Here is a 72,089-nt window from a genome sequence, read left to right as displayed (position 1 = left end):
TAGAACGTACCTACAAAGTTCTAGGACAAAATATAAGCTCAGATTCCATGAAATGTGACATGTGCAAGACAGTAGAAGCTCACAGCAAAATGGAGATGTCAATCTAGCTATCAAAGGCACAATCCTAGCACTGATAACAACTAAAGACACGTGATAAGAGTGTAAAGTGTATCTACACATGTTTCTAGAATGACCTGAAGTTATGACTACTAATCACCAAGAGATAGTTTTTAGGCTAAGAACCGAATTCTAAGCCAAGCTAGCTGTCCGGCTTTACGAGAATTGTGAATGTTCACCCAATGAGTTGGTGATATTTCAGTTTACCCGCGTTATACATTGATGGCTGCACCCTCCTTGCTTATTACAAGACTATTTACAACAAAAAGATGACTCTTTACATGACTCTTATTTACATTGATTACTCTCTTTTATTTTTGGAACAAGAGAGAACTATTTTCTTTAACATGACAAAACATGGAATAAATACTTGATTTTTTTTTTTATTATTATTTTTTTTTTGATATATTTTTTTTTTGTTTTTATTTTGATTTTTATTTTGATTTTTTTTGATTTTGATTTTTTTTTTTTTTTTTGTAAGAAATAACTTTGATCTTTACAACATAGTGACACTTTTGATACATGAACAAAAAGAAAAACATAATTACATGACTCTAGCAAAGGTGGCCCTTATCGAAGGCATCCGGTCTAAATTCTATGGTTGCTTTTCTTAACGTATCCTCCAACTTCTATCCCAGCCAACCCAAAGAACACGCTAGTCAGTTCATTCAGTATTCTAAAGTGATTGGCAATCTAACTTCCTATCAAAACACCTTGAGATCGAGGTATACATGGTATGGTAGATCGTGCGCGTGCAGTTTCTTATCAATGTGAATTGTGCTAGAATCAGGTGTGCCTAAATATCTAGATAAGTCCTTATGTTTACATACATGCACAAGAGTCAAACATTTCAAGGTAAATGAGCTCCATTTTTATGTTTTTCTAATTTTTTTTTTCTTTTTTTTTTTTTTCAATTTTTCAATTTTTTCAAAAAGAATTCAAAAAGAAGGAGTTCTTGTTTTCAATTATGGCATGTGATCGTGGTATCTACTCTATACCCCCAAACCTAAACTAAACATTGTCCTCAATGTTTCAAAAGATGTAAAGAATTATAATACAACATATGGAGAGGATTATGCTGAGTAGAGAAAAAGGAAAGTGAATACCCGATTTCGGCGAAAGCAAGATTAGAACTCCGTTATTCAAGGCAAAAATCCAACATTTTTTTAGCCGAGATCATATTGGATTAGCACTATATATACAAAAGAAACAAAAGATTTAACTAAGAAACTATCTACTAGATTTTAGACAAGAAATTTTGGTTTTTAATGGGATTGGACTTTTTGGGAAAAATTTGGTTTTGTCGGAAGACATTTGGTTTTGATGGGAAAAAGAAAATTTTTGGTTTTTAGGGAATTATTTGGAAAACTTTGGTTTTTATGGGAGAAAAACATTTGGTTTTTAATGGGATAAGGAGACCAAGCCCACTGTTGGGTTTTGCGAAGCCCAGCTACGTTTTTGAAAAACAGGCCCACTGCTGGTGAGTAAAGCTCACTGTTGGTTTTTGGAATTTTGAAATTTTGGCCCACTCGAACTTTGGTTCAGGCCCACAGTTCAGAAACAAGCCCAGGTAACAATTTGAAATTTGGGCTCTTAAATAGCCAAAGGTCGAGGCCCAACTGGGCTTTGAAAACGTTTTCTGTTTTTGGGTCAAGCCCACAATGTAAATGTTTAGTTTTCAAATGGATGTTAAGCCCACAGTCCCAGAAATTTAGTTGGGCTTTGGCTAGCTACTAACTAAAATATGAGGCCCAACTGGGCTTTCAAAAGTTCAGTTTTCTTTAATTAAAACAACAGGCCCAAATCAATCTCAAACCACAAGCCCACAAGAAATTAAACAAACAATCCCACAAGAAATTAATTACAAACTCAACAGAAAATATAAGCCCAAATGTTGGGTTTAATATTACAAGCCCACAAGAAAAATGGAAGCCCACAGTTTGGGTTCTCTTAATGGGTTTAGGCTTACTTGCTTAAGCACATCCCAGCTGTTCAGTTTGGTTGCAAAATCCCAGTTGGGCTTTGGATCATCCTAAGCTTGTGTAGCCCAGTTGTGTTTTGGTCTAGTTACAGCAGCAGCAGACAACAACACAAGATCAACTCAGCAACAGCAATAGGCTTGGCCTGGCAGGAAACAGCAGCAGCACCAGGTCAGTTTGTGGCAAGGTCACAGCAACAACAACAGGGGCAACAGCTTCAGCAACAGCAGTTCTGCTGCAGCACCACAGGTAACAGCAGCAGCACCATTTGGGATTCACAGCAGCACAACAGCACCAGAGGTTTGTTCTCAGCCTCACAGCAAGGTCACAGTACCTGGTCACTCAACAAAAATGTCAAGGACAACAAACAAAGGCAGTGAACAAGAACTGTAACGCAAGATTGACTGCAAGAATGTAAAGATGACTAATATGCAAATATGATATGCAATCAGGACAACAAGATGCAATGAGTATGCAATGCAAAGATGAATATGCAGTAATGAATGCAAGTTATGATGAGATAAATGCTTACACTAAATGATTATACTAAATGCAAGATATGCAAGGGAATAGCAGCAAAAGAAAGCAAGGAAAAACAGCAACCACACAATGCCGAGTCCCCGGCAGCGGCGCCAAAAACTTGGTAGACTTTTAAGAGTGTAAGAAAATAAGACAATGAAGAAGCCTACTTGTTAACCGCAATACGGGTCATTTCCACAGGGACTTGGGTGTGAGTTGAAGCTTTCCTAAGCTAAGCTAGTTCTCTAAGCTAAGCAGTGGCAGTGAACTAATGAATCAATGATTGTGACAGTGGAAGTGATAGTGACAGTGGAAGTTAAACAAAGGCAGTGAGCCTAAGGCAGTGAACTAGTGCAGTGAATGAAAAAGATGCAGAACTGTGTGAAGTTACTAAGGCATTGAATCCACTTCTTGGTCCTAAGCTAAGGCAGCATCTAATCGAATCATATCTTGTTTCATCTCAGGAAATACTATAATGGGTGATTTATCAACTAATTTTACTAGCATACCCCTAGCATCATCTGTCTTTCTACAGCACAGCTGATCACATGCTTACTTGTAACAACCAATTAATATATCAATCCTAAGGCATTTGAGCACAATCCTTCTAATGGGCTGAATTCTTAACCATTATCACTCACTTACCCCTAGCATCAGCTGTCTTTCTACAGCACAGCTGATCACAGGCTTGCTTGTTCAAATGGCTACTAGCAGTCCTAACTCATTTTTAGCACTACAAGAACAATTACATGATTACTAACTATCTGAACATACAATCAAGAGTTTCATCTAAACCCTAACACATGAAATTAGAACATGATAAACATAAAGAGTACTTGAAATTGAAATTTAGAATTAGAATTAAAACAAAAAATTACAAAACCTAACAGTGGAGAGCACTGGCTAATCCAGGCCTCCAAATGGTGCTCTGGCTAATCCAGGCATGCCCCATTACAACACCCAGAGACCCCTATTTATACATACAAGCTATAATCAAAGAATCCCCAAATCAGTACCACATCAGCAAAATTAGGGTTTGCTGAAAAATACAATTAAAATCAAAATTGGCTAACCTAATCTACTGATAACAACCCTACTACGTGACCCATACTTCAATTTAGACATACAATCGATTTCCCCAAAAAATCCCCAATGTCAGAAAAATTAGGGTTTGATAAAAAATCTTACCTAATCTCTGAAAATGATTATGACTCTTCACCCATGCCTCTATTCCTCTTCCTGCGTCTTCTCTTGTTCTTCCCATGCCCTAATTGCTTTTCTAGCTCATCTATTTCACCAACCCCTAACCTAGGGTTCCTGTGAGAGGAAAAGATCGAGGAATTGATGTTATAGAAATCTAGAGGAGTAGGGGAAGAGTGGGTTTCAGTTGGTAGGAGCCATGATGTCTTTGGTGAGAGTTGTGGTGGTGGCAGAGGCGGACATGGTAGTGGTTGAGGCGGACATGGATGTTGCAGAAAGAATAGGGGAAGAAGAAGGAAAGAGAAGGTCGATGGCGTTATAGCTTAGGGTATGTTTGTTTGGGTGTAATAGACCTAGGTGTTAGGGTGTGTGTCGGGAACATCAAGATTTGATGTCTTGCGAAGATGAGCCGTGGGATAATATCTTCTGGAACGGATCTAACGGCGAGATGGAGACAGATCATGAGCGACCGTTGGATGCAAAAATACAACGAAACTGACGGCTCAAGATCGAGTAAGGTGTTGTGGTGTTAGACAGGAGCTTCAGACTTTGATGTACTGGCGATGCTGCGACCGTAGGATGCTGAGATGATCCAATCTGACGGCTAGAAAGGGGAACGGGTATGGATATAGAAAATGGATTTGGGTGAGGGTTTTGGGACTTGGGTATGCCAAGCCCATATCTTCTTTAAGAACAATTCTTCCTCTTCAAGCCCACTTCTAGCCTTTTGGTCTTGTGCACAACATTATTCGCGGCTTCCTTGTGTGATTCCTCTTGGCTTCCACCACTTTTCTGCTCTTTTTGCTCCGCAATTCATCCAAGCTTTATTTAGTACCTAAAAATACAAAATTAATTAATAAAAATATTTATTCTTGAAAACAATGAAAATACATAATATGGGATAAAATGTAGAATTAATGCACAAAAGATAAGTTAAATGCCAAGAAAAATATATAGAAATATGCACTTTTTAGCACTCATCAGTGAATTAAGATACTTCTTAGGATTACAGATTCAACAACATAAGGAGGGGATTTACATATCCCAGGAGAAGTACGTACGAAATCTTGTGTCAAGATTCGGTCTGGATAAGTCGTCTCCTAAGCTGACTCCCATGCCTACTATTGGTAAATTACACAGGGATGAGAAAGGAGCAAAAGTGGATCAAAAACTATATCGATCCATTATAGGTAGCCTTTTGTATCTTAAAGCTACTAGACCTGATATTTCCTTCAGTGTTGGTTGTTGTGACAGGTTTCAGGCGGATCCATGAGAATCTCATCTTGCAGCTGCAAAAAGAATCATACGATATATAAATCACACTGTTGGGTATGGTCTTTCATACACTTTTGATACTAATACTGACCTTTCTGCTTATTCTGATGCTGATTGGGTAGGATGTGTAGAAGACAGAAAAAGTACATCAGGGGGCTTATACTATGTGGGTCTCAATCTTGTAGCGTGGCATAACAAGAAGCAAAACTCTCATTCCATGTCTACATGTGAAGCAGAATACATTGCTGCCGGATCATGTTGTACTCAACTCATATGGATGAAACAAATGCTTGCTGATTATGGAGTTGATACTGGAATAATGAAGATCTTTTGTGATAACTCCAGTGCAATTCGAATTACTGAGAATCCTGTTGAGCACTCAAGAACAAAGCACACTGACATAAGATACCATTTTATTCGTGATCTTTATGAAAATGGTATCATTGGTATGGAATTTGTGCTTTCCGAACAACAATTGGCTGATATTCTCACCAAACCCTTAGATACTGCAACTTTTCAACACTTGCGGCAGTCTATTGGTGTTGTTTTGGTTCATTAAATCGTTTCGATGACTCTTGCCCCTATACTTATTCTTATCTTTTGGGCAATTGAGTTTGAAACTCCAGTAGGTACGTTCCAAGTTCAGTTTCTGTAGGATTGTTGTCATCTTTTTTTATCTCTTTTGTGCTTCAAAATCCTTTTTTTCTTTCGAAATTAAGGTCGCCCTTGTTGTTCTTTCGGAAATGACATCAAATGGGGGAGAGTTCTTTTGAACTTGTGCTTAATGGTAATATCTTGCGGGGTTTGCGGCTGTGGAATTTTATAGGGGTTATCTTGTATCTTAAAACTCCTTGATGAATGCATCTAGCTTCGGATTTATGATTGCATCTAAATTAAGTTGATATGTATTTTTCTTTTAGTCTATGAAATGTCTCTTGTGGAAATTTCATTATGATCCCGTTCTTGTACCTTTGCCAATTTTATTGACAAAAATGGGGAGAAATATTGTAGTTCACACTACAAATACATATGGTTTTTGGATCATTATGTAAGGGGGAGTGGTTTCCATGATCGAGATGGAGTATTGACTAAGGGGGAGTGATACATATCACCATAGTATTATTGTTAAAGTCGTGATACAATTGGACTTTGATGTTACATAATAATACTATGACACTGTATAATAATGATCGAGAATCTCGATTTCTCTCATTGTTATAACTACGGATCTTCAACAACGGTGATGCTAAACTTACAACCTTTGGGATCATTTGAGTACTTGGATGGACGAAGATTTCAGGGAACGTTGAAGATTAGCCTATGGAATAGGAGCCGCTAAAGTTTATCTTTTTTGTATTCCCTATGTATTAATAGTTTTGTCACTAAAATTGACAAAGGGGGAGATTGTTAGAGCATAGCTCGGTCGACCTCACATGCGTTGCTATCTCAAGCATGTTTGTCAATGTTAGTGATCAAAACTATGAGTCTTGATTTCTAGCCTACATAGCTAAGTCTCGGACTATGATAGAAAAGTGTAGTTGAGATCAAAGACTTCTTGGAGATTCATCATACAACGACGAATATCTACTCAAGGAACCGTGGAACTTCATCAACAAAAAAGTATGTGGAGACTTGAACTTATCTATCACTCAAAAGTTTATCTCTTCTATCTCCTACTTCTTATGAGACAAAAGTCGTATGCTATATATACTGGATCATACACATTTGATATTTTGAGCCGAGTATATCTCGCCTATCTATATCTCGAAATCATTTGTTGGTAAAGCGTTTCGCTTTGATCAAGTTTATCTTCACCTAGTGACGAAAGTCATGAAAAGTTTCAATTACTTTGAGAATTGCTCTGACGCGAAACAGTCTGTGAATAATGGCTATATAACGTCCTCTGAGAATGTCTCAATTATTGGAACGAGAGTTAGATTACATAACCATGTATTCCTTAATCCGAAGTTTTCGAACTTTGTGAATTGAGAGAAACCGGAGGAATTGGCTTTGCCAAGTCCACGAACCCAGTCTGCGAACTGACAGAAGTTCTTGTACCGGGAATTTCTGCTGGGATTTTTCAAAAACTCTTTTGCGTGTAAGTCCGCGAACCTAGTTCGCGAACTGGCGAAAGTCTCTTTGCCGAGATTTTCTGCTGAGTTTGGAAAACTCCACCGATTGTCTTAAGTCCGCGAACTTGTTTGTGAGCTTAAGAGGTTATGATCTAAAGATGTGCTTTGAACATGAAACTTAAATTACTAAGGAATGCTTTATGCAAACCGTGGCTATAAAGTTCATGAGCCGATTCAATCGAATCGAATCATCTGTGTTTCAATTGTGTCTTGTGTAGTTACATAAGATCTCATAGCAATTGAACAACTCTCTAACTAGTTCATTTGAGTCAATTGAACTAGTTATGGTGAAGAAGAACAAGGTTAATATGAAATGCTCATATGGTTAACCTTTTGGGTTACTATGTTGAACCAACATACACGTACACGTTTGGGCATGGTTTTCACAAACCCAATAAACGTCTACCCAAGTGTGTGTGACAAGCTAAAGTTTTCGATCTAACGGTTGAGAAATATTAGCTTGAATCTAAATCAGGTTTTCATCTAACGGTGAATATGGATTGCTTTGTAACTAAGGCAAAACCCTGATTTGAAGGCTATATAAAGGAGACATCTAGCATTGTGCAAAACTAATCCCCACACGTTTGTGTGATACTAGTGCGCTCGCTAGAGTCGATTCTCCTTTAACCTTTGGTTTTCTTCTCTAAAACCAGTTTAACGACTTAAAGACTTCATTGGGATTGTGAAGCCAGACCGATACTACTTTTATCATAGTTGTGTGATCTGATCTTGCATCTTCTATCGTACGAGTATAATCTTTGATTGGCTTGAGATCGTGAGATTTATCCGATAGGCAAGATAAAGAAGTCACAAACATCTTCGTCTCACTGTTTGTGATTCCTCGACAAACCGCCTGTGTAGTCAGGAAGGATTGTAGAGAGACGATTGATTAATCTAGGTTTTTCTTCGGGAATATAAGACCAGATTATCAATTCGTTGCTGTCACCTTGATTTCATATCTTAAGACGGAACAAAACCTAGGGTTTTTCTGTGGGATACAGATTTATCCTTTGATAGACTTTTCTGTGTGAGACAGATTTGTTTATTATCAAGTCTGCAATTTTGGGTTGCAGCAACTCTTAGTTGTGGGTGAGATCAGCTAAGGGAATCAAGTGCACAGTATCCTGCTGGGATCAGAGGCGTAGGAGTACAACTGTACCTTGGATCGGTGGGAGACTGATTTGGGTTAAACTATAGTCCAGTCCAAAGTTAGCTTGGAGTAGGCTAGTGTCTGTAGCGGCTTAATACAGTGTGTATTCAATCTGGACTAGGTCCCGAGGTTTTTCTGCATTTTCGGTTTCCTCGTTAACAAAACTTCTGGTGTCTGTGTTATTTCTTTTCTGCATTATATTTTATATAATTGAAATAATACAAGTTGTGCCTTCGTGATCATCAATTGGAAATCCAACCTTTGGTTGTTGATTGATATTGATTGATCCTTGGACATTGGTCTTTGGTACCGTCCAAGTTTTTCCTTGTATTTGATAAAGACTCGCTATTGATTTTTATCTTGAGTAAAAATCAAATCAAGAGAGAGATATTAACTCCTTGAGATACTTTTATCTAGATTGAGTCTGACTGTCTAGTTGATTCTCTAGCAAAGTATTTCGGAGTTAGTCCATATAGATTGCTAAGTGAAATATTGGGTGGTGTTGTTAGACCCCCTCTTTTTCACAACCCAACCTCCCTATGCCACTTCAGACCCATAAGCCTATGCAACACTACCTACAAGATCATATCCAAGCTCTTAGCTCAAAGAATGAAACCTTACCTCAACAAGATCATATCTCCCTACCAATCAGCTTTTATCCCTGGAAGGCAAATATCTGACAACATTGCCATAGCTCATGAGCTCATTCATTCCATGAGAAATAAAAGAGGAGTCAAAGGTGAAAAAGGAAGTATGGGGATAAAGATTGACATGGCTAAGGCCTTTGACATAGTGGACTGGAATTTCCTCAAAATTATAATTATAATGTCTAAGATGGGATTCAATGCTTCTTGGTGCCAAAAAATAATGCAATGCATCTCTACCACCACTTCTGTTGTTCTCATAAATGGTTCCCCTTACACCTTCCGTATTCCCTCAAGAGTCTTTAGATAGGGAGACCCTCTATCTCCTTATCTATTTCTCTTCTGCATGGAGGCTCTCTCAAGAACCCTAATACACGCTGAAGAACTTGGTATTATATCTGGCATTAAGATCTGCAAGGGAGCTCCCTCTATAAATCAGCTCTTGTTTGCTGATGATTGCATGGTGTTCTGCAAATCCAACAAAATTGAAGCACAAAACCTCATGGACATCCTCAACCTTTTTGGAGATATTTTTGGCCAACTAATCAACTTCAACAAATCTGGAGTGTTTTTTAGCAGGAATACTGATCCAAGCCTTATTACTGCCATCAACAACATAATGGGAGTTCAAGTTCTGCAGCTGGATGACAAATACTTGGGATCTCCTCTATTTACCCACAAAAGCAAGATAAAGTCCTTCATACCAGGAGTTGACAACATGAAGTTGAGACTCCCAAGTTGGAAAAATGCTCCACTAAATCCTGCTGGCAGGGAGATTCTCATCAAAACTGTGACCTCAACAGCTAGTATCTACCAAATGAACTGCTTTAGAATTCCTAAACAAACCTGTCAAGACTTAAACAAGCTTCAGAGGGATTTCTTTTGGGGTAAAAATCTGGAAAACCCAACAGGCTACTACCCAAAGGCCTGGACAGCCATTTGCAAACCAAAGGAACTTGGTGGCATAGGGTTCATGAATATGGAGCTTTTCAACAGCTCAATGATTACAAAAATTGGTTGGAGATTGAACCAAGACAAGGATTCTTTATGGTATCAACTAATGGATGCAAAATATCTAATGGGAAGAAATGTTCTAAACATGGATACAAAATCCAAAAATGGAGACTCTTGGGTCTGGAAAGGAGTCCTGGAAGGCATACAAAATATACAACAAAATTGCTTCTGGAAAATAGGTAAAGGTAACATAATAAAAATATGGGAGGATTTATGGATACCAAACTCCACAGGCAAGCTATTAAAACCATCTCACTTCCCCCAGCATATTGAGTTACTGAATCAACTAATGACACCATCAGGAGATTGAAATACTCAACTAGTTCAACAGATCTTTAGTACAAGCACTGCTCAAATAATCTTGACTCTGGATACTCATCCAGGGGAAGAAGATACTATGAGTTGGAATCTAAACAACACTGGAAAGTTCTCTGTCAAGGCTTTGTACAAGGCAAAGATAGACAACTTATACAGAAATGATCATACTACAAGGAACTGGGAAGCCATTTGGAGAATGGATATTGCCCCAGTTATTAAGATTTTTATCTGGAAATGTGCGCATGAAATTCTCCCCACAAATGCAAAGACTGCAAGCATTCTCCACTACATTGATCCCATATGCCAAATTTATAAAAGTGGGGAGGAAACTGTGGCACATATATTCTTAAACTGTCCTACAGCAACTGAGGTCTGGCATGAAGTTCTTGGCGCATCCCATGGAAAGGTTGACAATACAAAAAACTTCATGGAGTGGTTCAACTCCTGGTACATTTCTACAAGCAATACTGAAATCTATGACACATATGCTACCATCTGTTGGTATATTTGGAAGGCTAGATGTGATCTAGTCTTTCAAAACATAAGGCCAAACGCAAAAAATACAACTCTTTGCATTAAGCAACATCTTTGTGACTATAACAGAGTTCACAGATTAACTACTCATGCCCTTAACACTTTCTCACTGAATGGTGAAGAATTTAACAATCAGGAAGACCATACAGTGCCATATAATCTGAACCTTCAGTATCCTGACTGTTAGAGCATGGCTCGGTTGAACCCACCAAGCGTTGGTATGTCGAGTTTGGTTGTCATATTTTAGTGAATCAAAACTCATGTTAAGAGTCGCTTGATTATGTACTAGAGTCAACTTCGTATAGGTTAGCTTGAAAGTATTAGGATATAAGATATTACAAGTATTGCAAAGTCTTGAAGATGTGAAGAAGCAAGAAGCTACAACGACAACAATCATCCTTCAACTTGAGGTTAGTGATATTTGACTTGAACTGTTTCATTCCCTAACGTATATTTCAAGTCGTGCATATTGAAAACATAACTGCGAAGCATATTTGAACTCTAGATAGACATAGTATTAAGGAATACAATACGAGGTTTATTGCTTAACCATTAAACTTTGAAAATAAGACATCGCCATAATCATTTGAATGCTATTGTGACAATGTATGGGTATGAGGTGAGGATTTCATCCTAAGGAACAATGTTTACATGTGTTCTAAGGAAGTAAGTTCATAAACTTGTTTGTGAACCGAAAAAGAAATTGCCAGGTGTTATTGGTTTTGTTATTCATTGCATATCTTATGAACAACCAATATGTGTGATTGAGTATAACCGCTCACAACTTGTTTGTGTTCTTGGTAGAACTATGCACAAAGGCCTGACTTATGTATTGATATGACTTTTATTAGTGAAACCGAACTAGCATGTACCGTTGGTGGGAAACTAGATAATTGCGGTTTATCTTTTTTTTTTCGATTGATTTGATTGACTAACGATGGTTGAAATATGATTGCACCTTGTTTATTTATTCTTGAGAATCTTCTCTTCTGATATAAGATTTACTCAAACTAGTTCAGAGTTTCGACAGGGATCTTTAGACTGTTGTGAGTTCTAAAGACGATCTTGTGATGATCCATTGTTAACAGACTTCGTTATGTGCATGATTGATCACAAGAGATTCAAGTGATTGTGTGCAGGTTTTTATTGAAGATTTAAGAATATTTAAAGACAAAGAAGATATTGAAGATCTGAATTGGGTTTATAATCTTTGGTGTGCACAATACTTGTTTTGGTAAAAGAGGATCCAATTAATAATCGGTTTATCCTTGTGGTAGATTGGATTGATTAATTGAGTAGATCGGCATCAACACAATTCTTTGGATTAAGAGTGTTGTTGGCTTAATCTTAAACGATTACTTCGATGATTGAACATAAGGTAGATCTAAGGACCTGACTAAGGAGTTTATGTTAAGATAAACGGAAGAGCCTTTGTCCGACTCATATCACTTGGTTGAATAGAGTTGATACCAAACAGATTTGTTGTTCCTTTACTGTTTGGAATACGAACCAAAGGAATTGTTCCAAGTACGTGACTTATTTATAAGTTGGAGGCGTGGGAATACAGACGGAACTAGGTGAACTATAGGTTTAGTTTATTGGTCTCAACTATACGAAGTTAGGTGTAATTTTGTGTAGCGTCTTAATCCTGGGAGTATTCAATTCTGGACAAGGTCCCGGGGTTTTTCTGCATTTGCGGTTTCCTCGTTAATAAAATCTTGCTGTCATTTACTTTTATTTTCCGCATTATAATTGTTTTATTATAATTAAAGTAAATTACACAAACGTTAATTCCTATTTACTTGATAAGCAATCCTATTTTGTTTGGTTAAGTCTGAACCTTTGTATCAAGTAAACATACTTCGTTGTTGTATTGTATCGATCTCATATCCATAGACGATCACACGAAGTGTGAACCGATTAGTTGTATTATCTCGACTCAGTCCATAGATAATCACTTTCGGAGAAAGGACTTATACGTAGGAAAAGTTTTAGCTTGAGGTGTATTTGGGTACCCTCGCCTTTTGAATTGGTATCTGAGCAGGCAAACACGAAAAGATCTAACAATCTGTGTTTGGTGCGATCCAACCTATATGAATTGAATCTAATGTCCGATTCAGTTAATGTTATGCAAGAGTCTGAATACTCAAAATTTGAAGATGTTACTACTTCGTGGACTCATGACCCTGGAGTTATGAAAACATCTATGTCTATCTCTGATGAAAGAGAAGATGCTGATAAAGAGTTGGTAAAACTCCTAAATCCTATACAATTTATGTCTTCTAAAGTACTTATTTTAAAGATAGAGTCAAATCTTCTTAAACAGGAGATCAGAGAAAAAGACATTCAACTGAATTGTCTAGCCAAAGAGAAAATGGATCTCGATGTCAAACTAGATGCTCTTGGTAAATCTCTTACAGATAAAGAGACACGTCCTATAATTCTGACTAATGATCATGTTGTGATTTCTTCTGATAAGGAAACTAAAAGTCCTTGCTCGACTTTTACAGATTTTGAAAAGCAGATCAAGATGATGGTAGTTTTCCCAACTACATCAAGTTAGAAGAGGATGAAAAATCAGCTTCTAGATCTACTGATGATCAAACGAAATCTTGTCCAAAGGAAACTTTGAACCGATCCCGTGGTGATTGTAAGGAATACAATTTTCAGTCACTTGACATGAAACTTATACTTCTTCAACATACAGTGGTAAAAATTTTGAAGGAAGTTTCGTGTCTTAAAAAACTGAAAGATCATTCCTCAGTGGAAAGACAGATTATACCAATCCCGATAAGATCAACTCAAAGGAGTCAGACGAAAGACTTGATAATCGCTTCTGGAAAAAGGTTCATCCGCACCCATATCGAAACAGTTATGATTTTGATGAGGAACGACTCCAGAAGGAAGGGAAAGAGCGAATCTCTGCCAAAAGAAACAATCAAGAATTTCCGATAGTTGTTTCAGATGATCACACTAATGTGAATAATAAGGAAGTCCTTAGAATGAGAAAATCTTATGAAAATATCATTGAAAAAATTAAGAGAGATTTAGATATCTCCGAGAATTCTCACGTTAGTACATTTTCTCCACATGATCATATCTCTAGAGTTAGAAAAGATCATCGTCTTGGGAGAAAATATTTTGGGCAGAAATTCCCTAAAAGAAACATGAACTATGTTTCTGATATTCACTGTAAGCTGGAAAGAGCTTACTCCGATACAACTTAGTTGTATCATATGCTGTGCATTCTCATCCTTTCGTGCTCATAATCTTGGATGAGAAAGGCACAATAAAACAGGAGCACATGTATTTTGTGTAGTTGTTTATCAGAAAAAAAATTGTGACAGTATATGGGTTGTTGTGAATCCATGGTAGTCTAAAAATGTTCATGTTTAACATGATTTTCCAAAAATAGGTGTTATTTGGAATTTTCGGATTTTTAACAATCCTTCCAACTTGAGAAATTCGGACTAAGGAAACGAAATATATTCTTTTATATTTTCGGATTTTCCAGAGGTCTTTTGGTCAGAAAGTTGTCTCTTTTAAAAGGAGAAACTTTCTCTTGTCTGTATTCGGAAACCCTGAGCAATCCTTTTATATTCATTCATAACCGAGCATGCCTCCAGTAACTCGCAGTGTCTCAAAGGCTAATAAGGAGGAAGCTCAAAAGGCTAAGGATTGTCGAGGAATCAATACAGAGATGAAGAGAAAGGGCATATCTAATATCATGTCTGATTATGACTCTAATAGTTCAGTTGGATCACAAGATGAGTCATGCTTGTTGGCTTACAACCTACAAGATCCAGCCAAAACCAAGTGGATTCGTTCCGACAGTATGATAGATTATATCCAAGGTTTTGAGGAACTAAGAACCAATCTCATTACAACGGTTCGGAATCAAGATTGGATCAAAGATAAGATTGAGGAGACAAAAGATGATACTGCTAATATGAAGATTCAAGTCGAAAAACTTGAGAAACAAGAAGTGGTTGCTGACAAGTCCCTTGAGACATGCTTTAAAAGTTTGAACACTGAAGATACCTCAGTGAACAACAAGAGCACCACTAGAGATTAAGTTATATACTGTAAAACTTAATCTATTAATAGACATCAATTTTTGATTTCCTTCATTGATTGTATTGGTCTATTAATGAATAAAACTATAATGAATAAAATTATTTGATTGGTAATTTTTCTTGTGATAGTTTTCGGTTTACATAGCATGTGCTTGAATGCTTTTATCTTATTGCTATGTATGTTTATGGGATGTTTGATTTCGGTTTTACTACCTTAATATTCGATCTCATATATTGTGAACCCTTATGGTTTGGGTGACTTTTTGGTTCAGCGGGATTAAGTTCTATCCCATGTTGGTAGGATTTATCAAAGAATCATGAGGGGTTCTGGTAGAAACAATATGTGAAAAGTCACAATATGTTTAATCGGTTTTGGTTTAGCATAAAAGCATATGTGTTTCGACGGTTTTCAACTCTTGCTTGCAATTGTTAAAACCGGTTTTCAACCTTTCTATGGTAAAGGTTGAGGGTTGTTGTTATTCTTTTGTTTTGGCATAAGGATGACAACGTGATGATATTTCGATATTAATTATCCCTGGACGAAGATGCAAACATATTGGAGAAGTGGATGCGAAATTTGAGGGGACAATCTTGTTAGTTAATTGCTTCCATGTTTAAGAAAAGCCCGAGTTTATATTATATATATTTGTTGCTTTTGCTTAACAAAATTTTTGTACAATTGATATTTATTCCATGGTGTGTGTGTGGATGTGTGATTCAAATGGTTCCGGTTAAGAAAAACTATTGTTATATTGCTTTATTGTGTGGTATTAATTGTTTAGGCTTACAAAATTTCGGTACAATTGATGTTGTGTGTGATTCAATTGGTTCCGGTTAAAAAAAACTATTGTTATCTTTCTTTTGTATGGTATCAATTGTTTAGGCTTACAAAATTTCGGTGCAATTGCGGTGCTTTTAATGTCTATGTTGTTTCAATCACTTCCGGTTGAGGTGAATAATTATGCAAGTTGATTTATTTTGGTTTGTATGAATTATTTATGGCTTAACGAAATAAAAAGTGTATGGGATGAGTTGTTTAGTCCAATTAGATTCCGGATAAGAGAAATTAAGTTAATTCTGATCCTAGTTAGACTTATCGAAGTGAGGTTTCGGCTATTCAAGACTAATCGAATGCCTTAACAAGAAATGCTAGTTAACTAACCTAGTACTTATCTTGTTTAAAATTGAAAGGTCTAAGTTTATGGATAATTAGAACCTGATGAGAAAAATAGAGTTTATCTTTATTTTGGTCTTATCGAATTAAGCGGTTGTTTTTGAACAATCGGTTTAGCAAAGGGACTAAAGTGCTTAGTTGTTTTTTGGTTTGCTAAACTAAATTAGAAAATTTTTTTCGGACAATTGTTTCCTTGATAACATATCAAAATAAAACTTCTTGTAGTTTCGGTTTGATTTTGTTTATCATAACATGATGTGTGGAACCCTCGTGCCTAACTCTACAGGTTCGCAAGTCTATTTTGAGATTTGTAAGATTCTTTTCGTGTTGTCCTTTATTTTTTCGTTTCTTTATCATTTTTGTGACAAAAAGGGGGATAAATATATGGAGTAAACAGGTGATATTGGCATTGATTTTATATTGATTGGTATCGCTAAGGAAAAGAACATTGGTGCTTGAACGTTTATCTAACGAAAGAGTGAAAGCACAGACTAAGGGATAATAACATGTCATATGAATTAGTATAACAGATACGTGAGGATTGAATATCTACCTATCTTCCTTAGGAGGAGTATTAGCTTTGTTATTATAATGTCAACATCGACATTTTCAAGGATTGAATGTAAGCAGTTTTACTGTGCTGTTGAATCGGGAATCAAGCGGATGTGTAATGAATTCTCGTCATTTGTTTATCCATATGATGTAAGAGTTTTGTCACTAAAATTGACAAAGGGGGAGATTGTTAGAGCATGGCTCGGTTGAACCCACCAAGCGTTGGTATGTCAAGTTTGTCATATTTTAGTGAATCAAAACTCATGTTAAGAGTCGCTTGGTTATGTACTAGAGTCAACTTCGTATAGGTTAGCTTGAAAGTATTAGTGTTGATGGTGGATTTTCATTTGAGGCTAAAATTGTAAAAGCCAAAATTACGCGCTGACATCCTGCAAAGGATAAAGCCATTAATAAAATGATGAATTCATCCAGGTTGGAGCATGTGGCAACAATATCTTGTACCCTGTGAATTTATAACATTATCAATTAATACATGACTAGCCTTGTATTTCATGTTCCGCTGAACTCTCATTAGTGCGGCATGACGACTGAGTGTTGCTCTCAGCAGAGTAACATGAATCTCCAAGCGTTAATAATGAGGCATGCACGAAATACCCGTACAGGATACAACTCTCGGTGTGTTATACTAGCCCCATCGAACATCTGGACTGTCTACGTCAGTCTTAGAAATGATCACGAACATCCAACTTCACAGGCATAATTGGATGGCTTAGATCGGACCCATAGCCGCCAGGCAGGTATTGGCGTGTTCACCACCGGACCAACATGGGCCCCACATGTTCGGCCTCCCCAAAAGAGAAGCGTGGCTTTCCAATTCGTCCAGCCAAAGCAGCGTAGACGTGAAACCCTAATTAGGGTTTGCGGCACATCACATGTGTCGCAAATCAGTCTCAACCATCCATCTTCGCAGGCATATATGGAGGGTGTAGATGTAGATTCAAAGGGGCCAGAACATGTCAACACAATCACTGTGGGACCGCTTACATACATGATTAATCGTTCAAGACCAACTATGGTTGGTCGTTTCGATTTGTGCGCCCAAACTAGGCATGGCCACGCGTTTTCAACTGCAAATCGATCTCGACCACTCAACTTTGCCGGACAAATTGAGTGGCTTAGATCACATCTTCACGGGACAGTAAGGTACGGACGTGTACACTGGCCTGCCGATTACACGCCTGACTGATCGGCCAAGATCGACCATGGTTGGTCATCTCGAAACGCACGCCCTAAGTAGGCACGACGTACGGTCTTCAATTCCTTTGCGGCATGGGATTTCTATCACAAATCAATCTCAACCGCTTCTCTTTGCCAGACAAATTGAGTGGCTTAGATCTCATCTCCATGGGACAGTGAGGTACAAACACCTACACCAGCATGTCGTCTACACGCATGCCCAATCGGCCCTGCCGAAAACGTGTCCCATGCTTGGATTCGACCAAGCTAAAGGTTGGTGTTCGAGCACCTCCTAAACCCTAATCTGACGGTCGCAGATGTGGGTCGCAAGCCATCTCTTCCGTCCAACTTTACCAGCTTGGACGGACAGCCTAAGACAGGAGTTAGGCGACCAGTGAGGCATCACCACGATTACCGTTCACCACTCTTCCACACAAAGTGATCGGCCAAGTCAGGACTTACATGTACAGCCTCCAAACGATCATTCGAAGATGGCTGGACGTGATGCTATTTTAAGATGCTTAATCCGCGACTTACTCCGTTAAGCCTTAAAAAAGCGATGCTTCACATATGTTGAATATTTTCGATGCATTACCTGCATAAAATACACACGATACTTCACAAGTATCGACTTCCTAAATAACTTAGTTATTTAATCTAGCATCACATGCTACCTTTTGTGGGTCCCACGATCCACACATTCGAGACATCAAACATGTCACAAACTGGGGGATACTTACTGGGGTATTGGTCTGGCGGTTTACAGCATGCAGCGCACAACACACCATCACAAAAACGTGTCAGGAATACATGGACGGTTAGTGATGATGGGAGAAGTGGGAAAAGACTGATCGTGTGACACTAACACACGCAACTCCACTACTCCATCACTCCACTTCCTCCACTTTCCATGAGATACGTGGTTTAGGCTCAACGACTTGTATAAATAGGTTCTCCTCCCTATTTCCAACACAGAAGAAGACAACAGAAACCAAGTGTTGATACAACCGTATCCAAACACCAGAACTGATAGCTTACATTTTGCAAGCCAGTTCAACTTTCTGATACAAGTCATACACAACCAACACCTCCACAATCTCAACACGTTCTTCGCTTACCTCCCTAAGATCAACCCCATCTCCTTCACTTTGTGACCGAAGCAAATCTGGAGCGGCCATTTCTTGGTTTAGGCCGGAGTTGTACAGATTGATTTCTCGAATCACAAGCACTCCCGTGCAGTGCATTTGTTTAGGGTTTAGATTCATTTCTCATCCACACACCCCAAATTACCAAAACCAGCAGAAATAATTTTCACCCATAAACTATTTCTGGTAAATCAAGATGGTATCGCTAGAAGGCAGAGCGAAACCTTCCGCCTTTTGAATGATATAGCAGCTCAATTACAAGAAAGATCGGCAAGCATTTACCCAGCCAATGAAAGAAATGTTGAATCCTTATCTAAAAGTCATGCCTTTACCAGTGGAGATACAGAGAGAGAGCGCAGCCACATGGGACTCAAGAAAGACGAACAACATGGTCCAGCTGACGACAGAGACTCGAGACAACTCCATAGAAGAAAAGACTTGTCCAGGATGCCACAACGTCTGCCGGATAAAGAAAAGGATCATGTACCTTACAGAGCCTTGCTGGAATATTTGTATCTCAAGACTCTTGCCGAAGCTCAGAAGACTGCTCAATCCACAGCGACCTTTCATCCAAGTGAAGAAATGCTCGAGGAAGGAGAGACCAATCAAGGAACACGTGAGTACAGAGGATGGGAGCGTTCAATTCATTCATTCAGCAGTGATATTACGACGCCTTCCGCATTCCGTCACCCGGTCAAGCGATCGGCGGATATGATGACACGCACTGGTCTTCCAACTCCGTCTCCAAAGCGTGCTTCACATCAAAGCCACATAGAGATGTCACGACGTCCACTAGCGCAAGAACAGCTAGACTCAAGGTATCTGCATTTCCCGTTCCCAATGAAAAAGATTTTGGATATGTTGGAGGCGTGGGTACGAAACAGAGAGGTGGAGCTGCCTCCTGTATGGCGTCCACCGACCGATCAAGAAATAATAGATCCGAGATATTGTCATTATCACCGTTTCCTTCACCACCCTACCAGTGAATGCAATGCGTTGAAGCGCATTGTTCAGAAGAAGCTTAATTCAGGAGAGTAGCTTTCCCTCTCTGAAAATTAGTGCGGACGATTTCCTTGGAGAGGTTGCTCGGGAAGATTCAGTTTCGTGCAAATGAGGCTCCAAAGAGCAAGTAAGTTCTATCAAAGAATTTTACGAAAAATATAGTTTTAGAATTTACTGGGGACTTGACATCCCACACACATAGAAAGAGATTCGATGATCAAACATCATGTTTGTTTCCTTTTCACACGATGTTTACAATTTCATGTGACATGTATAATCATTCGTAACCAAGATGCAAATTCTATTTTAGAATAATCTCTTTCAGAAAATCAATTGTTCACAAAACTATCTCAAAAAACCAATTCAAAATTCAACACCTATTAGTTTAAAACCTAAAATCAAATTGTGAAAGGAAATCCTCAGAGTCACTCAAAACGCATCTAAAGAAAGAACACAAGTAGGCGGCACGAATCCTTCAAGGAAAGTCCTTCAGCAGCAACTCGTCATTCTGGGAAAGAGCGGCTTTCAACCTTTGGAGCGCGGCCTGTTTCAGATTCAACTCCTTAGATAACTTTTCGACCTCTTCTTCCTGGCGAGCAATACAGTCTGCATAAGGAACTTCGTCTTGCAGTTTCTGAAGCTCATGGATTTCAGAAAACCCCTTGAAGAACCAAGGAGCGTTGAAATCATACTGCACAAACACTTCTCGGTGGCACTTCCAGTCTTCAATCATCTCCTCAGAAACACTGCGACCGGTTATGACACTCATCCCGTGAATGGAGAATAAAGCTTCTTGGACGCGGTTGACCAATGCAAGGCGACTTTTGAGCTTCGTGGTGGTAGAAATGTGGCCATGCTTCTTCCATATCACCGTATATAACTCCTCGAACTGAGCTGGCACACTGAATCCCCCAACCAACACATGACCTGCATGAGGGGTATCAAAGGATGATCGAAGATAGCCCCAGGAACAACAGGTTGCCTTGCCAATACTTCATCAGGAACCTTGTCAGCTGCAAGAGGCCTTTCAAAAGAAGTCACCATGATTGCCTTATCAATGAAAACATGCTCAGGAAGATCTTTAAGGGGAGTCTCCTCAGCATTAGCAGATGTTTCCTCTCCTGCATTCCTCCGGATGTCCACTTCACTCTGAATGCTGATTTCCGTCACGACCTCGTCTACAAGCTCACTAAGGTTACCATTTGGGGAGGCACTCCATTCAGTCGAGCTTGCACCATCTTTGTCATTATCTTGAAGAGGATCAGTATCACCAGACCTCTCCTTAAACGCATCGCCAGACTTCTCATGAAAACCAGCATCGCCAGACTTCTCATGAAGACCAGTATCGCCAGACCTCTCGTTATGACTACGAGCCAGTCTTGCGAAAGCATTTTCTTTCGATATTCCTTGATCGCCAACAAAGGATTACCTTTAGTGAAAGTTGCTCAGGAAGAACGAAACTAAGGTATCAAACAGAAAGAAATTTAAATACCTGCATATTGGAGGAATTAAGGATCACCGAACCACATGCCTGCTTCTTAGACCTCACTCATGCTTGGGGACTGCAGTCGTCAGCTCTGGTTCGTTTACTTGGGAGTGGTTTCAACCGAAGATGCTCTTTCAAAACGTCAGAAGATGGTTCGCCGCGGGAATCTGTCACAACCTCCTCCGAGAATTTCTGAAAGGTTAACAATTGCTCCCTCCAAAATTCCTTATACCTGCTAGTTACCCATCGTATTTCTTCCGATAGGAAGGAAAGGAAGGCTCTGCACTGACGAAAATGTGTCAGCATTAAGAATATCCGGGAAAGTTCTTTTGGAGCCTCCAACGGGAGAAGAAATGGAACACCCTGGTCAAATCCCATTTGTCGAGCAGCTCTGTCAATATTGTACGGAGTCATAGTAAATGCTTCTTAAAATAAAGACGGGACATATCCCGGAATGCAGCTTCGCAAGTAAATGAATTCTCCAAGACTTGCGGTTTCAGCATCAGTACGTAGCTCGGCATCAGGAACAGTAGCAAAAGTTTTTGGCTGAACAATGGAGGGATGGATCGGTCCCCATGGACGAAAATCTATGGAGAACACATTGTCGAAGACATCCACGAGCTTCACACCGGTTTTGGGACGTCTCTTCTACCAACGAAGTATTCTCAAACCACCATACAAACTGCTGAGTGAAGTTGCAGGAACAGGAGCATAGCTTTTGAAATGTTCCCACAAAAACGCCTGAAGAAAAGCGATGTGGATATGCGACTCCACCTTCTTATACCCATTGGAAGCATGCATATTCGTCGCTAAGGCGTCCAGATGAGAATACAGTGATCCAAGAAACAAGGCACCTAGGGGAAGGACCTCACCTTTTGCCATAACAAGGTCACCTCTTATAGTCTTCCTTCCAGAACCGTCGTCAAATATGTCTCTGGATAACCACAAAGACAGGAATGCAATCACGCTGAGCTCATCTTCCAACTTCTGACCGGGTTTCGGGTCTGCAGGAGACCACTCCGACACCCACCAAGTGTAAAAGCATTTCGTGTCTTTCTTCTCCTTCTCCAGATCATCGAATTTTTCCGCCTTTCGAAGTATAGCATTATAATCACGACATTCTGCATCATAAAATTTATAGAAGAAGCTTTCAGCGACAGGCAGGTTCATCAATGCAGCTACACTTTCCAGAGTAATGGTCATCTCTCCCCATCTACATATGGCAGTATGAGTAGAGTGACGCCACTGAGAAATGAAAATGATCAAGCCTGCAACATCTTTTTTAACTTGAAGAGTGGCGGATGCCATGACCGCATCAAGGATTTGCGCTTTGATCAAATTAGCCTTAATACTCTTATTATTCAGCATGCGTCTCATCCATCCTTCATAAGGACCCAGCGGGGTATGGCAAATATTAAAGTCAATAGGTGAAGGTGGATACTCATTTCTCCGAAGACAGAATCTCATCACAGGTGCTGAAGAAGAGGATGGATCAGCTTCCATATTTTCTGAACCAGAGAGCAGGACTATCTTGTGAGAAGGATGCTTTCTAATGTTCGGAAAAGGCACGATGAACAACTCATCATCTATGTTTGGCATATCTTTGAAGCTGTCAACACTCCCTGACTTGGCATCAGCATTATCCCCAGAAGACATCTTAACATGAACCCTTTTGTTCATTCTACAATAAAAGGCGGGGGAGTCAGTACTTGCATGAAAACGCATGGGATGTGTAGTCACACACGACAAGACACACATTCACGTTGGAGTACACAAGGCTGGGACAATCATACAAGCAAGGTTGGTATTGAGCCACGTCAGTAAACGAGGCCGGTGTTGGTAAGTCCACGAAGCCGGTCGAGATTACAGGGCTAATATCCCCAAGCATTGATATCACATCAGTAAAACAAGTATTGGGCCATGCAAGTCGGTATTGGTCAGGACCGATCAAGGTCACAAGTCCGGTATTGGGCCACGTCAGCAGGCAAGACCGGTCAAGGTCACGAAGCTGGTATAGGGTCGATGTTCAATCAGGCATACATAGTGGGACTCACGTTCAACCGAGCATATATGGTGGGGCCCGCATTCATTTGCACGTATTATAACACAGTTTTCTTTATTCATGGGAGTCGTGTCTTCGAAATTCAAGCCAAGGGTTTTTCAAGCTATAACCTAAAAGCTAGGTTTTGCATGCAACAATGAAAAAGAAGCAAAAACAACATGCTCATGGATTCACGACTTGTTTTACTAAGCAATCCTGACAATATCGACGATTTTGCTAACTAATCATGATATATCTTGCAAAAAGAGTTTACCTAAGAAATTAGGGTTTGCAAAAAAAAAAAGTGAGAACAAGGGATAACGGACGAAGTACCTACCTTGTACGTGTGCGGTGGCAGCGACAAAGTCCGGCGACGGCAGCAACTCCAGCAGCAGCAACGGCGGTAGCGTCAGCGGGAGCGGCGGTGGGAATCACGGACGGGAGCCGCCAAACAAAAAAAATGCGTGAGAAAAGAAAAAGGGGTCGGTCCCTTTTATAAGCAAACAATTGGAAGAATCCCAATAGAACAAGGATTCCTCTTTTGATTGGATTCCTCTTTTGATTCAGACGCCCAAGGAAGGAAACCAGTACCACCCAAAAATTCCATACTTGCACGGCACGATCACATGGACAATTGCTAGCGGTCGGTCAAAGTCCTTCCGGGTAAGCTTCCTTTATCTTGTCTTTATCACATAGGTATGTCACCATCTCATGCCTACCCCATAATAGTGTAACCATTATATGCTAGGCAGGGGACTTAATGTTGATGGTGGATTTTCATTTGAGGCTAAAATTGTAAAAGCCAAAATTATGCGCTGACATCCTGCAAAGGATAAAGCCACTAATAAAATGATGAATACTTCTTCACTTCGCTAAATGCATCCAGGTTGGAGCATATGGCAACAATTTCTTGTACCCTGTGAATTTATAGCATTATCAATTAATACATGACTAGCCTTGTATTTCCTGTTTCGCTAAACTCTCATTAGTGCGGCATGACGACTGAGTGTTTCTCTCAGAAGAGTAACATGAATCTCCAAGCGTTAATCATGAGGCATGCACGAAATACCCGTACAGGATACAGCTCTCGGTGTGTTATACTAGCCCCATCGAGCATCTGGACTGTCTACGTCAGACTTAGAAATGATCACGACCACCCAACCTCACCGGCATAATTGGATGGCTTAGATCGGACCCATAGCCGCCAGGAAGGTATTGGCGTGTTCACCACCGGCCCAACGTGGGCCCCACATGGTCGGCCTCCCCAAAGGAGAAGCGTGGTTTGCCAATTCGTCCAGCCAAAGCAGCGTGGACGTGAAGCCCTAATTAGGGTTTGCGGCACATCACATGTGTCGCAAATCAGTCTCAACCATCCATCTTCGCAGGCATAAATGGAGGGTATAGATGTAGATTCAAAGGGCCCAGAGCATATCAACACAATCACCGTGGGCCCGCTTACATACATGACTAATCGGTCAAGACCAACTATGGTTGGTCGTTTCGATTCGTGCGCCCAAACTAGGCATGGCCACGACCACTCAACTTTGCCGGACAAATTGAGTGGCTTAGATCACATCTTCACGGGACAGTAGGGTACGGACGTGTACACTGGCCTGCCGACTGCACGCCTGAATGATCGTCCAAGACCGACCATGGTTGGTCGTATCGAAACGCGCGCCCGAAGTAGGCACGACGTGCGGTCTTCAATTCCTTTGCGGCATTGGATTTCTGTCGCAAATCAATCTCAGCAGCTCCTCTTTGCCAGACAAATTGAGTGGCTTAGATCGCATCTCCATAGGACAGCGAGGTACATACACCTACACCAGCATGCCGTCTACACGCATTCCCAATCGTTCTTGTCGAAAACGTGTCCCATGCTTGGATTCGACCAAGCTAAAGGTTGGTGTTCGAGCACCTCCTAAACTCTAATCCGATGGTCGCAGATGTGGGTCGCAAGACATCTCGTATGTCCAACTTCACCAGCTTGGACGGACATCCTAAGACAGGAGTTAGTCGACCAGTGAGGAATCACCACGATCACCGTCCACCACTCTTCCACACAAAGTGATCGGTCAAGTCAGGACTTACTTGTACAACCTCCAAACGATCACTCGAAGATGGCTGGACGTGATGCTATTTTAAGATGCTTAATCCGCGACTTACTTCGTTAAGCCTTAAAACAGCCATGCTTCACACATGCTGAATGTATTCAATGCATTACCTGCATAAAATACACACGATACTTCACAAGTATCGACTTCCTAAATAACTTAGTTATTTAATATGCTACCTTTTGTGGGTCCCACGATCCACACATTCGAGACATCAAACATGTCACAAACTGGGGGATACTTACTGGGGTATTGGTCTGGCGGTTTACAGCATGCAGCGCACAACACACCATCACAAAAACGTGTCAGGAATACATGGACGGTTAGTGATGATGGGAGAAGTGGGAAAAGACTGATCGTGTGACACTAACACACGCAACTCCACTACTCCATCACTCCACTTCCTCCACTTTCCATGAGATACGTGGTTTAGGCTCGAATCACAAGCACTCTCGTGCAGTGCATTTGTTTAGGGTTTAGATTCATTTCTCATCCACACACCCTAAATTACCAAAACCAGCAGAAATAGTTTTCACCCATAAACAATTAGGATATGAGACATTACAAGTATTGCGAAGTCTTGAAGATGTGAAGAAGCAAGGAGCTACAACGACAACAATCATCCTTCCACTTGAGGTTAGTGATATTTGACTTGAACTGTTTCATTCCCTAACGTATCTTTCAAGTCGTGCATATTGAAAACATAACTGCGAAGCATATTTGAACTCTAGATAGACATAGTATTAAGGAATACAATACAAGGTTTATTGCTTAACCATTAAACTTTGTAGATAAGACATTGCCATAATCATTTGAATGCTATTGTGATTATGTATGGGTATGAGGTGAGGATTTCATCCTAGGGAACAATGTTTACATGTGTTCTAAGGAAGTAAGTTCATAAACTTGTTTGTGTACCGAAAAAGAAATTTCCAGGTGTTATTGGTTTTGTTATTCATTGCATATCTTATGAACAACCAATATGTGTGATTGAGTATAACCGCTCACAACTTGTTTGTGTTCTTGGTAGAACTATTCACAAAGGCCTGACTTATGTATTGGTATGACTTTTATTAGTGAAACCGATCTTAAGTAATCACCTGATCACCTGAGATGGTATGATCGGGTTTGTGTTTTGTCTGACCAAATATGGGAAAGGGGAACCGATCCTAGTAAGAGGTGCAGTACATCACAAAGGGGAACCGATCCTTGTATGGGGTGCAACAAGGTTTATAGCAGAAAGGGGAACCGATCCTATGGACATGTGCAACACGTTTTTAGGCAAAGAGGAACCGATCCTATGGACATGTGCAACACATATAAGTTAGATACCATATATATGTGGGGAACCGATCCTAGTACCTAGTCAACCGAATTTTGGAAAGCTAGCGTGACTATGCACAATACTCACATGGAGGTAGATGATAGGCACATTTTTGTGTATTATATAATCTCAATTGTATATATTATTAGTGCTCGATTTTATATTTATTATGTCTTTTTATGTCCCTGTAGGTATTTTTGGAGAAATAAGCTTTTGCGGCGAAATTGGCTAAAAAAGTGGTTTTTGCGCTTGTGGGAGAAAATTACTATACGGACTCTCACTTTGGATAAGGGGTAGCCTAATTACTAAGGGGCGTCCATTTTCAGGCAGCTGCTAAAGGGAAACCATTGCTGGATAGGGGGAGGTTATCATCTCCGTTTGAAAAATCAAATTTGGCGGGAAACTTTTCTACCACCTGTGTAATTGTCTGAATGTGATTTGAGCGATGTTTACTCGGATTTTCTGGATCGGTTGGATTTGATTGGGCTTGTTATGAGTTAATAGGGTCGGTAAGGATATCCAGTAGTGAAAAGAAGGCAAGTTTCACTGAATTTCCTAAAACAGAAGACGTGAGAGGGACACATATATTCACGGGATTGTTTGGATATGTTAGGAAGAGATATACTCGGATATTTTCCGTAGTTTGATTGCTTTGGGGTACTGCTGTTGCAGCCGGTGGTGAGTCTGAGGAGGGGCAATAAGAGCTCGAGTCTGTGTGACAAAGTTTGGAAGTTGATTTTCGCGACAACAAAACAGGGGACGTGAAGATATTATCCAGTGTCGGGTTTGAAAGAAGGAAAGATACGTGAGAGGAAAGAAAGAAATATTCTATACAGATTTCATTCTATCTTTAGAGTTTGTAAAGAGCTGGAAACCGCATAAGAGAAGAACTAGAAAAGGAAAATTGCCGAGACTTTTGCCGAAAGAAACCAGAGTTTTCACCAAGATTTGATTGGCCTGTTGAGTATATATAGGGTGGTTAGAGTCCAAGGCCAAAAGAAGAGAGTTTGGGGGGTGAAGCAGAGGAGACGTCGGAGCTGCAGGAGAAGTTGCAGAGTATCTTCTGCTGGTGAAGAAGAAGACGAGATGAAGAACATAGGACCCAGTTGGACAGTCGCAGAAACCGTGATCTATACTTTCAAACTCAATAGCTTTGTAACAATTTTTTCCAACAATTATTTTGAGTTCGCAACAGTTCTGTTAGGGTTCTCTGTAACAGTGGGTTCTGTAACAATTATAACTGTTACAAACACACTGCTTTATACCTCTTCTTCAATAAAACACCTTTTTGAGCTATGGATTATTATTTTGAGCGTGTTTTCACCATGAAGAGATAAAACCCAACACTGGGGTGATGAAGGAAGCCATTCTCTACGCGTGTGGTAAATCTATTTAATTCCTTTATGAATTTTGCACTATTTTAAATTGATTCATGATTTTTCTTAATTGATTGTGATTTTGTTTGATGGCGTATGCTTGGTCTTAGTATTTTTGATACGTCATGCTTAAGGGTGCACAGGAACCGAGAAGGACCGGCGGACCGAACCGGTGGAACCGTACCTGGTTTTGGACCGAACCGAGGTACAAGGTACAGGTACCGGTCCAAAAAATAGGAACCGAGGTCTTGGAGGTACAGGTACACGGTCCAATACAGGTACCGTGCCGTACCGGACCGAAAGTCCCGAAAAATATATACCGTTAGATTTGGGAGATAAGGATAAGTATTAGCCGTTAGATTAAAGGGGTATATAAACTAAGGATTAGGCTTAGGGTTTCAGTTCCTACTTCCCTTCCTTTTTTTTTCTCGTCTCCTCTCTCTGAGAAGGAGAACTCTCTGTTAACTAACCCTAACCCTTCGTTTCTTCATCAAGGACCAAGGTTGTTGCTTTCTTCATCAAGGATTCAAGGTTGTAGAACAGTAGAATACCTCAAGTGGATTTATCTTCAGGTATAACATCTCCTTTCTCCCTCATATTCGTCTTCCACATCTCTTCTTCTCTCTGTCCCATCTTCTTCTTTATAGATTCAAAAGAAGAGACGGATCTTAACTGATAAAATAAGAACTATTCTGAAATTTAAATTTTGGATTTAACTTTAAAGAAAATAAAATCATTAGGGTTGATTGCATTCACTAATTAGGGTTTCAGAAGGGATTTTCTATTCTGTAACTTCTGTTTAAAATGTTATCAACAGCATAAACTTTGATTTGATTGCTGCTTGTTTTTTTTCCAAACCTTATGTTGCTGTTGTTTCACATGAATCTTGATGGATAATAGTGTTTTTGTTTGATTTGTGTATGAGAAGATGAAACTGAAAAATAGGACACTATTAGCTATGATGGATAATAGGTTTCATAAGTAAACCCAGGGACACTATTACACAAATTTTCAATTGATGGATAATAGTGTTTTTGTTTGATTTGTGTTTTAGGGATTTCAACCCTAGTCAATTTCATCTCTAATCACCACCACCAGGTCTACCACGAAGGTAATTGCGATTTCTACCTATTTACTAGTTGATTTTATGTTTTATTTACGAGTTTAATTACAAAATCGGTTATGGAATTTTGATTATTTTGTTGTTAACCAACTCAATTTTGGTTTTATGTTGACAGAATTATCGATCTTAATAGAAAACGACCAGTTAGTGTGTGATTTTGGAAGCAGAAGCTCATCTGATTATCTAATTAGTACTAGAGTACTCGATTGAGGTATCTGAACTCTTAATTGCCATAGATTGGTTGTTTCTGAACTCTTAATAGCCCTAGATTGAATGAGAATTGTAATGTTTCCAAATGGCTTGTAATTTTAGTAGTTTTCTTTTCAGGAAATCCAATTTCCACTGCGAGGATACCAGTGCACACATCGATTTATGCCACCAAGTTGTAATTCATAAGTGCTTCCCTTAGGTAGGTTGAACTGTTTCAGTATATGGGTTTCTTCATGCAAATATTACTTACTATTGATGAGTGCCAAATATTGTATATATTTATCCCTTTTTGTTGGCATTTTAACTCATCTTTTATGCATTAATTCTACATTTTATCCCATATTCTGTATTTTCATTGTTTTCAAGAATAAATATTTTTATTAATTAACTTTGCATTTTTAGGTAATAAATAAAGTTCGGATGAGTCGCGGGGCAAAAAGAGCAGAAAAGTAGTGAAAAGCCGGGAGAAATCACGCAAGGAAGCCGTAAAGAATGGTGCGCACAACCTCATTTTCTACACACAAAAGCGCCTCCGTTCTCAGCCATCAGATCAGTTCTCAGAAGCATCCGACGGTCGCTCCTTCATAGATCATCAAAATCTGAAGTCTCTGCCGAGCACCACAGCGCTGAAATTCCAAGCCTTCAGATTAGATGGTAGTTGAATCCAACGGTCGCTCCCTTGCTGTTCATCAACGTTTGATATCTCCGCCTTACACTACAACACCTAACCCCATCTAGAGCCGTTAACTTCGTTGTATCAAAAAAATCTGACGGTCGCTACAAGCTTCACTTCACATCACCGTCCGATCTACCTACCAGCTTCGCATCCAGTGACTCAACGTCGCAGAACATCAAACTCGATGGATCCGCCTAACACCCTAGCAACCGAACCCTACCACCTAACCAAACACCCCCCTTCTCCCAAACAGTCGAGCCATCTCCTCCATCACCCCTCCTCTGCAGAACCATCACCCTGCAACTGTCGCCACCATCATCGCCACCTCTCCCTGTCGCCACCAAACACCACCATACCACCTCCGTCATCATCCTACACGTGATTGAACACCTTCCCCCATCATTCTAGCCCTTTATCCCATCAACTCATTACCTAACCTAAACCCTAGGTTATGGGTTGATGGATTAACGTGTGCTAGAGAAGCAATTGATGCATGGAGGTGATACAGGAGAACAAATAGAAGCATGGGTCGACATCACAATGGAGTGGTTGTGTCAAATTGGGTGAGTAATCACAAACCCTAGCTCTGTCAGTTTGGGAATTTTTGGGTGAAAATGGGTAGAACCCTAATTGTCTGTGGGTATATATATGGGTGTGAGTATGATGTAAAAACTATGCTTGGAATAGCCAGCATCCAGGACTTTCATGTCCTGTTAATGTTTTTTTCTCTTTTCAATTTCAGCTCAAACTCATTTCTGTTCATGTGTGTTAGTTTTAATTTCATGTATTTTCATATCCTGTTTAAGTTACTGTTAATGTTGGACTTTCATGTCCTGTTAATTGTTATGTTTGTGTTCATTGTTAATGTTTGTGTTAATGTTTGTGTTCATTGTTAATGTTTGTGTTAATTGTTATGTATGCTTGGAATAGCCAGCATCCAGGACTTTCATGTCCTGTTAATGTTTTAAATTTCAGTTCAGTTTCATGTTCATGTCTACTATGTTCTGTTGATGTTACTGTTAATCCTTTTGCTTCCTGTTAGTGTTAGTTTATCATGTTAGGTTAAATTAATTCCTGTTAGTGTTTCTGTTAATGTGTTCATTGTTAATTTCAGTTGGTTATGTTAATGTTAAATGTTGTAATGCTCCTGTTGATGTTTGTTAATGTTCACTGTCATGTTTAAACTGCTGTCACAATTGATGGAATGCTAGGCTAGATATCTGTGAAGCATTGATTTGATTGTGTAATGGAAGAAATCAGTGCTCATAGCAAGCTGATTATCTTGCCATTCCTTTTGTATGCTTAGGTGCATTGTGTTGATTGAGTAGTGGGGAGAAACTAGTGCTCACTAGTGACAATGAGCAAGCTAGTTCTCTTCCCACTCTAGAAGAATGCCTTAGTTTTGCTCCATTTCAGTTTCTCCACATCCCTGCCCTTGGCCTTAGGCCTTGGTTCATCTTGCACTGTTTTATGCTTGTAGTTGCTTTGTTCTTTGTTTCTGTCACTGTTTTACTTCCATGTTTATTTGCTGATTTATTTCTGTTGCTGCTACTCCTTTTCCTGTTAACTGTTTTTCCTTCTTCTTGGCCTTGTGCTGTTGTGCACTGCTTGTGCAGCTGCTACATTGCCTTCTCTGCAACTCTGCTGCTTTCTTTCTTTCACTGCATTGCACTGCTGCTTTGCATTGTTTGCTTTCCCCTGCTGTTGCTGCTCACTTGTGCTGCTGCCACTTCTTCTCCTGCTGCTGCCTTCCAAAGCCAGCTGAGCCCAATTCAGTTCATTGCTGTGCACTCAAGCCCAAAGCTCACTTCAAACTGAAGCCCAATTCAGTCAACTGTGGGCTTAACCAAAACCCAGTTGTTTAAGACCAAAGCCCAAGTTCATTATTAAGGCCCAATCCAATTCAGGCTTAATCAAAAGACTAAGTTTAAGGCCAAAGCTCATTCACACTTCAAAGACCAACTGAGCCCAAGCTCAGTTCATTTTATTGTGAACAAACCCATTAGTACTCAAAGCCCAAGCTAAGCCAAAAGGCTTCTTAGCCCAATAGCAACTAGAACCCAAAATAGCTAAACACTCCAAAACACACCCAGTCTCTGTGGATCGACCCGTACTTGCACATTTGCCACTTTCGACACCGTGCACTTGCGGTTATAATTTGTAGGACCTTTTAGAAGCCTACCAAGTTTTTGGCGCCGTTGCCGGGGACTACCAAGTTTTTGGCGCCGTTGCCGGGGACTACCAAGTTTTTGGCGCCGTTGCCGGGGACTACCAACTACTGTAGTACTTTGGTTGCCTGAATTTCTTTCGGTATACACGAGTCTAATTTAGTTTATACTTGAGCCTTTATCTCTAATAGTACGTTCTTGAGATTTGTTGGTGGGATTTAGATATTTCGTTTACACGAATTTTCTCGTTTCATTTTCTACACAGGTATGCTATCCACTACCACTAACCAGTTCATATCTTATACTCCATTGACAACAATATCCTGATATTTCCAGTAGACTGAAGTTTTTGAAAGAATCCAAGATTAAGAAAGAATAAGGGAGTTTGGAGGGTTCTACAGTTCTACTTATCTTATGTTTTGGTTTCTATTTTCTTTCAGTCACACGTTACTACATCTTTTTTAAGATTTTCAAGACATTGTTTGCTTGGTTTGCAAGTAATATTGCTACTTAGTAGTTGTTGATTTGAATGAGAATTTGAGATATTGAAAAACAGGTAAACAACAGGTGCTTTGATTTCTGTCTGAAATGGAACCGGAACCGGAACCGGTAACGACCGGTGCCGACCTGTGCCGAATGGAACCGGAACCGAAGTACTCGGTATCGGGACCGGTCCCAAATTTTGGAAACGTCAGGTGAGAGGTACAGGTACTCGGCCTCGGCAAGAACCGAGCCGAACCGTACCGTGTGCACCCTTAGTCATGCTTGTGATTTACAGTCAATCTTTTATAAAATCTACCTTGGCAAAGAATAAAGAGTCAATATTTATTATGTTATGAGCTATAATTGTCTGGAATTGATAGTTGAACCAAATGAATATGAGAATCGGTGGAATCTTGAGTCTCAGTACCTATCGATATCGTGACAGTATTTTGTATATATTTTCTAGTATTAAGTCTAAAATCAATCTCTACAAGTCTTTGAACGAACTTTATTTACCACTTGAAAAACTACATCAGTAGAACCGAAACTTTTTTTGGTAGAACCGTTAAACCCATGATTGTGATTGAATGTTGGTTTGATCAATCACATAGTTCTTGAAAGTCAGATGAACCAATTCTAAACTTGTTTGGAAGTGTGGCAAATCGGTTTCAAGGTTGTAAGTGTGAAAGAGAATTTACAAAGTAAGGATGTCGACATACTTTGAACATGTGTTGTGAATGTTTATTTCTTTAATTGTTCAAAGATATTCCTTAACGGCTAAGGGAAGAGAATCCCAGGATCGAAACATAAGTAAGTTAAGAATCTTTTAATTAAGGTTATTTATTTCTTTTTGTAGGGAAATTCCAGAATTAGTAATGTGCATTTACTAATTAGATTTTCCGAGAGATTTCGATCATTATTTTTGGACAGAGCATTTCTAGGAATTATGGAAACCGAATTTGTGCTTTAATGAATATCTTGAGAATATTTTCGGTTTTGGAAATTCCTTGGTGTCCAAACTTCCTTGTCTATAAATACTTGAAGTTTGCCTTTCTTGCAAACTAATCCTTCGTAACAACAGACTTCCTATTTTTTTTTTGTTACTGGTGTAGCCTCCTATTCGAAGAGGAGAGTGACCTAATTAGGCGAAATATCTTACGGATGCTCAGTTTAAAGTCTTCTTTGGGATTGAGAAGCTCTAGCGTGTACCGTTGGGTGGGAAACTAGATAATTGTGGTTTATCTTTTGTTTTCGATTGATTTGATTGACTAACGGTGGTTGAAATCTGATTGCACCTAGTTTGTTTATTCTTGAGAATATTCTCTTCTGATATAAGATTCACTCAAACTAGTTCAGAGTTTCGACAGGGATCTTTAGACTGTTGTGAGTTCTAAAGACGATCTTGTGATAATCCATTGTTAACAGACTTCGTTCTGTGCGTGATTGATCACAAGAGATTCAAGTGATTGTGTGCAGGTTTTTATTGAAGATTTAAGAAGATTTGAAGACAAAGAAGATAATGAAAATCTGACTTGGGTTTATAATCTTTGGTATGCACAATACTTGTTTTGGTAAAAGAGGATCCAATTAATAATCGATTTATCCTTGTCGTAGATTGGATTGATTAATTGAGTAGATCGGCATCAACACGATTCTTTGGATTAAGAGTGTTGTTGGCTTAATCTTAAACGATTACTTCGGTAATTGAACATAAGATAGACCTAATGACCTGACTAAGGAGTTTATGTTAAGATAAACGGAAGATACTTTGTCCGACTCATATCACTTGGTTGAATAGAGTTGATACCAAGCAGATTTGTTGTTCCTTTACTGTTTGGAATACGAACCAAAGGAATTGTTCCAAGTACGTGACTTATTTATAAGTTGGAGGCATGGGAATACATACAGAACTATGTGAACTATATGTTTAGTTGCTTGGTCTCAACTATACGAAGTTAGGTGTAATTTTGTGTAGCGGCTTAATCCTGAGAGTATTCAATTATGGACAAGGTCCCGGGGTTTTTCTGCATTTGCGGTTTCCTCGTTAACAAAATCTTGCTGTGTCATTTACTTTTATTTTCCGCATTATAAATGTTTTATTATAATTCAAGTAAATTACACAAACGTTAATTCCTATTTACTTGATAAGCAATCCTATTGTGTTTGGTTAAGTCCAAACCTTTGTATCAAGTAAACATACTTCGTTGTTGTATTATCTCGATCTCGTATCCATAGATGATCACACGAAGTGTGAACCGATTAGTTGTATTGTCTCGACTCAGTCCATAGACAATCACTTTCGGAGAAAGGACTTATAGGTAGGAAAAGTTTTAGCTTGAGGTATATTTGGGTACCCTCGCCTTTTCACTGACAGTTCAAAGTATTTCTCTGCTCTAACTATCTGGGATTTTGCAGTAAACAATATTGATAGCAGAGGATACTCAGGTCAATTGGGAGAATGAGGAGCAACAGGAGGAGAAGACCTAGCATACAACTGGGCAACGGAGGAGCATCACATGAACATTGAAGTACAAGCTGAATCCAATGAAGTACTGTTAAGATTCCAATCTCTCTACACTCAGGCTATCAAGGGAAGATTCAACCGCAGTTATTATGAAGAATTGCAGAACACCAATGAAGACACTACATTAAGAATCAGTCATATTACTTTTGTTTTAACAAGTCTTATTATTATCCATAGACTTCAAAACTTGCAATCCCTTAATATTTCTATCGCTTGTAAGAACTATGAAAGCAGTACTGCCACTAGCTCTGGCGCTCGTGCTGCTACTACTACTTTGTCAGTTTATTAGGCGATGCCTAAGTTTTTCTATAAAAAAAAGGAATGTTAACCTTCTTTTTAATCTCTTTGAAGCTTCAACTACCAGACTTATCCAGAAGATCTCCATTCACCATAATATTAAGGACAGACTGATATGGATGCTGGAGAAAAATGGTTGTTTCACTGTAAAATCAGCTCAGGAAAATGTTTGAAGAGAAGAATGCAAGGCATTTTTAAAAAGCTCTGGAAACTCCCTTTGCTTTCTAGAATAAATCAGTTTATTTGGAAATGCCTCAAGGACATACTTCCAACTAGAGACAAGCTTCATTACTTTCTTCAAGGTGGAGATTTAACTTGTCCTTTTTGTGCTCAAGTTCTTGAAACAGATGCTCACTGCATTATGAATTGTTCTTCTTCTTAGATGGTTTGGTTCGCAACATTGGGCTCATGTACAGATGGTATCAACTGTGTGAAGAATTGGTTTTGTGACTGGTTTGATAAGCTCATATCTCACCAGGTGGATGAAAAATTAGTTTGTAAGGTTGCTATTGTTGGTTGGTGTATCTGGACTGCTAGATGTGACAAGGCTTTCAACAACAACAATATATCACCAGATTCTATTATTCCAAAGTGTAAAAAAGAGATAACAGAATTTGAGGCAAAGCCAACTCCTCTGAACAGTTTAACACCTCCCCAGCCAAGAGGAAATCTTCATTGGTCTCCTCCTCAAAGAGGATTTTTTGAACTTAATGTTCATGGTTCTTATATTCACACTAATAAGTCAGGTGGTATTGACCTAATCATCCATGATTTTGCAGGTACACACTGGGGATCGAAGTGCTTCTATTTAAGGAATCTGTCAAGTCCAGATCAAGCTGAGTGCATTGCAATCAAATGGGCGAAAGAAAGGAATATGCAGAATGTCAAGTTTGAGATGGACTCAAAGGTCATGGTGGATGCAGTGAATAATGTTAACTTCAACATCCGTTGGAGACTTCGTAATACTATTTTAGAAATAATTTTTAGAAACTTTAGTTCATGGCATTGTAACTATGTGCCAAAAGAGAGAAACAAGGTATTTGATATTTTATCAAAACTTGCTAGAAGAATAGAGAGAATGAGTTGTGCGTGGTTATTAGAACCTTCTATTGATATAGCTGCCAAAGTGCAGGGAGAGGCAAACTATGTAATCTCTCATTCTTAATAAATTCATTCCTTTAGCTTAAAAAAAAAAAACCTCTGTTACAGATTCAAATTTACATGTACATTAGTTAATAACTATTACGCCACTGTGTCAAAGTGATTGAAACAATATAATGCTTGAGAATGCCTCTGCTGTCTTTGAACCTCAGCTGTCTTTCCTGCATCAGAATTCAAAAAATCAATCAGTTTAAGTAAGCATTCGACTTCGGGTGAGTCAAGATTATTTTTGATTTTTGGAATGAAAATTAATATACTGGTTCGGAAGAAAACTAAGGAAAGATAAACTTTATCCAAATTGAAAAAGATAAATTTTATCCAAATTGAAAAAGAAAAAACGAGAAGATATAGAACGTACTTTCTCTTCCTTCTATCGATTGATATATTTCTGCCATCAACCTTCTGCAAGGAAGATCCGGGTGGCATGGCGTACTGCATAGGAGTGTGGGAAGGAGGACCAGCAGGAGGAGGACCACCAACAGATGGAGCTTGCACTAGCATACACGGTGGTGGAGGAAGAGTGGGGGGAGGAGCAACCGGTTCAGGAAGTGGACGTGGTACAATATGCTTTAAACGATTGTTTCTATAGTTCTTCCAGAAAAAAAATTGTTGCCTATGTGCCGACTCCTACATACTCAAAATTAAGGAAAATGTATTACTGTGATCCGCATTTTCGTTAAGAAAAGTTTGTTTTTGGGCTCGTATGGATATGATTCAAGGTGATTTTCTCCCATAAACCATTCCCATACACATTTCTAACCTTATCAAATTCTAAGCGTGCTAAATGTTGGATACAGATAAAAACGAAAAAATTATAGAAGAGCAAGTTCTGGTAATAACCTTGTTTCCAGGATGTGCCATCGCATTGCGGAAATTTGCATTTTGGAGAAGTTCAAGAAAGTACAAGCAATGTGGATACCTGAAATCAGTATAGCAATTCAGGAATCTAATATGAAAAACACAACCAAAGGAAAATAGTTGCATCAAACTCATAAAAAGATATGAGACTTTGAAAGTTACTCATAATCTCACATTATAAATTTTAAGTACTCTGGTCGCTGCCAATATGTAAGGTATTTCAAATAGCCAATGAAAGCTTCATCCTCGAAGTACCGATTTTGAGCTAGATCTGTATTAACGTTATAAGCAATTAATCACAAAAAGTTGAAAAACAGAAACCGTAATAAGTAAATACTAACTAGTGATATAACAATTTTAAACCCTTAAAAACAAAACCCGATTAAAATATTTGATGAGTTCACCGAAAGAAACAGAACATTAGATGCTAAAGAAGGACCTAGTTTCGTGAATCAACAAAATACATCATATCTATTCTCTCTCAAAAACGAAAAAAGATCATATATCAATTAACATGATAAAAAGGTAACAATTCATCAGGAAAAAGAAGTTACTTTTGATGTCACAAAATTGAATCAAATAACAGGTTTGCAAACAATACTTTGTGAAGTTTTACTTAGTAAAAACCTAAAAGTGCAAAAATACAAAATATATATCAACAAAGTGAAACTCAAAGCCTTTTCTTACAGTGAATGTAGGTTGGATTAGCTAGACACTGAACAAACTCCAACTCAAGTAGAAAACGCTGACGTCCATCATCAGGATCCTTGTATACATTTCCTGGCCTGGATACAATAGTCAAAAAGGAAATGCCTGAGTTACAAAATAAGATTGAACCATCAAAATTTTATATCTTGTACAGCATAGCGGAAATAATTAGGATACCCATTTACTTAACAACAGTGGTTTAGAAAGAATCAAAAGATCTCAGCAATACATGTGAGCCAGCTAATACCTTTAGTCTTAACAAATATGAAATGATCCAAAGAAGCAAGAGTGTGCACTTGCCTGGGTGGGCTTTAAGCTCCATCACTGCTCTCTTTGTCAGAAGTCATTGCAAACACCAAAAGACCTGTCAGTACATTTAAAACAAATATTCAGAGAAACACATATAAATTAGATTACTGAATGACCCATGCTTTGTCTTTGTAATGAGTTGATCATCAGCTGTCAGTACATTTCAAAAAAAAAGAAAAAAAAATTTCAGAGAAACAAATAGAAATTAGATTACTGCATGAGCCATGCTTTATCTTTGTTAATGTGTTAATCATCAGCCAGGTAAATAATAGCTAGTTAGTACAAAGTATCTAAATCTTTGAAATGGCATCACTGGGGTATTCTAGTCTAAATTGGTCTGTTTTGCTCTTCCATAGCTCAACTTGCAGAGAGTACTTGTTGATATCCAGTACCAACAAGCGCCCTACTAAATGGTCACAATCCTTCTATGAATAAGCGGAACTCCAGTTTGGCGGAACCAGGATTTCAAAAGAGGGGGGGCTAAAAAAAATGTTTTTGCGGCACCCAAGTCAATGCGAGAAGGAAACACCACTTCTTCTTGAACTAGACTATATTCCTTGAGCAAAACAATGTAAAACAACGTTACAACAATGTGCTCAATAGACTCCGCCTCCGACATAAATTGTTAGAAACATTGATTCCTGGAATTGGCAGTATTATATGAGTCCGCAAAGAATTCTTAAATGCTTGCGCGCCTACAACAAGAATTCAATCTTTGGTGAATATCTCTACATCTAATTGACACAGAGAATCATGCTCATCGAAGTAGAAGGCTAGTGCTTATCAAACTCCTCCAGTTTGTACTGAGGCAGAGTTTTATTTACTCAGCGATGATACTGATGGCGTGGAAAAGGAAGATGGAGAGTTGGGAGGTAAGCGTGTACAAGGTCCAAAGATTGACCCTGATCCCCTTTTCAAGATCTTTCTAAATACTATTTGGGAGAAAGAGGAAGTAATTCATAAGAGTGAGATCGCTGAAGTTGCTCCTAGTGTCGCCAAGCCAGTGAATATATACAAGTTTGGTTATGATGTTGAGAAGTGCCAGCCAAAGGAGAAGTCAGATTATGAGATAGAATGGATCATCTGTGGGCCGAGTATGGTTTTGCACTAAGATCTTGCGAGCCTGATACTGCCGCTTCTTCCACTGTAAGTTCATAGTTCTTATGAAGTGGTTACTCGTTTTAATTTGTCTCTAATCTCTATGCGGTACATGTCACACATATTTAGAACCTAGCCATTCAAACTTCAAAAACAAATCGGAAACTGAGTTGGCTTGACTGTAAGTAATACTAGATTTTACTGAAATTGTGAACAATGATTGGTTACAATTTCAGCTAACTAGTTAAGTGACTCTCTCCTACAATTCTTTCCCTGTTTTTCTTCTTAGGACTCTGCTAACAAGAAGACTAAACGGATAGCTTTGGATTTGGCTAAGGGTATAACACTAACGAGGTGAGGGTTTATAGGAGGGGGGGAACCTGTGCTTCAGCCCCTGCCAGTTTGCACTATCTTCATGTTTTACAGGTACACGAACAATCTCATAGGTTCCAGAATGAACCTGCTGAAACCGCAGTTAGCCAGCAAACTTTGCCAAATACGGCATACCCACAGTAAATACATAATAAGTAACAAAACGTCACACCATCAAACAATATACCACGATCAACACACTATGCGCAGTTCAAATGCCAATAAAATTAAATCATCCAATCTTTAAGAGCTTAAAAGTTGGAAAGTTGTGTCAAACACCTCCTGGAAAACTAACACTCTAAACCACAACAGAAAGCAGAGAGCAACAACACCCAAGTTGCATTGCCACCAATACGCTACTTGAGGTCATAGAGATCCTTCACAGTAAGTATCCCATCCAAAAAGTTCTGGACTGCATTTCATTCTTATTAATCAAAACACTCTAAACTAAATTATATCTGAACCCTAGATTCATGTAAAGTTTTCACGGTAGAGTGCAATTTAGGCAAATTGGTTCTTCTTAGGTAAAATTGAAAGACAGCAACAAGGCAAAGGAAGATTAACATACCTGTTTGTTCTTCTTCTCTCACGTTAATACAAAGATAAATCTCTAATTTCCCCCCCCCCCCCCCCCCCCCCCCCCCCCCCCAAGATTCAGCGATAGACACTGCAAGTGCCAGAACAACTCGGAGAGAACCGGAAAGAGACCAGATTTCAAGTAATATTTTGGGCTGGGCTGCAAATATAGAGGCCGTCGTTATTTCAAAGAAATATTGTCGGTTCTTGATAACCGACAGTCAAACAATGTCCCCTCAGGTTTTATCAAAGATGTTGAATATCAGCCCCATGAATTACTCCACTCCCTTGGATGAATAGGCAAACTACAGAAAACACATGGCATTTCTAGAAATTCTCAGAAGTCAGAACCATTTATAAATTAATTCAGTAATGAAATTACTCTCATCATCATCTTCAATTTCAATTTCTTTCTTCCCATCTCTCTCTGCACCCTCCAGAAAACCCTCCACCAGAATCTCAGTCCGATCATCATCATCATTATCAGCCACAATGGAAGGAGCAGAAGAGGAGAAAAAAAGAGTTATCGTTTGCGGTGGAGGAGTAATTGGAGTCTGTACAGCTTTCTTCCTGGCCAAAAAAGGTGCTAAAGTAACCTTAATTGAGAAATCATCCATAGCTTGTGCAGCATCAGGTAAAGCCGGTGGATTTCTTGCCCTAGATCGGTGTGATGGTAGAGCCATTTCTAAATTAGCTCGTACAAGCTTCAATCTCCATCGAACACTCTCCCTTGAACTCAATGGTTCTGAATCTTACGGGTATCGTCCTCTTGATACGCGCAGCCTCTCCATTACAGAACAAGATCAAACATCATCAGGTTCTAAATCGAAGATTCTTCCGAATTGGGTTGATGGTCCAGCTCGAAACCCTAATACCATTGGAACAGTCGAAACCACTGCACAGGTTCATCCGCAGTTTTTCACTCGAACTTTACTTTCATTTGCTGTAGCTAACCATGATTTGGAAGTTGTGATCGGTGAGTTGGAACGAGTTGAAATTGATCAAGGACGAGTCAAATCTGTTGTGCTTAAAGATAAAGGAGTTATTGAAACGGATTCGGTGGTTTTAGCTTTAGGTCCATGGTCATCTCGTTTTTCAATGATTTCATCTCTATTCAATGTCTCTGCTCTTAAGGCTCATAATATAGTTTTGATACCCAAAGATCCAACTGCAATTACTCCTCATGCCTTGTTTCTCACTTACAAAGCTGCAAATGGAGGTGTACCAATGGATCCTGAGGTTTATCCTAGACCTACAGGGGAAGTATATGTATGTGGAATGTCAGCAAAGGGTGAAGTACCAGATAATCCTGTATGTACACTTCTCATCATTCTCCATGGTCATAATCCTGTATAGAAAGAGACGCGTGGAAGGCATGTGAAGCGAGACATCGAAACATGATAGCAGACATTTCATCAGAAGATGCCATCGGTCAGCAGATCTGACGGTCAGGGACAGAGGACCACAGAGATATGATGGCACAGAGGAGCACCAGATAATACCCCTTGGGTATTAACGCACCCAATCCCGAGGAAAATCCCAGATCAACGGCCGAGAGGAAGTTTGGCCGACACAGATGTGACCAGACAAAGAGACACTTGTCTGACACGAGCAGACATCCATCTGCCCGCATTAAATACCAAAGAGATATACATGTGTCGATCAGCTCGTGGAAGAAGCGAGGATAACCCTTCGTGTTCAAGCTCAGGCCGCGGCATATACCGAAGACCTCTGCGTAATAGGCACAAAGCACAAGAAGATAAGATTACAACGGCACTTCAGAGATGGGACCCACGTTCTCTCCCTATAAATACCCCTCTCCAATAAGAGAGAAGGGGCAGACCATTTTGGAGAGCAATTAGAGGAGAATATAGGAGAGAGAAATAGGAAGAGTAAGTAATCCATTTACTCCCGCAGACCCATGTATATTCTAAAGTCATTCGACTGTCTTTATAACCATTCAGTACATAGTGAAACACCAAACCCCGTGGACGTAGGCCTTAGTGCCGAACCACGTAAATCTGTCTCATTTACATTTCTGCATCTTACATTCTGTATTAAACTTCATATGCTTTATATTTATACTTGTTTCATGATTTATTTCCTTGCACGATCATTATTTATGATAATATTCGACTAGACAATGACAAGCCCGAAGGCTTTGAGTCGATGAATCGATATAATCATCCCATTACGTATACGATGTACGATTCTAGAATTAGGACGTATGTGAATATTGTTTGTGAACACTTGTTTGTGAACACTTGGATGGCCTCGTGATTTATGTGTTTACAATTTGGCGCTAGAAACAGGGACTCTGCCCCGGTAAAAGATTTATCTTATCCTGTGATTTCACCTTAAAACGCGCGCTATGGTTGTGCCCTTTTCTGGGTTCAGCGTGCCTTCAAAACCTTTTTTATTTTTTGGGTTCATGTTCTTCATTTTCACAAACACCATTTCAAATCAGACAAACCCGCGGCTATCTATCACTGATTTGCACGTGAGGTGTTTTCTCCAACTAAGACTTAATAATCCAGATTCGTGAGTCCTCGTGACAGATCTGCCTTTTCAAGAGTTCTTTTTCAAAAGTAGTCTGAAAACAAGATTCATGATCGTTTATTAAAAGATTTGTATTTCAAAAACTAGGCCCATGAAATCTGTGCATTTCTCTTCTATTAAGGGCCCTTGGGCAACTCATTTCCTCTTATTCCAATAGTCTTGCGGGTACGAATGGCGCTAACCCTATCCTCGTGGATATCTTTGGTTCTCCTTATGTATTTCCCTATGCAGGAAAGGATTAAACATGGAGAAGATATTAGAGGCAGGAAAAACAAAAGCCTCATCAAAGGAGACACCGAGGGTTACTTCGGTCATGACCCGAAGCAAGCAGAAAGGAGACAAAGCTAAAACAACTGCTCAGAGGCAGGATGCTGCGGAAATCACTTCACCTATGAACACTAACTCCATAGCAGCCGCGGCCCTCAAAGCAGCAGCCACGAAGACTGTTGCGGGCCCCCAGACTACAGAATCTAACAAGACTTGGGTCCCAAGCCAAATCCATCAACAAAAAGAAGGGGTAGCAGAATCCATGACGCATCAGCCCGCACATCCACCAATCTTCGGAATGCCGTCAACCAACGGTCAGAATCAAACCATACCAGTGCTTTTAGGACCACGGGAGGAAACTCAACCTAGGGGACCAAACTTGGAGATATCAACGATTGAAGCTGATCCTCGGCCACCCTTAATACACACTGTAGACGAAGGGGGAACTGTGGCCGTAGGGGTACCAGCCGGAACTCCCAATCAGTGATCAAACCAATCCCACCGACTGATGGTAGAGCTCGAAGAATTGAAAAAGAGCCAACAGGTCTACGCAGATGCCGTAGCTCTTCTGGCCAGGGAGAACCAAGACTTGAAAGATAAGATTGCCCAAAGCACGAAGACTAGACAACAACTGGACGAAGCAAATTCTAAAGCGCCAGAGGCCAATCGAGACCTAAGAGTCATCCTATAAATTGACGCCAGGGGAAGCAGCGCATCAGATCCGGAATATGCCACCGAAGAGTTAGACTATTATGACAGCGAAGATCGAAGAAAGAAACGCTCAACTGAGCATGAGAACATGGGATATTACCGCGCAATGGAGGAGCTGCGTGATGATATGATGGCTGAGATCAAACAGTTAAAAGCCAGACAAGGCGGAGGAAGGCTTGAAGAGGTGATGAAAGAAGCTAACTCCACGCCCCTAACTCATCGCCTGGCAAATACCCCCATTCCGTTAAAGTGCCATGTCCCAACTTTTGAATGCTACGACGGATCCAATGATCCCGCGGCACATATCTGGTATTATAACTGTATCTTAGCCTGATGGAGTCAGAACGACGTCGTCCTCTGTAGATATTTCCCATCAAGTCTGAAGGGATCGGCTTTGTCTTGGTTTGACAACCTACCACCTGATTCCATCAACTCCTACGATTTCTGAGGACATACATGTACAACAAAGCTGTCAACACTGGAATGGATAAGCTTTTTTCTCTGGAAATTGGCTACAAGGAAAACACGAGGGAATACACTAACAGATGGCACAAGATCTGCCAAGCCATAGGGAGTGTGGACCCAGTAGTAAGTATCAACTGCTACAAGTGGGGATTAGACCGAATGAGTCCACTATTTGTTGAGATTCATGGAAGCGTGCCTAAGACAGAAGGAGATCTTCGAATAATTATTGAAAAGTACGCTCGTCTTGAAGAAATCCAGCGTGAGAACCCGAGGACACACACGCAGAGGTCTCACCGTACCAATTCCGCAGAACAAACCAATGGGGCCAAAAGAAATAGCTCAGTGGAACGTCCTCACGAAAATAGGAAGGAACGAAGAGATGAACGACGAAAAGACGATCGAAAATTCGAAGATCAAGTTTACACGAAGCTCAATGCTAGCTATGCTCGGATCTTGCGAGAGATCAAAGGAAGGGAAAATTTGGAGTGGCCGTGGTCTAAGGTAAAACAGCCCCCAAGAACCGAGAAGTCTAAAGATTACTGTGAATATCACTGCTTCAATGGACACCATACCGAGAAATGCAAAAACCTCAAAATAATGATCCAAAAACTGATTGATGTTGGCGAACTCAGACATTACATACGAAAGGAAGTCGCCGAGGATAGATCCAAATGGACCAAGCCAGTCCAACTTCCAGAGGGAAACCGCACAATCAACACCATCTCGTGTTCCGAAGCCGCGGGGCCCTCCCTTACAGCGCAGATAGAAAAGAGGCTACGGAAGCAGTTCGAAGACCACTGCGAATTATATAAGATTGATGGTGTAGAGGTGGACGAACAAGAAGAGTGGATGGACGCACCTATTATCTTCGATGCTGAAGATATCGAAGAAGATATGGAAGATCACAACGATCCCTTGGTCCTAACACTACCAGTGGTTGGATGTAACCTCAAAAAGATCCTCATAGACGGGGGAAGATCAGTGAACGTTCTATTCTACGATGCATTCAAACGGATGAAGCTCCATGATGAACAGCTAATGACCTCTTATTACACCATCTACGGATTCAATGGAGCACCCACAAAGCCATTGGGAGACATCATGTTGCAGGTTAACGCCGGACCCATGAAAGTAGAAACACGATTCAGCGTGGTTGACGCCCCATCCCCCTATAACGCCATTATTGGACGAAAGTGGTTACATGAACTCAAAGGAGTGGCAGCAACTTACTACCAATATCTCAGATTCCCTACACCTGAAGGAGTGATTGAAATCAAGGGAGATCGGGTCTCTGCAAAAGAGTGCCAAACCACTCAGGATCGTATCAACAGCGAACAAGAAGAGCAGCGAAAAACCCGAAGAATTAAAAATAAAGAAGCTGCGAAAGAAAAGGACATAGACCTGTTCCTCAAGGAAACCACAGTGAGGGGTTTGACAAAAGATGATAATGTCCTAAACACAGAGACATGTACTTCAGCAGCCAACGAAGGACAGAAACATACCAAATAGCAATCAAAGAACGTCCCAGTCCTCGAGGATCCGAAGCCGGTGTTCACACCAGTAGATCCCGTAAAAGAAATCAACATAGGAACGGAAGAAAACCCGAAGATGATCAAAGTAGGGACCATAATGGACGAAAGAAGAGAAGATTCCTTAACCAAATTACTTAAAGAATACGCGGATGTATTCGCCTGGAAGCTAGGAGATATTTCGGGGATTGATCCGAAAATAATCCAACACGAGTTGCACATCAAACCAGGCACGCCACCTTTCAGGCAGAAAATAAGAAAAGTTGCACCGGAGTATCATAAGGCAGTGGAAAAAGAACTTCGGAAACTACTAGAAGCAGGGTTCATCAAGGAAGTCAAGTGCCCTACATGGATCTCCAACATGGTCGTCGTTCCTAAGAAAAATGGAGGGGTTAGGATATGCATCGACTTTACTAACCTCAACAAGGCATGTCCAAAGGATAGCTATCCCCTGCCAAGCATAGATCAGCTGGTTGAAGCAGTGGAAGGATACGAAGAGCTGTCATTCATGGATGGATATTCTGGTTACAACCAAGTGTCCCTGACAGAAGAAGATCAACTACACACAGCATTCTACACCCCACATGGCCTTTATTGCTACACTAGAATGCCCTTTGGACTTCGAAACGCAGGGGCAACGTACCAAAGAATGGTCGATGCTATCTTCAGGCCATGAATTGGTAGTACCTTAGAAGTCTACGTTGATGACATGCTCGTCAAAAGTAAGCTGCGCAAAGATCACCACCAGGATCTGAGAGATATCTTCGAAGCAATGAGGAAACATCACATGAAAGTAAATCCAGAAAAATGCACTTTCGGTGTCACCTCAGGGAAATTCCTCGGATATCTGGTAACAAAAAGGGGCATTGAGGTAGACCCAGCGAAGATTCAGGCGATAGTAGAAATGCCATCTCCGAAGAATTTAAAAGAAGTGCAGAAGCTCAATGGGTCCATAACAGCCTTGGGCAGATTTATTGCCCGATCTTCGGACAAATGCAAACATTTTTTCAATATTCTCAAAAAAGGGAGTAAGTTTGAATGGACCGCAGAATGCGAAGAAGCCTTCCAAAAAATCAAAGAACACATGGCTTCAATTCCAATCCTGCAGAAGATTGATCCTGATGAGGTTTTGGCATTGTACATAGCAGCGACAGAAGACGCAGTTAGCGCAGTGTTGGTCAAAGCCAATACGAAGATAGAACAGCCTATCTATTATGTCAGTAAGACCCTCAATTCTGCGGAAAGGAACTACACGAAGATCAAACAACTTATCCTGGCATTGGTGTGGGCTACTCAAAAGCTGAGAACCTATTTCCTAACTCACTTCATCCGCGTCCCATGCAAAGCACCACTGGAAGCAGTCCTCAAAAGCGCGGGAAAAGTAGGCAGAATAGCCAAGTGGAACACCCACCTGGACCAATTCAACATCATTCATGAAATTCAACATTCCCAAAAATCCCAAGTTTTGGCGGATTTCTTAGCAGACCTCCCCCTGGACAACGACGAAGAGATTAAGGGAATACCAGAAGCCGATGAAGAAAGAAAGGATCCAATTGATGTCCTCGAACCCGCGAGTCAAAGACAATGGGAAGTCTTCGTCGATGGTTCCAACAATAAGGAAGGGGCAGGAATAGGCATTGTCATCACCACCCCAACTGGAGAAAGGATCGTACAGGCACTCAGGTTAGAATTCAAAGAGCATACTAACAACATCGTCGAATACGAGGCAGTCGTACATTCCCTCCGCTTAATAATAGAGATGGGGGTAACCGATGTAAGACTGACAAGTGATTCGCAGCTTGTCATACGGCAAATAGGGCTTGAATACAATGTGTACGACGACACCCTCTCAGCTTACATGGCCTTGGTCCAAACATTGGCATCACAAAATCCGAACATCAAATTCCGGCATTTATGCAGAAGGGATCTCAGGCACGCGGATGCCCTAGAATATATATCATCCATGCTGAAGGACAAGAGTATTGAAACTATCAAGATCACAAGGGTATACGAACCCTCGATTGCAACACAATTTTCCTTTGCTATAAATCAAGATACAGTGGAAGAAAATATCGAAGATCAGGTGGGAGAAGACATCCGTGACGATTTTGACGAAGAAGATATCCTTTCAAGAGCAAATCAAGACGAAGATTTCAGCAACGAAAATGATTGGAGAATGATGATCCATGCATTCCTCAAGGATGGAACCTTACCCGCGGATCACAAACTAAATAGGAAAATACTCTCTAAAGTAGGAAGATATGACCTTCGGGATGAAATCCTGTACAAGAAATCTTTCCTCGGTCCGTTACTACGCTGCTTATCCAGAAAAGAGGGGCATCAAATTCTAAACGACATCCATTATGGTGACGCAGGAAATCATAGCGGCATGAGATCATTAGCCGACAAAGCAAAAATGCAAGGATATTACTGGACCACAATGGTACAAGATGCCGCAAGAATGTCCCGACGATGTGAAGAATGTCAGCGTTTTGCCAAAAAGATACATGCACCAGCAACAACGTTGAATTCTGTGGATAGTCCGTGACCATTCGCAAAATGGGGCATAGATATCGTGGGGCCTTTCATCGAAGGATCAGGGAAAAGACGATTTTTGATAGTAGCCACGGACTACTTCAGTAAATGGGTGGAAGCCAAAGCCTTAGCTAGGATCAGAGACGTGGACGTGTTTACTTTCATATTCCAAAACATTATTTGCAGGTTCGGCATACCGGAGGAAATCGTGTCTGATAATGGTATACAATTACAGGGGAAAAATAGACATGCTCTTCGACACTTTCAAAATAAGGAAAAACAAGTCCACCCCCATATACCCTCAAAGCAACGGACAAGCGGAAGCTACCAACAAGACCCTCGCCCTTATACTCAAAAAGCAATTAGACGAACACAAGGGGCGATGGTGTGAACAGCTACACAATGTATTATGGGCATACAGGACAACACGAAGATCTGCCACTGGGGAATCCCCGTTTCTCCTCACTTATGGAGCTGAAGCAGTCATCCCAACAGAGATCCTCATGCCAACCACAAAGACCGAAGCATGGGAGAAAAACTCACAACAGACATGATGTTAGAGAGACTGGACGACCTGGAAGGAAGGAGGGAAGCAGCATTGCAGAAGATGGAAAATTATCAACGGAGACTAGCGAGGGAGTACAACAAAAAGGTAAAGCTTCGAAATTTTGTAGAGGGGCAGTATGTGCTAAGAACAATCCCGCAGTATCAACGAGAGAAGAAATGGGGAAAGTTAGCACCTACGTGGGGAGGACCTTTTATAATACACGACATTGCGGGAAACGGTTCCTACTATCTTCGCAATCTGAAAGGCGAGGTCCTCCGGCACCCTTGGAATGCTAAATGGCTCAAACCGTACTACCCATAGGAGCAGCGCAGCTTTGCATCTGCGTGGGAATACCAGAAGAAGAAGGCAGCGTAACCGCTTTACATGTTTCTATCTCTGGACGAGGAGTAGCAGGCCTCAACCTATCAATCAAACAAGCTTTTTGGGAATCTTCAAGTAAACAAAATTTATTAACAATATTGGGGAAAGTAGTTAATCTACAATCTCTCAGGGCTCCCCTATCAGTGTCTATGAGTGTAAGACCAGGGGGAAGGCACCCAGCAGAAAGAGATACCCAACCAATTTTAAGGCAGTGGGTCGACGGAATGGGTGCATGTAAATATTTTCAATTAAGCATTCCATATCCTAGAACGCTGCCTCGGCCCCCACCGTTTGGGAATCCTCTGGCCCAGGATTCGCCAGCGGGGTGACAGGTCTCAAGACGATCACGAAGGTATTTACCTTCGGTGTCGCACTCAAACACTCTCAACTTTTTACAAAACCAGTTATTTCTAGTTTAACACTTCACAATACTTTAAAATAAAAAGATGAATTGATAACGCAGGTACGCCAAAAGGATGATCCATTTCATAAAGAGTTGATTACAAGACTCGGCAAATAAGAAAACAGGAAACAAATCAAAAATGATCCGAAATTATATAATCAACGAGGATCAACTTCTATGACTAATAAAAGAAATCTACTTGGACGACACAGCTCCATCAACGGGGTTGTCTCTGCGAGATGAGGGTACGCTACCACCTGAAGAGGCCCAGAAGAACCAGGCAAAGGCGCGGGAGGGGACGGCGCGGATAGTTCTTGACAAGACCATGTTCGACTTTAAGGCCAAGTTCAATCTTATCCAGGACTTTGTTGTCTCTTCAGCCAACTGACATCGAGCCTTATAAGTGATAACAGCGGTCCGCTGGGCTTGAGACAGCAATACAGATAGGCGTTCCGCCTCTTTGGAGGCAATCTCCGCTGCTTCCTCACGAGACGCGGCCAACCCTTTGAAATGATTGGTTTGTCCTTCCTGCTGCACTAAGGCAGATTGAGTCTTTTTAAGCTCATCATTTGCTGCGTGAAGCTGTCCCTCGAGTGCTGAAAACAAAAAATACCAAGGGGTTAAAACGAAGAAATAACAGAATCACACTCGATAAAACGAGGTTATACCTTCGACATTAGCCGAAGCCTCCTCATACTCATTGACAACTGCGTCCCGAGCCTCATCAAGAAAGTCATATTCGGTGGATAGTTTCTCATAATCCGTTTGAAGGTTCGTAAGAGCAAATTGACTGGCGTCTAAATCTACCTGCTTCATCGAATCCAAGTGACGAAGATGGTTGACTTCATCATTCACCTCCCCCATCCTTTTATGAAGTCGATACACATTCATCTCAAGATCTCTTTCAGACTCCACTTGGCGAGCAACATCCGCTCGAGACGCTGCTAGGGCTTTACTAAGTGCACCAACCTCGGCCCTAGCATTATCTCTTTCCTCGGAAAGACGCAGCATACTATCCCTAACCCCAGGGCCTAAGAAAGAACGAGCCTGTTGTAACTCTCCTTCTAAAAAGCGCACTCTAGCCTCTAAGTCTGAAGCATGTTCTCGAGCATCACGCAGGTTGTCACGCGTCCATAGCAGCGTACCATTAAACAAACAACGGTCATGATTGTACTTATTTTGCATATCAACCATCAGTGTTCGCTTTTCACGCCACTCAGCTGTTAAGGCGTTGTGCTCATCAGCACGAGCATTCCACTTTGCGGCTTCACTCTTCAACTTACCCACCAACTCTGCAATACGGGATTTCTGTCGTTCCCTTTCTTTCCGAAGCCATATCAACTCGGGGACTCCACCCACTGAAGATAGGGTGGGGAGACTCAGACAGAACACCAAAATACAGATAGGGAATCACAAGGAGTGAAAAATCCGTAAAATACAAACCTGTGAAGGACGAGACACTTCTACGAGTCTGCTCCAATTCATTGCGGACTATAGCAAGCTCTGAACGAAGACTCTCCTCAGCATTCCCAGCTGTTCTTTTTCTTTCAGACGGCCCCTCAGTCATTTATTTCCGCTTCAGCCGCAGACAGTTCCTCTTCCCTATGACGAAGCTTGGCCTCCAACTTTAGAACTTTGCTTTAAAGAACTGGTATAGAACATGGTTACAATGTTCGCTCCTCATCATCTACGTCACAAACAACAAACATTATTATACCAAAGGAATCAGATATCACGAAGAACACAATGCGCGGATATCATAAAAAGAGTACAAGGATTTACCTCTAAAACACGCTGCTGGGGAAACCGTACTGGTACCCATCAGCTATGGCCATCATATCAGCAACAGATGAGGGAGGGTCAACCACTAAATTAGCTTCCGAAGCTCTAAGATCCTTCTCCCACATCTCAGCAACGCGGGCTTCAGAAGACAGTTGCATCATTCGACGAGTATAAGCGTCGGAATTCTTCTCACCAGTGACCACGGGGGCAGGGTTAGGGACGAACATCAGGTTTTTCTTTAGCCAAGCCAAAATGGCATCTTCACCTTCAGGCATTAGCGAGAAAGGAAAATCCTCGGAAGGAGACTCAACCGCAGACTTCCCCTTGGCGGTTATCTCCTCACCCGCGCAAGCTCGACATTACCACCTCAGCACACACCACCTGCGTTCTCAGCTTGCTGATCAGTGGTACATTCTTTTCCAAGGTCCCCAAGCACATCCCAATCATCATGTGGGGAAAGCAATGAGAAGTCCTCGGCAAGACCCATGGCAGCAGTCACATCGAAGGATTCCCCCGCGGAATATATCCTACCGAAAGAGAATTCTGGGGAAATTACGGGCAAAGTACCCACACCAACAATGTCATCACCAACAGGGAGATCCACTCCCACCAGTACCACAGACGGTAACATTACCCTCAGCCTCACCATCACCACCCGCGGCAACTTCTTCTTCAAGATCACCACCCGCGGCAACTTCAGCCTCACCATCACCACCCGCGGCAACCTCTTCTTCATTACCACCTTCGTCATCAGGGTAAGAAGTGTCGGTACGCTCTTCTCCGTTGGACATTTCTTCATCCTCACCATACCCTTGGTTTACGGGACTCGTAACCTCCTCATAACCCTCAACCTCACTGATAACCGCAGTAGAAGATTGCTTGGGTCCAAGTTTCTTCTTCTTCGACACCTACAAACCAGTATACATCCCACAAAGGCTCATTTTTTCCCTCACTTCAAAAATGAAAATTATTTCAAGCAAGGAAAAAGGGGCAAAAAGATGAGAATAAAGAAGAAACTATACCTTGGCAGCAGCAGCACTCTTTGATGGATGGATAGCACCAGAACCCTCCTCCTCATCTCCATCAACGACATCAAGAGCATAAGGAAAATTCATGCCCGCGAAATTAGGACGCCAAGGACAGAAATCTCCATAACGAGCAGGAGGAGTTTCACGAGGCTTGCTATTTCAGAAGGACGCCAACCACGTGGACCCGGAATCCATCCGTAAGCCCAAGGACCAACTACCTCAATAACAGTAGCATGCCATTCATAATCATGGTCACGCTTAATCCTTTCACGAGCAGGAAAGAGTTCCGTTTAGCAGATCCCTCAGTACCAGGAACATACTTCAGCTTGGCATCACTCACCTCACTCAAGAGACGAATTTCACCACGGGGAGCAGCAATATTACGAAGACTAACACTCCACGGCTTACGGTTTCTGCTGTTGACATAATCCCCAAAAGAACTGTTAAAGTTCTGAGGAGTGTACCACTCTCTCTCAGCAGGATTTGGAACATAGCAGGTCATCATAGTCTCTCCCTTGCTCCGCAGATAACATTCCTTCAGTGAACGAAGATAATTCCCAGATAGTTGTGACACGGAACGATTATGAGTGTTCGTAGAAGAGCCTTCGCGATAGCCAACACGTCATAATAAAAGGAGTCACCCGACTTATATAAGGGCAACATAAGACCCGCCTCGAAGGCTCCAACCGTAGTCAACAGATGAAACTCGTCAAACTGATAATTAGCAAGGAGCTCGTAGGTGATATCATCGTCAGGAGCATAGAAGCGAACCTCAAAAGCTTGGAGTTCATGTTTTTCCTTGAACATCTCAAGATCAATATGCTTGAAAGTGACCTTCTTCTTACCACTGAAATGCTGCGTATCACGGGGACAGTTTCTTCTCGTCTGCGGAATCAGAAGTAGGACCCAATTCCGAAGCTTTCCTTTTAGAAGGAAGATTTGTAGACGGATCAGCTCTCGATAGTACCCTTGGAGTACTTCCCTTTGAAAGAAACCGCGGGAGGAGGCGGCAGAGATTTTGCGGAGGCACTGAAGGAGGAGCCATTGAACGAAGGGGCGGAGCATCCACCACTTCATTACGAGGAGGAGGAGCCCGCGTACTCCTAGAGTCATCACGAGGAGGAGCCTGCGTACTCCTAGAATCTTCACGAGGACGAGAAGGGGCGGTTAACAGCATACCTAGACCCAGAAGGACCCTTCGGCATATCCCCTTTTTTAGAAGGCATAATCTTCACACCGGAGGAAGACGAAACCCTATGACCCCGAGGATCAGATTGCGAAGACTTGTGAGGACCTTCCCCAAGTGGAGATCTATCAGGATCTCTACGCGGAGGGGATCTTGGCGGACTAGACGGCGGAGTTTGGTAAGGAGCCCGCGGACGATCAGACATATCTACAAGGAAACACAAAAACAGTTTAGAGAAGAATACGAGGAGATCACTAAAGATCAAAAAACCCATAATTGATGGTTCATCCGGATAAACATGAAAAACCCTAAGAAACTAAAAATACTCCATCCAGGGATAATACTCATACACAGACTCACAGACGCTTAACAAAGAACAGGGGCAAGCATATATGCTTCGACATGTATGATCTTCATCACAAAACCAAGAACACAGCAGCAGGAGACAAACGAAAAATACAGATAAAACAATGGTGAACAACTGATAAGAAAATCCCATACCTGTATAAAAGAGGACGACAAGCACTAACTGCAGTAGAAGAAAGGAGGATCGGAGATATCGACAGATACAGGGGCAGCAACAATCAAGAACGAAAGAAGCAGAAGAAAGAAACAGAAAATTGAATGCTATATTCCTCACAAGGACGGTGATAGTAAATGACTAAAGAACAAGAACAAGAAACAAGAAGAGAATGAACACTGACAAGAAGAGGATAAAAGTTTTTTTCACATTCTCTTTCCTATTTATGAAGCTAGAGAAGACAATAACTGCTCCTCGTACCAAGGAGCAGTTACGGGAGAAGTTAATGCAAAGTGGGAAACGTGTAGGACTACCATTCTTCTTCAAAATTGCAAAATACTCCCAAGTTAGAAGAAGAGGGGCAAATTGTATGTACACCTTCTCATCATCCTCCACGTGTATAGAAAGAGACACGTGGAAGGCATGTGAAGCGAGACATCAAAACATGATAGCAGCATTTCATCAGAAGATGCCATCGGTCAGCAGATCTGACGGTCAGGGACAGAGGACCACAGAGGTATGATGGCACAGAGGAGCACCAGATAATACCCCTTGGGTATTAACGCACCCAATCCCGAGGAAGATCCCAGATCAACGGCCGAGAGGAAGTTTGGCTGACACAGATGTGACCAGACAAAGAGACACTTGTCTGACACGAGCAGACATCCATCTGCCCGCATTAAATACCAAAGAGATATACACGTGTCGATCAGCTCGTGGAAGAAGCGAGGATAACCCTTCGTGTTCAAGCTCAGGCCGCGGCATATACCGAAGACCTCTGCGTAATAGGCACAAAGCACAAGAAGATAAGATTACAACGGCACTTCAGAGATGGGACCCACGTTCTCCCTATAAATACCCCTCTCCAATAAGAGAGAAGGGGCAGACCATTTTGGAGAGCAATTAGAGGAGAATATAGGAGAGAAATAGGAAGAGTAAGTAATCCATACTTCCGCAGACCTATGTATATTCTAAAGTCATTCGACTATCTTTGTAACCATTCAGTACATAGTGAAACACCAAACCCCGTGGACGTAGGCCTTAGTGCCGAACCACGTAAATCTGTCTCATTTACATTTCTGCATCTTACATTCGCGTTAAACTTCATATGCTTTATATTTATACTTGTTTCTGATTTATTTCCTTACGAACATTATTTATGATAATATTCGACTAGACAATGACAAGCCCGAAGGCTTTGAGTCGATGAATCGATATAATCATCCCATTACGTATACGATGTACGATTATAGAATTAGGACGTATGTGAATATTGTTTGTGAACACTTGTTTGTGAACACTTGGATGGCCTCGTGATTTATGTGTTCACAAATCCAGAAGAAATAATGGGAGATCCAGAGTCTATTAAAGTACTAAAAAGGGTTGCTGGAACTGTATCAAGTCGTTTGAAAGAAGGAGAAGTTGAAGTGAAAGCTGAACAAGCATCTTATTTGCCACTTACTGATGATGATAAACCAGTAATTGGGGAAATGCCTAATGTTAAAGGATGTTATGTTGCAACTGGACATAGTTGTTGGGGTATATTGAATGGACCTGCTACTGGTGCTACTATGGCTGAACTTGTTCTTGATGGTGTCTCTAGTATTGTTGATCTTACTCCTTTTAGTCCTGCTAGATTTGTTAAAAAATACTAGGCCAAAGCACAAGTAGTAATGTACCATGGTCATGGATGTACTCATAAAACAAACAATAATATTTATGTGATTGGAGCTGGTTCGTTTATAGAGAAAGATGTGTATGTATTGCATTCTCCAACTCACCATTCTAATTCGGCATTACATCACCCACTGAGGTAAATCGTAGTGTATTTGTGCTGTAATCCGCTCTTAACAGTAGTTCTGTTTAGTTTAAAACTGATATTCACATTTAGACAGACAACACTGTGACTTGTGAAACTCGTTAAGAATACTGGAATGGTGTCTACGTTTAATGATTGCCATCTGAAAATGAAAATAACGAGTTGTAGTAATCTCTAAAGTTACTCAAACATGTTCGGCCAGAAAAAAGAAATAACGAGTTATACTAATCTCCTAAATTACTTCTCAAACATGTTTAGCCCCACAACTTTGTCTTCGCCAGGAGCAACTCCAACAGGGACGGACTCAAGAGTCGACTTAAATTCATTTTGACCTGGGCTAAAGGTTGTAGCCAACCCTAAAAAAAGAACGATTTTTCTGGGACCATGGTTTTTTTGGGGACCATGGTTTTATTTTTTTTGGGACCATGATTTTTTTGGGGACCATGGTTTTATTTTGGGTAAAGACATTAGAAGTAAATCTAGGTCACCCCTTATCTAGATATTTATATTAATACCTAAATTACCCTCCTGATTAATTTTGGGTGATGATTAGTTAGTGTTAATAATAGTTAGTGTAATGATTAGTGAGATGATTAAGTTAAAGATAATTAGTGAGATTAAAAAATCAGATGGTTTTTTTTTAAAGAAGTAGAATTATTGAGAGAGTAAAGTTAGAGAAGATGAAGAAGGAAAACATGAAAAACGATGGATTTTACCAACCACAACCGGAGGAAGGGTATTTGGGTACCCAGGTAGGCTTCAAACTTAGATAATGTTGGTTGAATTGCTCCAAACTTTCAAAAAAAATGAAATTTTTTATGTAGATTTGGGCCAGTTCGGTTACCATATGTCAAGAACATGTAACCGAACACACCTGAAAGTGTAGTTCGGTTACGTTTTCCAAACACGCAGGTTACCGAACTCGCTCGTTAATAGAGGTTTTGGTCGTACAGTGTAATGTTCGGTTACCTAGGATAAAATGGTAGGTAACCGAACTTTGAATTTAACAATTTATTTGGGTACATCTTGTGTGTTCGGTTAGTTCGCAAACTTCAACGCAACCAAGTTCCCAACCGAACGTTGGATGTGCGGTCCAACTAGATTTTGTTACATTTTGTTACAGGGCCTACGACATCTTGTACATTTTGTTACAGGGCCTACGGCACATTTTGGGGGGACCATGGTTTGCATCTTGTACAGGGCCTACGACACATTTTAGGACACCCCTTATAATTATAGGGTAGTTCGCATCTTGTACATTTTGTTACAGGGCCTACGGCACGTTGGATGTACGGTCCAACTAGATTCCTAGGGTTGTATATAAAGGAAACTGTATTATACTTGTACTCTAATCCTCTAATAAGATGTTCTCCTTTTTGTCTCTCCATTTTTTACCTTCACCTCTGATTTTCCTCCAAATTAAGGACACCCCTTATAATAAGATGCTCTACCACGATTGATTTTTTTTTTCCTAAATGGATGATAGACACAAGTTGTTTGAATCAAAAGTTAGGTTTGGATTTACATCAAGGAAATCACTGGAAATCAAAAGAAAAAAAAAAAAAAAAAAAAAGCTAAGTTGGATCTATTTCTCCTACATTTTTCTTTCCCTGTTCTTAATTTGGGCATATCCAATACAATCATGATTATGTACATATAGATACTAGCTAGGTAGCATAATCCGAAAATTGATTTGACTTTACAAACTACATATCTGTAATTCTGTTGGTGAAAATTGATCTGACTTTACAACCCAAAAATGTCTGACTCTGTTAGTTATCGCAAAAGATTATGTTGTGCAATGATTAACAAGAGATATTTTGTTTAATAAGAGGAAGTTTATTTTTGGGTGCGGCGATCTGTGTGTTTGTGTGTTTTTATTAATCATGGAAGCGTATGTTTTTAGGGGTGCAGATCCGGATTTACGTCGGTGGGAATGTGGGGAAGAAACCCTTACTGTTCGTGTGAAAGAGATGAAGAAAAGACGAACAGTCCTGTCCGGTCCAGCAGGTGTCCGGGTCTTGCCCGTTCCTACCCAACTCATACCGATCCAGTCCCGTTTCAATCTGACCGATTCAGTCCTGCTCCAACTAGGTCTTATCCAGTACCGTTTCAACTCGGTCTGATCCAGTCCCGTTCCAACTCGGTGATCCAACTCGTACCGGTTCACCTGATCCAAGTTGTACCGGTTCCATCCAGTGTGACTGCGTCCTGCACTGACTCTAACCCGGTTTTGGGGTGTGCGGGACCAAGCCTGTTCCAATTTTGTGTAAATGCAATGGGAAACAAAGTTTGAGGTATGTGACAATACTTTTCGGGCTTTATTTGTTTGTCCATTTTTCTTATAGAATATGCCTAGTTCTATTTTTTTTTATAAGATAAGTTCATAGGCGGTCAATTTAAATTATGACTGTTGATCTCGACCATTAAGAATTTTGGTTTTATTATTACTTGTTCTCTTGAATATGATATTGGCTATTATTTTTTTGTTCAATTGGTTGTACCAACTCAATTCCAATGTATTCGCTTGGACCTTAAAAGTACTTGAGCACCATTATTGGATACTTGATAATTTCCCAAAAAATTTGAGTGTTTCTTGAAATGTATCGACTATTAATATGTCAGTTGTTTCAACACATACGTTCAAATAAAATCACATGCATTCCAATTTTTGTGGAAGAACTCACAAAAGATTATATGAGTCAGAAAATTTTCATTTCTCTACTTCAACCATAATACTAACGAACCGGTATATGTTGAAGTATGACAACAAGAGAATTAATTAATATATTCAACCTAAAGTAAGTGGTTGACATGGGTAGTGAGATTCTCTTGGCGTATTGAGATAAAGAAATTTCTCAAATTAAGCTAAATGTAGCAAAATTGAAAATGGAAATAACCCCGAAGTGATAAGGGTTAGACGTAATGACTCATATAAAGCATGTGAAAAGGGACATATATATATCATAAGACAAAGATGTATTCATTTCCCCAGTAGTGATGACACCAAAATACAGGTATCAACTGAATATGGGACGAAGCTAAAATGTAACTCTAGCTCCCATCATAAATGAAAGAGTTGGAGAAACACCTGGTCACAGATGTTGGTATATACAATGTAATGTATGTATCATAATAGCAACCAATTTTCACATCAACTTTAATGGCAACAAGTACTTTGCCTGGCCAATCGAGCGCAACACTGCTCATTTTGTTTTTCAAGATAGAACAAAGACGTCGCAAAATCTCTAGATGTACCAAGAGATAATCACACCTTGTTTCCCAAGTAACCCGTGCAAATGGATATCATGTGGAACATCAAAATGATGTGAATGTAATTGATTGCATCTTTTATAATCTCTAATATATTTGGAAGGAAATATATTTTAGAGAAACTAATGAGTCAATCTAGTGCAATGTAATTCACTATAATATTTGGATTATTGAATTCATATTGACTCCGACGATGAAATGTTGGAAACTGACTCACACATGCTTTGGGCATAACCATAAAGAAACTTTGGTTGTGACATGATGATTGTTTTGAAAGAATTCATACAAGTATTATTTTATTTGAGTGAACGAAAATGGGAAAAAGATTGACAGAATGCAAAGTGACGGCATATCTCTCAATAAGTGTTTTCTAAATTACTAGATGCACAACCGCCCTTCCCATTATGCTTTTAGGTAATAAATCATATCACTCATTTTTACAAAGTCTTCAGTAAAACAAGATCGAGACCATCCTAAGATGCAAATGGTAAAAATTCCATATTACAAAGAAAACAAGGTGAAATTTAGAAAAATATCATGCAGAATGCGGACCATTAAAGTAACTGATGGATCTGGTGAATGTTTTGACATTTTGGACTAGTTATAGTTTCCAGGAAATTTGCGCTTGAACACTCCTAACACATATTACACAATGAAAAGTGCAAAGGCTAACCACCCTTGTTAATGCTAGAGAATTTACATCAAAAGTACTTGATGAATATTGCATGTTTAATAGGATCAATATATAACATCTTATACCCAATGGTCTCGCAGAGGCTACCATCAAAGGTTACAGATGGTGCCTAAGGAATAGGTTATGCGTACCAACCTATCTTTTATTTCTTTGGGGATATGCAATATTACACGCATCTTACTTAATTCGTTTTTAGAACCCAATATTAGTCAACCTTTTCTGCGTACCAGTTGGTAACTGGATTTAAGCCTGACATTCTTGTTCTTACGCATTTTTGGTTGCACTATATATGTGCCATTACGACTCCACGTCGTACTATGATGGGTCTTCAAAACTGTTAAGTTGTTATGTTGGAAATGAGTTCCCAACAATTATCCGCATTTTAAAACTTTTGGCAGGAGATATCTTACCGCTATATTTGCGGGTTATCACTTTAATGAGACAGTCTTCCCGTCGTTAGGGGGAGATAAGAAAAAGTATTTTCTAAGGGAACGACAGGAATTGTCGTGGTGTGTTCCCGCTATGTCTCATATTGATTCTTGTACTCCACAAATGTAAATGTGAAGTGACAAAGAATAATCGATTTTCAAAATGTACACTGATGTCACTAAAGTGACAAGATCACACATACCAGCTGCAAATATTCCTGCAAGGTTACAAATCCTCAGTATAGGGTACACCATAGACAAAGGTGTTGCAACTACACTTGGTGGAAGTGTAGTTGAGGCCGTGGCTCCATAAAGGAAGATGGAGAGACCACCCGGTTCGATCAATGCTCACCTAGAAAAGAAGTAGATGAGTAAGGCACAACCTAATTTGTATCATTAATGAAATCATCTCATTTGATTGTCTCTGACTATGTCCATGAATCAATACTGGAGGACGCTCCGAAGTTTTAAATGATTCTAGAGAACAATGAAATCTTGACGGACTATGATAATGCACATGAGTCAATGGAAGGATCATGCGTGCACAGTGATGATATAATTCATAAATAGTTGCTCCAGAAGTAGAGCACAATGAGATCGAACCATGCTTTATTTTGATTAATTTCAAATAAATAACATATTTGGCCTATACAATCCAGGTAGAACTTGGTTCTTTGACAAATATACAGGTATTTGGTGTGGTAGTGCTAACCAACCAAGTGTAAAGCCTATTGGACATACATGATTAATTTGTCACAAAGCATAATGAGAAGAAAGAAGTCTTAAAGTATAAAGAATCGCCTTGTGGCGCGAGGTTTCTCACAAAGCCCTGGAATTGTTCTCTTGTAATGAACTTTATAGTGTTCCGCTACTTAGTTAGGTTGGTAATTTCAAAAGGACTTGAAATGCAGCATATGTATGTGGTTGTTATGTATCTCTGAAAGAATCAAGAGATAGAAGATATTTACAAAAGTACTTGATAGACTTTTGTTTCCCAAATCAGATAACTCTAAACCACAGAGTGCGTTTACAGTTAGATAGAACGCTCACTTATAGATTGAAGCAATCAGGCGGATGTGGTATACCCGTCTAAGTGGCTATTTGATTTGGAGGGGATAGACAAGTAAGTTATTTTTCCTTGCGTATTCATAAGAAAGTTCCTGATTTGGAATCGTAGCTATTTATGTTGATGGTACAGACATGATGTGTACTCTTGATGTAATAAGAGACCTTAAAAGCTATTTAAAATCCGAATTTGAGATCAAAAATCTAGGGAAAGCTCGATCGAATACTGAGCTTGTGGTATATTATTCCACCAGTTTGCATATGTCTAAAGTTGTCAGGCAATTTAACAAAGACATGCATCCTGATATCACTCCCATGATTAGTCGAGGTTCAAATGTAAGTAAGTAACCATTTCGTCCAAAGGAATATGACGAAGATGTGTTGGGAGATGAAATTCCTATATCTAAGTACAATAGACACATTGTTGTACTTAGTATAATAATGTACTCGATTAAATTTTACATCCTCAGGGAACTTGTTAGCTAGATATAGCTCCGCGCCAAAGCAGCGTCATTGGAATGGTATAGTGAATGTAATCATGTACTTAAAAGTAACCATTGACATAAATTTGTTTTATCCCTACAAAGACATTAAAAGGAATGCTATGAAAGTGTAATCCAAAAGTTGTTGATTATGAAGGAACAATAATCTCTTCTCCAACGAAAGTAATCAGAGAGAGATATGGTAGATTATTTTCTAAGTCATTACCAATATTCAGTTTCGAAAAATACATGACTAAAGGAACTGTTTGGAACAACTCTGAAAGTAATCAGGGGGAGATGCCGACATCATGGGGAGGATCCAAGGATATGATGTCGACATATTTTACTTCGAAATTGAAGTTGTGTTGTACTCTTTTTCCCTTCGATCGAGAATAGTTTTTCCCAATGGGTTTTGTTACTCGACAAGGTTTTTAGAGAGACAACACTAAAAACATCAAGTATGTTGAACGTTGGAGACATAAAGATCGTGTTGATATTACTGAAAATATCTGAATCAAAGAAATGAAACACGATAGTCTGTTAAGCAACGTAACTTCCAGAATCAACAACATGGTCTTATAAACTTTCAAGTCACCAAAGTAAAGTGTGATAAACTCCTTCTGACTTCATTAGACTAACAAAATTGTCTGACATCAGGGGGAGCATCTAATGGTGTGTTGAACTCTTTTCCTTCATCGAGATTACTTTTTCCCACAGGGTTTTGTTACTCGGCAAGGTTTTTAATGAGACAACGACAAACACCGGGAATGTAATTTCCCACCTAAGACTATTTTATTTCCTACAAGGATTTTCTTCCTTAGGAGTTGTGAAGCAACTAGTCAACTTCAATAGAGCAAAGTGATCATCTGCAACGGATCACATTTACTTGCATCCGTCACGTTGTACTCTTTTCCCTTCGTCAAGGTTTTTATCCCACTGGGTTTTCCTTGCCAAGGTTTTAATGAGGCAACATATTCTAGTCCAACTATGTTCTAAGTTTGCTTAATATTGTACTCTTTTTATTTAGTTCAGGTTTTGTCCCTCTAGGTTTCCTTGACGAAGTTTTAACGAGGCAATTAACTTAGACTCATCGATCTGTGAAGATCGTATTGCATGTGATGAACTACATGTAAAGTAAGAGACAACATGTGAAGTACTACATGTGAAGAGTTGTACCAAGGTTTTATCCCACTGAGTTTTTTCCTTGTCCAAGTTTTAACGAGGCAATTGATTTCGGCACAAGTCATCAAGGAGACCGACATTTCAAGAACTACATGTGAAGCACTATGTATAAAGTTTTGTTATTGAACCGCACAAGGGGGAGTGTTACAGGGCCTACGGCACGTTGGATGTGCGGTCCAACTAGATTCCTAGGGTTGTATATAAAGGAAATTGTATTATACTTGTACTCTAATCCTCTAATAAGATGTTCTCCTTTTTGTCTCTCCATTTTCTACCTTCACCTCTGATTTTCCTTCAAAACATTTTGATTTTTTCTACACTAAAGGACCAGAGGGTTACCCGGGCTAAAGCCCAGGTTAGCCCTCTCACAGGTCCGTCCCTGAACTCCAATCGGTATGTGCAAATTTGCATATTTGCTATTGAAGGTGGATGGACAAACTGACTTTCATGTGGTGGTAAAAGGGTTCATTGACCCAAATTGAACTGACAGTAGCAACATGGGACGGTCGTTCCACATTGAGACGAGGCTCGGTTAATTGTTAATCGAACCCCAACTGTTAATCGAACCCTAACGATTATATTTCCTTCTACCTACATAAACATACTTAATCCACCAATTTTAAACACACTTAACTACTATTCATTCTCTATTTTTCACAAAAAAATATTTAAATTTCTTAGATATATTTTTTGTTTTCATTCGTTTCATTCACTAGAGATAACCTGTGCCGTAACGACACTATTTTAAACTGATCGATGACTGGTGAAATATTTTTTTCGACTTTTCAATCGTGTTCAAGACAAAATAATGTCCATACATATATTGTAAAATTAGTCATTAACATTATCCATAAACCAACCCTCGATCATTTAAGTAATTTTTTTAATGCATAATAATTTCGGTAATAGTGTGTGTATATATATATTTATAAATATATATCTCAATTGTGCTTCCAGAAAAAAAAAACCGCTTCTTGGAACCACCAAATCAAATTAATGCATATATGATATTATGGTTGCATTTAATGTTGCCGAATATCTTGAGTTATGAGGTTATCCACTAATTAAAGGTTAATAAATTTTAAATCTAAAAACCAAATTATTCAAATAATAGTGTATATCACTTCTTGTCATATTCACCTTGCCCCCACTAAATCCAACTAATGCATACTTTCTCCGTCCCACTATGAGATGACCTAGTTCAAGTTTGCACAATTCTTAAGGCAATGAAGGGAAAAGAGCATTTTTCACAATTATACCCTTATAGATAATAACTAGTGAAATTCTGAAATGATTTATCTCTCAAACTACACCTCGGATGTTCGCAAATTTCATACCATTGAAAAGCATTTTAAAACACCTATATAAAGAATATAAACATGCCTATCAAATTATGCATATTTCTTATACTAACAAAAATCAATTAAAAGGATAATTTTAAAAATATCTTCTTGTTTAGTGATATAGGTCATCTATTATGGGACAAAATCTAAAAATAAATAGGTCAATTAATAGTGGGACGGTATATGATTTTATTGTAATATTTTATACATTAAACCATCAACCTTTTTTAGCATTTAATATTTCAATTAATATTTTGAGTTATGAAGTGATCAATTAATTAAAGGTCAATAAATATAGGTTCATAATGAAATAGGTTACAAATACCACGATCGTCGGATGTTTTGGCTTGGATGAGACTAAGATGGTCAGGTAAAGCGTTTGTCTCTTAAAATGTTATCCGACCGTCCATGGCTCAAAAATCTCTTTTGTTTTGTATTATAGATTATGGATCCTAATTTGGAATATGAAGAAACACAATTATTAGAGGAAGTATTTTTGCAACCACAACAACAACAAGGGTTTATGCAGCAGTTGGATCAAATTGATGTAAATTCAGATGATAAAAGAACGATCACCAACACCATGCTATAATTATACACGGGGTAGGTTTCGCAAGATCAAGAACCAGGAGCTGTATTGAGAAGAAGATATACGTGGAGATTTCGAGAGGAAAGACACAAACAAATGATGCGTGATTATTTTATTAATAGAAGTGTGTACTCTGATCAAGATCTTCAACGTCGCTACCGCAACATTTGATCATGCGGGTTATTGGAGAGATTTGTCGGGTAAACCCTCAATTCAACTATCAATTTGATGTACGAAACATACGAGGACATAATTCTGAACAAAAGTTCATAGCAGCCCTAAGGATTCTAGGTTATGTTGTGCCTGCGGATGCCTGTGATGAGTACATTCGTACGGCCCAAAACAAAATCATATCAATATCTCACAATGTTTTGCGATATTGTAGTCAACCATTTTGGTCCATTTTTTTTACGACAACCAGCGCAAGATGATGTCCGTCGACTACTAATTGAAAATAAAAAGAGAGGCTTTCCTGGAATGCTAGGTAGCCTTGATTGTATGCATTGGGTGTGGCATGGATATTCTTATGCTTGGCAAGGTCAGTACAAGGGCCACTACACAAAACCAAGTGTGGCTCTGGAATGGCAACTTCTTATGATTGTTGGATATGGCATGCTTTTCTTGGCCTCCCGGGTTGCAACAACGATATAAATATGTTGCGTAAAGAATCATCGGTCGAAGAATTGAAGTATGGAAATGCTCCATCTGCTAATTTCACCATCAACGACAATAACTATAACATCGGGTATTTTCTGGCGGACGGAATTTATCCAGCGTAGCCAACTTTAGTTCAAGCTTACGATGAGGTATCCCAAGACGATGAATTTATCAGTGCTCGGAGGTTATTTAACAAAAAATAGATGGCGTGTAGGAAGGATGTTGAACGAGCATTTGGAATTTTGAAGAGGAAGTTCCATATAATTTATGGACCATATCGTTCATTTAAACCAATAGAAATAAACAGGATTATGCTCACCTGCATCATTTTGCATAATATGGTAATCGAGGAAACTCAACGGGATAAAAGTTGGACAAGTTATCCAGATAAATATTTTAGGAAAGAAGTTCAGCCCTCCTGGGTGTGCTTGCAAGAGAGTATAGAATGGTAAAATAGAGAATTCAAAATAGAGGTTTACATTTAAGACTAAGGGAGGATCTCACGGCACAGTTGTGCGTTGATTTTGGAAGAACGAATCTCATATGATTTAGTTTACTTTTCTTTCTTTTAATGTAATGTGATTTTTGATTTGATTGAACACAAATACTGAGATTGAAATTAAGGATCAAATTGGAGAGAAAAAACAACACTGAATTTGAAACTCAAACTAAGGATTAAATTGAATTTAAAACAAAGGATTACATTGAAATTAAACTAAATATTACATCCAAAATTTAAAACTAAGCCAGTGTAATGGCATTATTGCCATCCTCATCTAAGGTGTCCTCCTCATCAAAATCAATGTCAACTGGTGATGGGCGTTGTTGTGCCTTCTGTGCTTGAATTTCATCAAATTCTTCATGCCGCAATTATTATTCTCATGTGTACATTAAAAATATTCCTTTCAACTGCCTTACAACCTTTCTTCATTTTTGAAGCCATTTCCTTACGCTCAACTATTATAAAAATACCAGTCGTTCCTTATTTCTAAAAAAATCTCGAAGCTGAAATTCTAAAGTTGATGATTGTGCAACATCTTGAGATGCCTTTCTAAGATTTTTTGCTTTTTCACTCCCGCTCTATCCCATCTATCAGTATTTCCATTAACATTCAGATTACAATCACCATGTACTGATCCACCAGTATTGGGGTGAGGGTTTGCGTTTGTTTTTGGTGAAGAATAAGGAGCACCTTGAGAACCATATTAGGATCCACCAGTTTAGTAAGGGGATTCCTTTGGTACTTGATATCCATGCAACGGATCATGGTTATATCGGTTCATCTTTTTAGAATGTGGAAGCATGCTTCGTGCTTAAGACTCGAACTTCTTGTTATTTGACATTCTTCTCAAGTTTTTCGTTGCTCCAGTTTAAACATATATAAATGAGATATTACAACAAATTGTTAGAAGATTTAAAAATCAATTAAGCAATTTGAAATGCAACTTACCACATCAGCTTCAGTATCACCGCTTCCTCTTTGTCGGTTCATTTGCATTATCAAAGCTACCCAGATGTTCAGGTCTTTACTAATTGTGCCAAAACGACTTCACCCGGAAGCATCACGGGTTTTTAGACTCCCAGTTTCTGAGAAAATTGTGTAAAAATATTCCCCCAATGCGTATGATGTGGATGTTAAACACCATTAATTGGATCCAGCGTAAATGCTACGTAACTTCTACAAATAGATTTATCTTCATTCAGACTAAACTTTGAAGCACAAACTTTTTGTTTTGAACGGGATGGTGTATTTAATGGGGTTGCTATTTTGTGAGAGTTTTTTCTACAGATACTGAGATTAGGAGTTTGAGATTGAAAGATTAAGATTGAGGTAGAATTTTTAGAATTTGTGGGTGTAGAAGGTGAAGAATGTGTGAATTTGAAGTTAAAATTAGTTTTGATTATAGGGAGTCGAATTAGAGCTATTGGGAGACTAGTCGTTTCCGTATCAATCAAGAACGATTTTCTCAATGTGAGAGGAGACTCATCCCTATGTGAGACGTTCCTCGGCTCAGTTGAGGTCGATCGTCCCACATTGATGCTGTCGTCTCAGATTGAGATGCTCGGCTTAACCTGAGACGCGGTGGACAAACCCTTTTATTTGAGGTTTTGTTCATCCATTTTACTTGTTTGCCAATCCCAGTATGGGGGTAAATGGGAAAATATGTTAGTCTGGCAGTCCCACTGGACTTGCTCTAATTAAATAATATCTCATAGGGTAGACTCAAATAGTGCATTCCATCGGAATGTATTCCGTATACAACGTTCTTTATCTACAGCCGAAACTTGCAAGAAGCATAGTAAACTATCAGGATGTATTCCATCTGAATTACTAATGCTGCACCGACTCCAATTAATTTCCATAATTAGCGTTGAGAGTTGCAACTAAGGGATAAAATGTCCTAGTTTTTAGTATATTGGTTATAGGTATCTAGTATCACGAGTAAAATTGGCATGGGATACATTGTTAAAGGCTCGTGCCCATTTGACTCTAGCCCTTTTGCCAATATAGGTTGGCTGAGGAGATCTATATCCGTGTGAAACTAGTAAATCAGGTGAATGCAACCCGCAAAGTGTAAACGACAGGCTTAACGTAGAGCTCGATAAAAAGATGAAAAGTAGACCGTAAGTAACTCAGTGCTCCATTCAAAAAAAATTGAAAGAAAAAATATTTAATTGCCTCTACATTTTCAATATGTTTTTAGCGGTTTCTCCATAGATGTTTATCATTAGCGACTTCATTTTTCTCATTCAGAGATAGCTAGAGAGAGCTACAAATTATTATGAAGCTTAGTTTGCAACCTATTGAAAAATTTATACTAGTGTATGTGAGGCAACTTCATTTTTTTCATTTCACAACACTAGAAACTCAATCATGGCACCTCTGTGTCCTATTTTCTACTACAGTGCATGGTCCTATGAAAACCTAGGTTTCCTCTGGGAAATATATTAGATTACGACTTTGAAATACCTAACTAAGGGATTTACTATATTTTACCCGATGATTCTTGATATCCGGATCTTGTTCTTATTGATCTTCTAAGTTTTCGAAACGTTAGATCAAGAACTTGATTAATAAAAGTCACCAAGTTTTCTTCGTTTCAGTTTTTGTGATTCCACAAGGTAGACATCTAAATCACTTCTGGTTTGATTTGTTTAGATTGTTCTCGTGGAGTAGAATTGATTAGGAATCTCTATAACTTTTGAAGAGAATAGGTTCAACTTAATCTAGAGTTCGCTTGATATCTTCTTTTCTTGAAAATCCCTCATAGCATATAGATTTTCATTCCTTGATTGAATATATTTCTGCACGAAATCAAATAGGCGTTCTGTTAGAGGTTAAATAGTCATAAAAGTTTTCACTTAGGTTGAAGCAACTCATAGGTCTGTAAAGGACGTCATCTAGAGAATCGTGTTGCCTAGGGTTTTGCGAGATCCAAGAGATGTAAAGGAGCATAACTAAAGATGAATTTCTCATAAAGTCAATTATGTCTCAACTGCATTCTAGTCTGAAGTCTGATAGTAGGCTAACGTTTGTATCGGCTTAATATAGTGTGATGCTCAAGTTCTGAACTAGGCCCTAGGATTTTTCTGCATTGCAATTTCCCTTGTTAACAAAATTTCAGGTGTATTGTGTTATTTAATTCTTTTCCGTATTATATTGTTTATCTTTATCATAAAAATATCACAAGTAGTATGTTAAATAACCTAGACAGTTTTTATCCTAAAAGACTGTATAAAACCTATAAGATTTATTTTTGATATTTTGCATCTTGAAAGAGATATTACAAGACTTGTTCTTGTTGGAATTCGGTTCTTATTTCAGTTCGCGTACATATTGTGTTATCACTTTTGAGATCATTCAAGTTAAACTTTTCTTCATATCAGGTATCAACTCTTTATTATTTATTTGTGCTACTGATTATGACAAGTTTGTCCATACATGTTTTCGAATTAAAATTTGGTGATGTAGTTGGTACGCTTTTTTTTTTCCTATTGGTATCAGAGCAGAGACAAACATCAAAAATACGTAATAGTCTGTGTTTATATGGATTTAAAACTGTGTACATTAAGTCAGAGTACGATATTCAATCTTCCAAGAAATGACTCATTGTATGTACTACCCAGAATAAAGAGCAATGCTGGAAAGGAGATTTCAATATCTGGAAATTTAGACTGTGTTTCTAAAAGAATCCAATAGAGTATCTCCTCGGATTCTCTCAGAAGACAATCGCATAACAAGTTTATCAACTCACATGATAAATTTGAGAATACAACTGACGATTATAACTATGAACAGAAATCTGTTATTTCTATGGTTAGTGGTATAATTAATCTTCTTGAAGAATTACTTCAATCGAATGAATGAAGTGATAATCTTCTAAATAAGAGACTTCAAAAAACCCTTGAGCAAGAAACACTTTTGAGAACGAAACTCAATGACTCAAAAGAAGAACTTAGTCTTGCTCTTTCGAAAATTGAAAAAATGGAGAAAGATGTATGTGAACTAAAACCACTCTGAAGATATGTTAAAGATTCTTGCTCCAACACCTCATCTTGTCTTGAGAAAGATGGAAAACTTCAGAATTTCTCATGTGAAAAATACTAGAATCACCCTACTATATGGGTTCAATATATAGAAGCCCCACTAAATGGATCATCCACTGTCAACTCCATGCTTTAAGAAAATGATATTACTAGGCCCAAAATATCAAATTTTCTTCGGATCTGGCCCATAATTAATTATTAGAGATTTTAATAATGACAACACTACCCTTTTGTATATAAACAAGAGGAATATCAGAAGATTCTTTTCATTTTCAGATTTCGTCTCTCTCTCTTCCAGACGAGTTTATCTCCTGCAGAAATGGTTTCTCTTCATTTCCAGATCTGAAACAATTATTCTCTCTCGAAATCAAGTTCTCACACAGTTAAACATCGCCAACAACTCGTGTTCTTGTGATTTCAGTGATGAGAAGATCTGAAGAAGAATCAACCAAATGATACGAACCTAAATCCGAGCATAAAGAAACTCGATTCAATTCAATCGAAGAGAAACATCTACAAAAATGAACCAAAGTAAGTTTAATCTTTCCATATCCTTTTTAATTTAATCTATCAATCTCGAGTTGAAATCAAAATCTCTGAAGTTTGATTTTAAAAGTTTTGAGAAAAATATGAAAACGAATCTCGATTTCGTTGTTTGATCCTTGATCAGAGTTTGGATCTTTAATATACAACATCTACTCACTCTGGTTGTTTTGATGTAATTTTTTTGAAGAATTTTGAACAAATATTTCAGATCTGTTCTTCATCAAAATCGACGTAAATATAATTGTAGCTCCGATCTATAAACTGATTTGAGATTTGATATCAGCAAATCATCGTCTCTATTACCCATAGTTTTAATTTTAATTTCAACCACTCTTAATTTTCAATTTCATTTTATTCTTGATAGATAATTTTACGAAATTTATTTTCAATTGTTTAAACAATAACAACAGATGCAGTTTCATGACACAAACTATATATCTAATCGAAATTATGCTTTCAATTTTACTGGCAGTTTAATCTTCTACCATAGTTTGATTATGTTGGAAGAAACCTTTACTGGAAATGATACTTGTTGGCTTCTAGCCATGGTGAGTATGAGGAGGTGGTGGTGGTGGCGCAGATGCAGGTTTTAGTGGGGGATTTTTGACCTGTTGAGTGGTG

General features: G+C 39.5%; 2 protein-coding genes across 2 annotated transcripts; one reads left to right on the top strand and one right to left on the bottom strand.

Moving 5' to 3' along the window:
• Positions 1-36,947: 36,947 nt before the first annotated feature.
• Positions 36,948-38,896, bottom strand: LOC113346839 (mediator of RNA polymerase II transcription subunit 31-like). The gene is made up of 6 exons (XM_026590374.1): positions 38,875-38,896; positions 38,554-38,679; positions 38,041-38,137; positions 37,849-37,927; positions 37,367-37,635; positions 36,948-37,169 (listed from the first exon to the last, which is right to left on the bottom strand). The coding sequence occupies exons 1-6, from the start codon at positions 38,894-38,896 to the stop codon at positions 37,157-37,159; spliced, it is 606 nt and encodes a 201-aa protein (XP_026446159.1). The 3' UTR covers positions 36,948-37,156.
• A 2,118-nt stretch (positions 38,897-41,014) lies between these two features.
• Positions 41,015-56,497, top strand: LOC113346830 (putative oxidoreductase TDA3). The gene is made up of 2 exons (XM_026590363.1): positions 41,015-42,235; positions 56,175-56,497. Exons 1-2 carry the CDS (start codon positions 41,302-41,304, stop codon positions 56,495-56,497), a joined length of 1,257 nt encoding a protein of 418 aa, XP_026446148.1. The 5' UTR covers positions 41,015-41,301.
• Positions 56,498-72,089: the final 15,592 nt, after the last annotated feature.

The sequence above is a fragment of the Papaver somniferum genome, chromosome 1, assembly GCF_003573695.1.
Source record: "Papaver somniferum cultivar HN1 chromosome 1, ASM357369v1, whole genome shotgun sequence".
NCBI lineage: Eukaryota > Viridiplantae > Streptophyta > Magnoliopsida > Ranunculales > Papaveraceae > Papaver > Papaver somniferum.
Note: the sequence above shows the minus strand (reverse complement) of the source record. Positions and strands in the feature narration are given on the sequence as shown.

Coding starts and splice junctions, on each gene's coding strand:
- LOC113346830 (XM_026590363.1), top strand. CDS start 41,302: ATGAAATTACTCTCATCATCATCTTCAATTTCAATTTCTTTCTTCCCA. Junction 42,236..56,174: donor AAAGGGTGAAGTACCAGATA/ATCCTGTATGTA, acceptor ATGTGTTCACAA/ATCCAGAAGAAATAATGGGA.
- LOC113346839 (XM_026590374.1), bottom strand. CDS start 38,896: ATGGAGCTTAAAGCCCACCCAG. Junction 38,138..38,553: donor TAATCCAACCTACATTCACT/GTAAGAAAAGGC, acceptor ACGTTAATACAG/ATCTAGCTCAAAATCGGTAC. Junction 37,636..37,848: donor TGGCACATCCTGGAAACAAG/GTTATTACCAGA, acceptor TTGAGTATGTAG/GAGTCGGCACATAGGCAACA.